The sequence below is a fragment of the Lepus europaeus genome, chromosome 3 (assembly GCF_033115175.1).
Source record: "Lepus europaeus isolate LE1 chromosome 3, mLepTim1.pri, whole genome shotgun sequence".
In the NCBI taxonomy this organism is placed as follows: Eukaryota; Metazoa; Chordata; class Mammalia; order Lagomorpha; family Leporidae; genus Lepus; species Lepus europaeus.
The window spans coordinates 167131465-167201750 of record NC_084829.1 but is presented as its reverse complement, the minus strand read 5'-3'; the positions used below and the strand labels follow the sequence as shown (position 1 = coordinate 167201750).

Genomic DNA, 70286 nt, shown 5'->3' with positions numbered 1-70286 from the left:
GGGAGTGAACCAGCGGATGGAAGACCTCTCTCTCTGTCTCTTCTTCTCTCTGTCTGTAACTGTACCTCCCAAATAAATAAAATCCTTAAACAAACAAACAAAAGATTCGCTGAGAGGACAGGGATAGTGACCCGAAGCTTCAGGCTGCCCGGGGGGGAGGGGGGAGCGGCTCAGGTGGCCCAGGAAGCACCGCCCCCCTGAGGCTCCCCCTGCTGGGCAAGGCACCCCCACACTGACTGCCACAGAACCCCAAAACTGGGTCTGCTGGCCCTGCGCCCGGCAAGCCAATCACCCACGCAGGGTGGGCATGGGAGCAGGTTTCTGTCACACAGAGCCGGGCCACTGAGCCCCTGCCCAGGCACCCCTGGGAGGCACGGCATGTGGAAGTGGCTCACGTGTGGGCCTCTGGTCGGTCCTCAGAGTGCGTGGCCTCCCTTGGGGCGCTGACAGGGCAGCATGGTCCCTCTGCAGTGGCGGAGGTGGGCTCCGTGGGCCGAGGGTTGGCTGAGTTTCTTTGTGGTAGCCAAGCTCTCAGAGCAGAGGCCGGCATGGAGAGTCAGCTGTGTGGACCTCAGGGGTGCCCAGGTCTCTGTAGCCCAGGGCCGGCATGGAGAGTTAGGGCACCCAGGTCTCTAACCCAGGGCCGGCATGGAAGGTTAGCTATGTGGACCTCAGGGGCGCCCGGGTCTCTGTAGCCCAGGGTCGGCATGGAGAGTTAGCTGTGTGGACCTCAGGGGCACCCGGGTCTCTGTAGCCCAGGGCCGGCATGGAGAGTTAGCTGTGTGGACCTCAGGGGCGCCCGGGGCTCTGCAGCCCAGGGCCGGCATGGAGAGTTAGCTGTGTGGACCTCAGGGGCGCCCGGGGCTCTGCAGCCCAGGGCCGGCATGGAGAGTTAGCTGTGTGGACCTCAGGGGCGCCCGGGGCTCTGTAACCCCCCCCTTGGGTCCTGCTTTAACTAAGGAGCTGATTTTAGGTAGATATCTTCATAACAAGGAAGACAGATTGGGGCTCAGTCCACATGTATATGTCACACACATGCATGTGGTGCAAATGCCACTGCAGGTCATTGCCAGGTGGAGGTCCAGGTGTGACTGTGCAGGTGTGGGCAGGTGGAGGTCCAGGTGTGACTGTGCGGGTGTGGGCAGGTGGAGGTCCAGGTGTGACTGTGCGGGTGTGGGCAGGTGGAGGTCCAGGTGTGACTGTGCGGGTGTGGGCAGGTGGAGGTCCAGGTGTGACTGTGCGGGTGTGGGCAGGTGGAGGTCCAGGTGTGACTGTGCGGGTGTGAGGTGGAGGTCCAGGTGTGACCGTGCAGGTGTGGGCAGGTGGAGGTCCAGGTGTGACTGTGCAGGTGTGGGCAGGTGGAGGTCCAGGTGTGTCTGTGCGGGTGTGGGCAGGTGGAGGTCCAGGTGTGACTGTGCGGGTGTGGGCAGGTGGAGGACCAGGTGTGTCTGTGCGGGTGTGGGCAGGTGGAGGTCTAGGTGTGACTGTGCAGGTGTGAGGTGGAGGTCTAGGTGTGACTGTGCAGGTGTGGGCAGGTGGAGGTCCAGGTGTGACTGTGCGGGTGTGAGGTGGAGGTCCAGGTGTGACCGTGCAGGTGTGGGCAGGTGGAGGTCCAGGTGTGTCTGTGCGGGTGTGGGCAGGTGGAGGTCCAGGTGTGACTGTGCGGGTGTGGGCAGGTGGAGGTCCAGGTGTGACTGTGCAGGTGTGGGCAGGTGGAGGTCCAGGTGTGACTGTGCGGGTGTGGGCAGGTGGAGGTCTAGGTGTGACTGTGCAGGTGTGAGGTGGAGGTCTAGGTGTGACTGTGCGGGTGTGGGGTGGAGGTCCAGGTGTGACTGTGCGGGTGTGAGGTGGAGGTCCAGGTGTGACCGTGCAGGTGTGGGCAGGTGGAGGTCCAGGTGTGTCTGTGCGGGTGTGGGCAGGTGGAGGTCCAGGTGTGACTGTGCAGGTGTGGGCAGGTGGAGGTCCAGGTGTGACCGTGCAGGTGTGGGCAGGTGGAGGTCCAGGTGTGACTGTGCGGGTGTGGGCAGGTGGAGGTCCAGGTGTGACTGTGCGGGTGTGGGCAGGTGGAGGTCCAGGTGTGACTGTGCAGGTGTGGGCAGGTGGAGGTCCAGGTGTGACTGTGCGGGTGTGGGCAGGTGGAGGTCTAGGTGTGACTGTGCAGGTGTGAGGTGGAGGTCTAGGTGTGACTGTGCGGGTGTGGGGTGGAGGTCCAGGTGTGACTGTGCGGGTGTGAGGTGGAGGTCCAGGTGTGACCGTGCAGGTGTGGGCAGGTGGAGGTCCAGGTGTGTCTGTGCGGGTGTGGGCAGGTGGAGGTCCAGGTGTGACTGTGCAGGTGTGGGCAGGTGGAGGTCCAGGTGTGACTGTGCAGGTGTGGGCAGGTGGAGGTCCAGGTGTGACTGTGCGGGTGTGAGGTGGAGGTCCAGGTGTGACTGTGCAGGTGTGGGCAGGTGGAGGTCCAGGTGTGACTGTGCAGGTGTGGGCAGGTGGAGGTCCAGGTGTGACTGTGCAGGTGTGAGGTGGAGGTCCAGGTGTGACTGTGCAGGTGTGGGCAGGTGGAGGTCCAGGTGTGTCTGTGCGGGTGTGGGCAGGTGGAGGTCCAGGTGTGACTGTGCGGGTGTGGGCAGGTGGAGGTCCAGGTGTGTCTGTGTGGGTGTGGGCAGGTGGAGGTCCAGGTGTGACTGTGCAGGTGTGAGGTGGAGGTCCAGGTGTGACTGTGCAGGTCATTGGCAGGTGGAGGTCCAGGTGTGACTGTGCAGGTATGAGGTGGAGGTCCAGGTGTGACTGTGCAGGTGTGGGCAGGTGGAGGTCCAGGTGTGTCTGTGCGGGTGTGGGCAGGTGGAGGTCCAGGTGTGACTGTGCGGGTGTGGGCAGGTGGAGGTCCAGGTGTGACTGTGCGGGTGTGGGCAGGTGGAGGTCCAGGTGTGACTGTGCGGGTGTGGGCAGGTGGAGGTCCAGGTGTGACTGTGTGGGTGCATGGAGGTGGGGGTCCCAGGTTTGTGTTATTGTGCAGGTGTGGGCAGGTGTGCAGGTGCTTGGGGCCGTGCACTGTGGGAACACACGGTCCTGCCCTGCTAGGCCTGCAGACTGGCCAGGAGATGGTAAGTTACGTCCCTCAGATCCCTAACAACAGCACAGAGAGCACGCAGACAAAGCCCCGGGTCCTGGGAGCATTTAACAGGGTTGTGACCTGGGCTGGCATCGGGGAGGGCTTCTTGGCCCACCTGGAGGCCCTCAGGGCCCCAGGCTCTACCATGAGCAGAGCTGGCACAGGGGAGGGTGCCCGGGAGCCAGAGTCAGAGCCAAGAAACACCGAGAAGGGCTCGGGCCAGGCACGACTCGGCCCCCAGAATGGGTGAGGACGCGGTGTCTGCAGACCGCCTGCATGGGTTCCGGCGCCGAGTGCGTGAGCCCCCACAGCGTCCGTCCCAGCTCGCTCCCTCCCTGCGTGCTCGGTGCACGGACGCCAAGGACGGCTCCCCACCATGGCCGAGCTTCCAGACATGGCTTGGATTTGGCAAAGCGTCTCCCGAGTAATCTAAATCCCTGTGACAAGGCGATCGGGGCTGGGGAAATTCTGTGCCAGCTGGCTCACGCTGTACGATCAGGAATGAGAAATGGTTGTTCTCGGTGTGAGGATGGAGTCCCGGATGCTGCCGCGGGTGGTTAGGACATTGTGGCCCCCACGCGGTGCCTGGGTTCAGTCCCAGCTCTGCTGCTGTCTCCGGCTTCCGGCGAATGCGGACCTCGGGTACAGTGGGCGATGGCTCACGTGTCTGGTCCCTGCCACTACACGGGAAACCTGGATCCTGTTCCTGGCTCCTTGCCCCCCGCCTACGCCAGCTGTTGAGGGCATCTGGGGAGCGACCCAGCGGGCTGGAGCTCACTCTGCATCTCTTTGTGTCGCTCTGCCTTCCAAATGAATAAAATGTAAAAAAAAACCTTAATGCTGTGGGGCTACGCTGCTGACCTTGCACTGATTGGAATAATTTTTAGCTATCGGCTTGAGTGACAAATTCCAGGATCTGCAGCAGATAACTGACGCCCAGAAGGCGCCCGAGATTCTGTCCAATCCCATGCAGAATTCGGAGCCTGCAGCAGGAAGATCCAGACGAGATTGTAGCAGACACGCAGGCGGGTGCCGAGGTCCAGTGGGGACCCTGCGTGAGCCTCAGATGCCAAGTTTTCCAGTAGCCACACGGAGGGAAGAGAAAAGAAACCGATGGGATTAACTTTGAAACCACCTTTAACTCCGTGGATCCAAAAGGCAGAAATTTCATCACGCACCAGCGGCAAAGGTGCCAGGGAGGCTTCTGCCCTCCGCATGGAGCTTCGGCACCCGGCGCGAATCTCCCACCAGAAGCACAGTCAAGGCCGGCTGCTGGGACTCCAGGGTCGCGCATGGCTGGGCACCGTGGACTGGGACCCGGCACAGATGGAGACTTCGGCTGCAGGTCGTGGTCGCTCGGATATCGTGCGTGGTGCCAGTTACTTGCAGCCACAGGAACCCCGCACAAGGAGCAGCCCTGAGACCTCCGTGGCATGCAGCGCTAGCCCTTACGAGCCCACCACCTGGCCACGGCCACACGTGGGAGCCGCCGCTCACCTGCCAGTCCTGACCAGCAGGTCGGCTGCGGCTCGGCGGGGCAACTCGCCTGCCCGTGTGCTCTGAACGCCCACCTGGCTTGCCCAGGCATGCTCGCACGAGACCAGCAGCAGTCTCTGGGGGCACTCACGCTTGCCATGTTCCATTGACCAAAGCAAGGCCTAGGTGGATTCACGGGGTGGGGAGCTGCCACGGCGCAGCCCAAGGGTAAGGAGCAGGACCCGTGCTCACGGGGTTCGGGGAGCAGTGGCACTGTCCCAGGTCTCTGCAGGCTGGACGCCACATGGATCATCTCAGGCCGGGACGCCACATCTGAGCAGCGGTGTGAGCTCATTCCAGAATGTAACCTGGTAGCCCAGCACTTGGGCCAGGGCCCTTTGGAGAGAATTAGAAGGGGGCTGGCATTATGATCAGGCAAAGGCACCGCTTGGGACATCCATGTCTCTGACCCGTGTCAGAGAGCCTGGGGCAGCCCTGCTGACGCGCCTGGGAGGCAGTGCGTGATGGCCAAGGCCTGGGCCCCTGCACCCACGTGGGAGACCGGGGCGGAGTCCCCGGCTCCTGGCTTCAGCCTGGCCCAGCTCTGGCTGTTAGGGAATAAACCAGCAGATGGAAGATCTCTGTCTCTCTTCCCCTCTCTCTCATGAACACATAATTTAAAAAAATAAAAGGAACTGAGTCCCCAGGGAGAGTCCTCTGATTGTGCGAACTGGCCCGGGGACACGGTCCTCTTCCCGGTTCTTCTGAGGTTTCCTGGGCGGTCCTCCCAGACCAGGAACTCTGCGAGGTGCCGAGACGGAAGTAGAACCAGGGAAGTTCCCGCAGAGAGCGGCTCCTGTGAGAGACCGTTCTAACAGGTCCTTCCTGTCCGGCCTTCCCTGGCCACGGAAGCCCCCAGGCACTGTCCTCCCCAGGGGCGGGGTGCGGGGCGGTCCCAGCGCCGTCTCCAGAGGTGTTGGGGGGCTCCTTACGCCAGCCTCGCAGCCATGCCAGTGGGGTCCCTGGGCCACATCCTGGGGGCGTCCGGCTTCCAGGCGGTCCCACCAGAGCTGTGGCTGACGCCCGCCGGGTGGCTGGGGCTCCGTGGACTGGCTTTGCAGGATGAGGAGGGAAGCGGTTAAAGGCAAGGGGCCGAAGCAGAAGTGAAACGCCGGCTGCGGGCCTGGGTCCGAGCTGCGTACAAAGTCTGCCTCGCCGATTACCACGAGCCCGGCAGAAGGCACTGGCTCCATGCACATCGTTCCCGGCAGCTGGAGGCGCTGTCCACGACACAGAGAAATGGTCTGGCTCTGCCGGGCGGGGCTGCTGCGAACGGACCGGCCTGAGAAGTCAGAGCCGTGAGCACCAGGCCGAGCTGCCTCAGACTCCTGGAGTGGCCCCAGGGTGACCCACAGCCCAGATCCCTCGCGGGGCCTCAGCGTGCCACATGCCCACATGGAGCGCCGGGAGGAACCTCGGATGTCTGAGACAGATGGGGAATTAATTTTTCATCCCAGACGGCCCCACCTCGGGTCTTGCTCAGCTGGGGAGCAGAGGGCCCCTCGCTGCCTGGGCCCCAAACCCTGCACTCCTGCCGGACTTCGTTGGGGCGTCCACCTGCCACGCGGCCTCCCGCCCGGCTGCCCTCCATGGGACGGGGCAGTGCCGCACCCAAGAAAAAAGTGTAAGAATTGGGGAATGAATGAATGAAGTAGTGATGGACATGAAAAACTAGAGCACGGTGTGTGTGTGTGTTTTTAAAGGGCTTATCTTGTTTCTGCAGCATCAGTAGACCGATCTGTCAGCCGGCAGCCGATGCACAGATAAGGGGAGCAGCGGCAATCTGGGGCATTTGGCCCTGTGATCTGTCATCTGAAGACGGAAGAGGTTTGCTCTTGAGCGAGCAGAAGCGCCGTGGCCTTTAAGTGGGGCACGGGGCGCAGCTTCCTCCCCAGGGCCTCACGTCTGCCACCTTGAGCGAGGCCACAGCTCCTTGCGCGGTTGCAGTCCCACGCAGACACACGCCGGGGCAGACGGAGGCTCCTGTCCACACGGTACGGCCGGACGCCTGCCCAAGGCTGAAGCTCCCTCTCTCCATTACGTTGCTAAGGGAAAAAATAAATAAATAAAATGGGGAAGCAGGTGACACATGGGCCGCCAGGGGACAGGACAGCGTGCACGGCACCACGTGGCCTGGGAGACACGTGACACGGCTGTTTCCTGGAACACAGTCAGGCCTGGGGGACACGCAACATGGCTGCTCCCTGGAACACACGGTCACAAAGCTCAAAGGTTGGGCACAGACTTGGGGATTATTTTTGGTATTTGGATCTCTCTCTGTTTTTTTCTTTAAGATTTATTTGAAAGAGTTACAGAGATAGGGAGAGATGACAGAGAGCCAGAGAGAGAGAGAGAGAGAGAGAGATTCCATCTGCTGGTTCACTCCCCAGATGGCCACAGCCAGGGCTAAGCCAGGCTGAAGCCAGGAGCCAGGAGCTTCTTCCGGGTCTCCCACATGGGAGCAGGGCCCAAGGCCTTGGCCATCTTCCGCTGCTTTCCCCAAGAGCAGTAGCTCAGAGTTTCATAAACAGGAACCCCCAGCATGGAGGAAGTGGGCCATGGACGACCAACAAGGGAAAAACACAACAGCCACAGGCGAGGCGGCAGCTCCTCCTCCGGCGCCTGGAGGTGCCTGCAGTCTCTGTTGGTGCTCTGGGCAGAACCAGGCCGGAGCTGCCCCGTGGGTGGGAGAAGGAAAATCCCGCACGGGCTGCTCACCAGACAGGAGGCCCAGCGGCTGCCCCACCCCCACCCCTGGCTCCTGCCAGGATCCCCCGTGGCCGCTCCTGTTCCTGGTGGTGTGGTGCCGGCGCTGGCCTGGCAGCCCTGCAGAGAGACGCCCACTTACAGAACCGTGGATCCGTGGCTGCCGTCTGCAGGAAGACCACAGAGCGGCCTGGAAGCGCCCCTGTGGTGCCTGCTGGCCACGCAGGGGCCCTCCAAGCAGCTGGCGAGCTCGGCTGATGTGGCCCACGGCTTCTGGGTCGCCGTGTTCCCGCGTGAGCCGGCATTGGACGGAGCAAGGGCGCCCCGTGACCCCCTCAGCGACACCGCTGACCGGCAGGTCAAGGCTGTCCCGGCCTCATCCGGGCTGCGCTCTCTTCCTGGCAGAAAACTCTATTCGCCTCTGCTGGCATTCGGCGTCCCCCGCCCCAGCTCCACCACGAACCAGCACTCCGGGGGTGGGGGGCTCACCAGCAGAGCGCCCAGCAGGGCGCCGTGTAGAGGGGGCGGCCAACGACGGGTTCCCTCCCAGACACTACAGCAGCCAGGGCTGGGCCAGGCCAGCGCAGGGAGCCAGGAGCTCCTTCCTGTGTCCTACGTGGGCGGCAGGGGCCCAAGTCCGCGAGCATCGCTGGTGCCTCCCAGGGTGCTGGTCAGCAGGCAGCTGGCCAGGACCGGAACCCCCCACCCCAGCAGCTGGCGCAGGCCCCTTGACCACCAAGGCGAGGGCCGCCGGCCTGCGATTTTGAGAAGCGCTTTCCCGGGTGCAGAGCTCTCGCCCAGGGTTGGGCTTTGCTTCTTGATTGAGAGCCTTGAAGATGTTGCCCCCTGTGTTGCAGCGCCCACATCTGCTACCTGTCTGCCTGCCCAGGCCCTCCTCCTGGGTTTCCAACACTTTGGTTACAATGTGTCTGCGCTTACGCGGCTGGGACCTGGGATCGGCTCACATGCTCGGGTCTCGGTGCGTTGTCTCGCCTGGCGTTGTGACTCTGTCAGCCTTTATCTGACTGCTTCTGGTGTCCGTTCCCTGGCTCCTGTCCTGCGACTCCAGCTGTGCCCACGGCAGCTCTGGGTGCCCTGTGAGCGGGTCTCCCCCACTCTGATTTTCTTCGTGTATTATTTCTATTCCTGCTGACTTGCTGATCGTCAGCCCTCCACCCACCAAACGGGTCCGCGGGAGAAGTGTCGGCTTCTTCCCGTTTCCGCTTGGTCGCAATGCGCGTGCCTGTGTTGGGATCCCCGCGTCCATGCGGAGTTCCTCCGTGTGCTTGTGCGTGGCGCAGCGCGTTCCCTGCCGGTCCTGCGGCGCTCGTCACACTCCCCGCCTCGGGGCACCAGCACCGGGTCCTCTCCCCCTCTGCTCGCGCTGGTCGCTGCTCTGCTGTCAGAGAGCTTTGCGTTGTGCTTTATAAATGTCTCTCTTTTGATTGATTGCTGGAAATGGTGTAAAAGAACAGTAGATATTGAGTAAATGGATTTTTTATGCCCTAAAACTTAGTTTTCCGTGTGGTGCCGGGGCGAGCTAGACATGGAGCTGGATTTGGGGTCTTTTGACAATGATCAGCCTCAGAGCCTCTCAGGCCTGGGGCTCCGCCCTGGTCGGCCGCTGGAGCTCACAGCGGGGCTGCCGAGCTGGGGTCCTCAGCCCCGCCCCCGTCTCCCACCTGCTGCCCTGGGGGACACAGAGCCCCCGCCTCCCCTCTGCCCCTCCCTGGAGTGACGGCTGCCTGTCACGTTGTTCAGTGCGAAGCTTGTGGTGGTGGGAGGGGGTTTCAGGCAAACCCTAGGAACCCGGCCTCGGCTGGGGATTCACAGGCAGCCCCCACACCCACACACACCGGGAAGTCAAATGGCCCCGGCGTTGTGGTCGGTCTCGAGTGGGAGAAGTTTCTGTTCCTCCCGCAGCGGCGGGTCTCTCGTCCGTCCTGGAAATGAGAGCACAGCTGCTCTCTCTCAGGAGGTGAACACGGCAGGAAAGGATGCCGGGAGAAGCACGGGTGGGCGTCACCGCCACTGACCCCAGGCCCCGCCCTGCCCACGGGGGCAGCAGCTGGGGACCGTCCAGGGTCTGTTCCAACTCGAGCTGGTTTGTCCTCACGCGCTGTGGTATAGCCGCCTCTTTCTCCCTGCCCCCGCACCTCGCCCCCAGCGGGGGTCCCTGTCTGGACCTTAGCTTCCTTAGCCCTCGGCCCCCTGACCTCGCTGAAGGGCATATCAGGAAAAGCTGCCGATCTGCAGCTTCCTGCATTTTTCTTGCTGTTGGCATGGAGCACCTCACCCCGTGGCTTTCCAAGCAGAGAGGAAGTGGGGTCCACGCTTGTATTTAGCACAGAGCACGTGTGTGTTCCTGGACCCAGGCAAATATAAACCCACACCCTTCACATCAGAAGGCCGTGTTCTGAGAAGGGTCCAGGTCCCTTTAGAGGGCGGCAAAAGCAGGCTGCAGAGCTGGGCAGGGCCTGGGGGCCGGCTGGTGACCAAGAGCGCAGGCTGGCCGTGGCGGGGGTGGGGGCTGGCTGTCAGGTGCAGGAAGAGGAGAAAAAGCAACGGAAGTCACAGGCCGAGAACACAGACAGGCAGATCAGACACAAACCAAAACCCCGGCAGGCCCGCGGGGGCCGGGGACTCCCCAGGGTGGCCGGGCCCGGCCGGGCAGGAGCAGGTGGCCTCTGGCTCCGGCTGTACCTCCCACCACGCAGAGAAAGGCTGAGGCAGGTCAGCCAGGGCCAGAGATGCCACGGCACACCCAGCCCCGGGATGAGGGCAGTGCCAGAAGGGAGTCGTGGGTGGGATCTGTTCCCTCGGGAGGCCCTGCAGTGGTCCCTGGGGGCCAATGTGGGAGACTCTGAGAGCCGGGGCCCTCAAGCCGGTCCTCACAGTGCAGCGTCCAGCTGCCGGTGCCGCGCCTCCCTCCCTGCCCGGCGCCCATGCGTCTGCAGTCGCCCGAATCTTGAGGCTGGGCTGGTGCTGCCCCGAGAGCCCTGGCGGGGCCTGCGTGGCTCCTGGCTCCAGTGACCCCACGCTGCTGGGCCACGCCGGGGCCCTGCAATCCAGACCAGGAGCCGGCCTGGGAGCCGAGAGCTTTGGAGGGACTGGCGCTCCCGGATCTCTCGCCAGAGAGCCTGCACTGACAGGGGCAGTGAGGCGAGCTCACAGGAAGGACGTCAGCTCGAGGATCTGAAACTCGGGCCACTGGAGCACCGAGGGATCCCCAAGTTCCTGAGACAGAGCCGAAGCGCGGCAGGGCCCGGACAGCGCATGCCCAGCACGCGGGTAAATGCTCCAAGCCAAGCTCCGGCCCCTGTTCGTGATTTACCTGTCTGTTCAGCGCGTGCGCCAAGGAGTCACATCTGCTTGTCTCCTACACGCATTTCTCACTCGCCCGCCCTCTTCGGCAGCAGGAGTAACCGTCCCCATCCCAGAGTGCTCAGCACCCCGGGCTCCGGCCCCCAACTGCAGGAAAAGTGCAGTCGGGGCCCTAGCTGGTGCCGAAACACACTGTGCACCTGCCGTCACTGCCGGGGCCTCCGTGCTTCAAGGAGATCTTAAGAAACGCAGACTTGCAGTGGTCTTGTTCTGAAGGCAGAGGCGGGGAGGGAGGGGGAGAGAGGGAGAGAGGTCTTCCCTCAGCTAGTTCACGCCCCAGCACCTGGCAAGCAGCCAGGCCTGGGCATGGCCAAAGTCAGGAGCCCAGAACCCGTTCCAGGTCTCCCGTCAGGCGACAGGGACCCTGCTACCTAAGTCATTACCACTGCCTTGCAGGGTGCACATTAGCAAGAAGCTGGAGTCAGAAACGGAATCGGGATTTGAAACCAGATGCTCCAGCAGGGGATGCTGGCGGCACCACCCACCCACCAAACTCCACGGGGGGTCTTGTGTAGCGACCGATCCCAGGGAGAAGCAAGCGTCCGCTGCAGTTGCTATGGGAACGCGTCTGCAGGAGCCTGCAGTCCTCTCCCAGCCGGAAACATCGCAAGGGGATCCTGACTGGCTGCTGGGAGCAGTGCTGCTCTGCCCACTTTAGATAGAACCAGGCTCCAAGCCCACGGGTCCGAACCCAATTTATCTGGCATTGGTTCCTAGAAAAGCCATTCCTAAAAATCACTTTAAAAGTAGGCTGTCAAGTAACAAGCGCTTTGAATGTTCTAGAAAGGAAAAGGTGTCATCTGGGCACCTCCCACCTGCCGGTGTTTCAGAACACCCCAGACTTGTTTGTGCACAGTGGTGTCTGGGTGCTCAGCACCTGGAGGTCTGTCTGTGCCGCTGGGGTGGCGCTTGGTGGCCACCAGCATCTCCACGTGGGAGGGCCACTGTTGCTCTGCGGGCTCTGCCTACAGGAGACTCAGGGCTGGGCTGCAGGCTCTGTGCACACAGCAGGCGAGAGACAGAGCTGGGCTGCAGGCGTTGTTTACATCATGTCCATTGCCTGCAGGTGAGCAGAGCTGGGGGGGTCCACTCAATCCGAAGACATCATCCCTCTCTCCCTCTCTCCCTCTCTCCCTCCCTCTCTCTATCCTCCCACCCCCACTTCCCCAAACTCTGCCTTTCAAATAATAAACCTTTAAAAGAATACAAAGAGAGTACTGATTAATGGACTTACATTGTAAATATGTTGTCAGTATTAAGGTTCCCAAATCTTTGGAAAGCTAGCCACCGAGAGCACGCCATCCCACGTCGCCCAGGGGAGGGGTTGGCACGTATCTGGAGGAGGTGCTGTGTGTGACATAACAGCACCCACACTGCAGCTGACCACAGCCGGCAAACCACAGCGGAACATTCAGCCGGCTGAGCTGGTCGCTGCGAGGCCCCCTCAGGCTGCGTCCCCACGTGGCCTGGATTCCTGCTTTCCTGAGCCCAGCCGTGGAACACCACACGCGAGCTGCCAGGACAGGCGAGTAGGGGTCACAGGAGGGCCCGCGGAAAACCATGAGGGCTCCAGGAGCCGGTGCCGCGGCCCCGGCCGTGCTCGGGGTCACCGAGGGACTTCCCACACTTCCAGGACCCGGCTGCGGCTCTCTCTGGCACACACACACCCCGAGCAGCCCACAGACCTTCATCAGCTGGCGTCTGAGAACTGCACTGGGGAGCAGAGGCAGCCTGCTCAATGCTCTCCTACATGTGCACACACACGCAAAGTGCATATTCTGTGTACATGTACATGCACATACATGCAAAGTGTGTATTCTGTGTGCATGCATGTGTACGCCATGCAAAGTGCATATTCTGTGTGCATGCATGTGTACGCCATGCAAAGTGCATATTCTGTGTGCGCGTGTGCGAAGTACATATGCCATGTGCTTATGTGTGCACACATGGCAAACTGCACGTGCCGTGTACATACATGTGCACACACACATGCAAAGCGGGTATGCCACGTGCACTCTGACACCCTCGGAACTGGGCCAGGGCAGCCTGCTGGACGTACCCAGCCTGAAGCTGAGCGTCAGGAGACAGGCGAGGTTTCCCAGGGAGCTTCCAGGTCAGCACACCGAGGAAGGCGAGCACCCAGGAGGGGAGAGAGGGGTGTGTGTGGCTCTCATGAACCCCATGGCAGTGGTACTGACGCCCAGGGGACAGACAGCACACGGCAGCCTGGGAAACCAGACCGCGGCCAAGCACAAGCCCAGCAGCCTTTGCCACGCCCCCCCCGCCCCGGCCTGGGCCTCAGGACCCCCTCTGCTCTCCACCCTCCATCCCCACCTGACCACGTGAGCCGGCAGCGCCTCGACTGCTCTGCTCTTCAGGTGGACGCCAGTGCCCTCCGTGTCCTCGAGTTACTGTCTTGGGAAGACCAGAGAGGCTGAGCGTCTCTCCCGGGACGGACGTGCAAACATTGTTACCAGCCCTTGCCGATCCTTTATTCGCTTTCCTCTTTTTCAAACAAGTAGAAACAGCGCAGCGAAGCCGCCCCACCACCTGGGGACTTGAGAGGAGACGGGCTGAGTGGACATCTTCACTGGTCGCTGCTGCTGGCGTCTGTGAGTTAATCTTACTTAAACGCCCTGCACACGGACAGAAACACACCAAGGGCGGACGGAGGCAGGAGGGGGCAGACAGGGAGAAGGTGGGTGGGGGCAGGGCGGAGTGGAGATGGGGCACAGGCGGGGCAGAGCCAGGGCTGAGGCAGGCGGGCAGGGTGGAAGTGGGGCGGGGAGAAGGTGGGTGGAGGCGGGGCAGAGGCAGGGGGCGTGGCGGGGACGTGGCCGAGCCACCTGGACTCTCCCTCCCTCTCTCAGCCTTTCAAATACAACGAAAATAAAAAGCAAGAAATTCCTCGAGCTTCAGTTTTTGAATTTTATTTCAAAAGTTTACATCCAGTCAGTCGGCTGCACTCACTTTTCCATTGGAATCAGCCCCTAAAGTCCAGTGTGGGACGCTGTGCCCCCCGCCTCCTCCTCGGGCTCCCCACAGCTCAGCCAGGCCCACCCGGGGCTCCCCCACCCAGCTCAGCCTGGGCAACCCAGGGCTCCCCCACCCCTGCTCAGCCAGGCCCACCCTGGGCTCCCCCACCGCCGCTCAGCCAGGCCCACCCTGGGCTCCCCCACCCAGCTCAGCCAGGCCCACCCTGGGCTCCCCCACCCAGCTCAGCCAGGCCCACCCTGGGCTCCCCCACAGCTCAGCCAGGCCCACCCTGGGCTCCCCCACCCAGCTCAGCCAGGCCCACCCTGGGCTCGACCACAACTCAGCCTGGGCCACCCTGGGCTCCCCCACCCCCGCTCAACCAGGCCCACCCTGGGCTCGACCACAACTCAGCCTGGGCCACCCTGGGCTCAGTCACACCTGGACAGCACACAGCACCCAGCACACTGAGCAGTCACACCTGGACAGCACACAGCACCCTGCACACTGAGCACAGTCACACCTGGACAGCACACAGCACCCTGAGCAGTCACACCTGGACAGCACACAGCACACTGAGCACAGTCACACCTGGACAGCACACAGCACCCTGCACACTGAGCACAGTCACACCTGGACAGCACACAGCACCCTGAGCAGTCACACCTGGACAGCACACAGCACACTGAGCACAGTCACACCTGGACAGCACACAGCACCCTGCACCCTGAGCAGTCACACCTGGACAGCACACAGCACCCTGCACACTGAGCACAGTCACACCTGGACAGCTCACAGCACCCTGAGCACAGTCACACCTGGACAGCACACAGCACCCTGCACACTGAGCAGTCACACCTGGACAGCACACAGCACCCTGCACACTGAGCAGTCACACCTGGACAGCACACAGCACCCTCCACCCTGAGCAGTCACACCTGGACAGCACACAGCACACTGAGCAGTCACACCTGGACAGCACACAGCACCCTGCACACTGAGCACGGTCACACCTGGACAGCACACAGCACCCTGAGCAGTCACACCTGGACAGCACACAGCACCCTGAGCAGTCACACCTGGACAGCACACAGCACACTGAGCAGTCACACCTGGACAGCACACAGCACCCTGCACCCTGAGCAGTCACACCTGGACAGCACACAGCACCCTGCACACTGAGCACAGTCACACCTGGACAGCACACAGCACCCTGAGCACAGTCACACCTGGACAGCACACAGCACCCTGCACACTGAGCAGTCACACCTGGACAGCACACAGCACCCTGCACCCTGAGCAGTCACACCTGGACAGCACACAGCACCCTCCACCCTGAGCAGTCACACCTGGACAGCACACAGCACACTGAGCAGTCACACCTGGACAGCACACAGCACCCTGCACACTGAGCACGGTCACACCTGGACAGCACACAGCACCCTGCACCCTGAGCAGTCACACCTGGACAGCACACAGCACCCTGAGCACAGTCACACCTGGACAGCACACAGCACCCTGAGCAGTCACACCTGGACAGCACACAGCACCCTGCACACTGAGCAGTCACACCTGGACAGCACACAGCACCCTCCACCCTGAGCAGTCACACCTGGACAGCACACAGCACCCTCCACCCTGAGCAGTCACACCTGGACAGCACACAGCACACTGAGCAGTCACACCTGGACAGCACACAGCACCCTGCACACTGAGCACGGTCACACCTGGACAGCACACAGCACCCTGAGCACAGTCACACCTGGACAGCACACAGCACCCTGCACACTGAGCAGTCACACCTGGACAGCACACAGCACCCTGAGCACAGTCACACCTGGACAGCACACAGCACCCTGCACCCTGAGCAGTCACACCTGGACAGCACACAGCACCCTGCACACTGAGCAGTCACACCTGGACAGCACACAGCACCCTGCACACTGAGCAGTCACACCTGGACAGCACACAGCACCCTGAGCACTGAGCACAGTCACACCTGGACAGCACACAGCACCCAGCACACTGAGCACAGTCACACCTGGACAGCACACAGCACCCAGCACACTGAGCACAGTCACACCTGGACAGCACCCTGCACACTGAGCAGTCACACCTGGACAGCACACAGCACCCTGCACACTGCGCACAATCACACCTGGACAGCACACAGCACCCTGCACACTGAGCACAGTCACACCTGGACAGCACGCAGCACCCTGAGCACAGTCACACCTGGACAGCACGCAGCACCCTGCACATTTGGGATGCAGACAGCTGGCTTTCTCCTGCGTCTTAAAACAGGAGGGAAAGTTGAGATGCGTGTGAGTGGACGCGCGGGGCCAGGTGTGACCCAGGGAACGGAGGCTGTGTTGTGTCCTCCCCCATACACACGTGCCATGTGCGGGCACCGTGGCAGCACCTGGTGTCCCGGACCCTGATCCTCAGCTTGGCTGGCGAGGGCCTCATCTCCGGCCACAGGGCTGTGAGGACAACAGAGGCCCTGGTGGAGGGGACTCGGTCATCAGAAACCTGCATCTCAGAAACTTCCGGGAGTCTCAGAAACCGCAGATGACCGAAAACAAAACCGCTCGGCGCGATTACCATCTACATCGTCACCCGGCAGCTCAGCAGACAGGCCGAAACTGCTCTGAGTTCACACACATCTCACCATCGAATCCGGGAACCCCACTCGTCGCCAGAGCCAGCTTGCAGTCAAGCTGTGGGAAGTGAGGCGCTCTCCTGGGGCTCCGAGCACGCCCCCGGGGTTGCAGTGCCTCTGCCCGCCCTCAGACCTCCTGGCCTCTCCGGATTCTGGATCGCAGAGGGCAAACCCTAACCTGCAGACGCGGCCAGCACAGCACATCCCAGAAGTCAGGAGGAAGCAGCTGGGAGAGAGGGGGACAGTGGACGTGCCCACAGGGTCCCACGCCCGGGCAGCCTCACCTGCTCAGGGTGCCCACGGGGTCCCACGCCCGGGCAGCCTCACCTGCTCAGGGTCCCTGTGTACAGGCGACAGGTGCTGTGATCAGGGCATAGATCCCCCACTGACTCCAATCTCCCGTGATTCTGTCTCGTTGGTGCTTCCTGCTCTGCCACCCGCCATCCTTGGGGCACACCTGTCAGCACCAGACAGCCCAGTCCTGTGGTTCCTGCCTATGCTGGCCCCGTCCTGGAACCCATCTCCGAGGTCTCTAAGCGGCCGAGTCAGCCCAATGTTTCCATCAAGCAACCCCAGGGCCAGCTATTGGGCACAGCAGTTAAGTGTCCCACACCCCATCCGGGCGTGCCTGGTTCCAGTCCCCCATACTGTTTTTTTTTTTTTTTTTTTTTTTTTTTTTTTTTGACAGGCAGAGTGGACAGTGAGAGAGAGAGACAGAGAGAAAGGTCTTCCTTTTGTCGCTGGTTCACCCTCCAACGGCCACCGCGGCTAGCGCGCTGTGGCTGGCGCACCGCGCTGATCCGATGGCAGGAGCCAGGTGCTTCTCCTGGTCTCCCATGGGGTGCAGGGCCTAAGGACTTGGGCCATCCTCCACTGCACTCCCTGGCCACAGCAGAGAGCTGGCCTGGAAGAGGGGCAACCGGGACAGGATCGGTGCCCCAACCGGGACTAGAACCCGGTGTGCCGGCGCCACAAGGTGGAGGATTAGCCTAGTGAGCCGCGGCGCCGGCCCCACATACTGTTCTAAGATGTATCTATTAGGGCCAGCACTAGGTTAAGCCTCTGCCTGAAGTGTTGGCATCCTAAGAGTGCTGGTTTGAGTCCTGGCTGCTCCACTTCCGATCCAGCTCCCAGCTAATGGCCTGGGAAGGCAGTGGAAGATGGGCCAAGTGCTTGGATGGTTTGGATAGGCCCAGCTCCAGGTGTTGCAGCCACCCGGGGAGTGAACCAGCAGACGGGAGACCTCTCGGTCTCTCCCTCTGTCAGGCAGGAAGTTAGGAATTAGCCTGTGTGTGTGTGAGGGGCCGGAGGGGGGTGCAGCAGCCCCAGACTCACCAAGCATTCACACTGCAAAGCTCTGCTCAGACCCTGATAACGTTCCCGGTGGTCTCAGCCCCCTCCCCGCTCTGGGGAAGCGCCCCAGGCTAACACCGATCGAGAGACACCCACCCCACCCCGCACGGGGAGACACCCACCCCACCCCACACGGGGAGACACCCACCCCACCCCGCACGGGGAGACACCCACCCACCCCACCACACACGGGGAGACACCCACCCCACCACGCACGGGGAGACACCCACCCCACCACGCACGGGGAGACACCCACCCACCACGCACGGGGAGACATCCACCCACCCCGCACGGGGAGACACCCACCCACCCCACCACACACGGGGAGACACCCACCCCACCACACACGGGGAGACACCCACCCCACCACACACGGGGAGACATCCATGCCATCCTTCTCCCAAAGCACCCACCCTAGGGGAAGCTCCTCTGCGCGGGGCCAGGTGGGCTCCCGTCTGACAGCACGGAGTGGTCAATCCTGGTGGGCTCCCGTCTGACAGCACGGAGTGGTCAATCCTGGTGGGCTCCCGTCTGACAGCACGGAGTGGTCAATCCTGGTGGGCTCCCGTCTGACAGCACGGAGTGGTCAATCCTGGTGGGCTCCCGTCTGACAGCAGAGTGGCAAATCCTGGGAGAAATCGTCTTTGTCCCGGAGGGGAAGGAGACACGGCGGGAGAAACTGGACTCTCGCCTCCGAGCCGCAAGCTGAACGCAGACTGTGAGCTCAGCTCTCACCTCGCCGAGCCGCCCGCGGGCCTGCCAGGTGCAGCCCCCCCATTTCACCATGCGACCTTGCTCTGCCCAGTCTGGGGGGCCGGGCGCTCGCTCGCTCTCGGATTCTGTCCCAACCGTTCTCAGTAAACTTTGCTTCTTTTCTTAACACTGCTCTCTGTCTCACGCTAAATTCTTTCCTTGCGTGAAAACAAGAACCCCACACTCCCGACCTCTGCTAACACCTCTCTCTCTCTCTCTCTGTAACTCTGCCTGGCAATGGCCAGGGCTGGGCCAGGCCGAAGCGAGGAGCTTCATCCAGGTCTCCCACGTGTGTGCAGGGGCCCAAGCACGTGGGCCATCTTCTGCTGCTTTCCCAGACACATTAGCAGGGAGCTGGATCAGAGTGGAGCAGCCGGGACATATGGGATGCCGGCTGTGCAGGCGGCGGCTCTACCCACTGCACCGCAACACTGGCCCCAGGTCCCATTTCCTGCTAACGGGCTCCCTGGGAGGCAGCAGACGACGGCTGTGCACAGGCGTTGGGGGTGACCCAGCAGATGAAGGGTCTTTTTCTACATCTCTCCACCTTTCAAAGAACATGAGAATGATTCTAAAAACATTTTAAGTTAGCTCATTATACCCCTTCCCTAGCAGCCTCTTAGATTCCAAGCTTGTCTCAAATCTCTGAGCAGAGGCATTGGGACCCAGCTGCTGGCTGGTGAGACGCCCCCATGACCCCGCCCTGCACCATCACAGGCACAGCTCTGCACACCGCGAGTCCCTCCACAAGAGCTAGGAAGCCAGCGGGGGGGCTCCCGGCCTATGCCTGGTGGGTACCTGGAGCTTCCAGCCCAGGGAGCCTCTGCCACCCCCTCCAACTGCCGACAGGAAGCCAGACCGTAGGCTCACGCAGAGGCCAGGACAGGGAGCTCGGGACGAGCTGAGATGCGCAGAGCCAGGCCTCCCGGGGCCGAGAAGTGGCCCCAGCTGGCACTCACAGCGAGACTCAGCTTATCCGGCAGCAGGCGGAGACCGCGAGCCACTGTCGGCCCCGTGTCCCGGGGTCCCGACGAGGGACGGGGGGAGTCAGCTGTGACCAGGCTGCGGCCAGCCTGGGTGGCTGCAGAGTTGCTGTTTTCACTGTCCAGCAGCCTCGGGCAGGCAGCGCGGGGCCATAGGCTCAGTGGGGACCCGGTGCCCGGAAGGGAGAGCCCAGCGCTGGGCAGAGCCTAATGGTCTCCCTGCAGAGGCCAGTGCCGTGGACAGAGGCTGCACTCGGCCCAGCATCGGGCAGAGACCCACCTCCCCGAGACACCAGGACTACACAGGGCCTGGTGACTATGAGCCCCAGGTGTAGCCGCCCAGGGACCTACCTCTGCTGCCCTCCGACAGCCGTGTGGAAGCAGGCATCACAGGGCACTGAGCAGATCCTAGCGGCCCTGGGCCCATGTGTGGCTGCCTGGGGACCTGGCTCTGCCCAGGCCCAGCTGAGCATCTTCCATGCCAGCCGACATCAGCAGTGAGCCCCAGCCCCGTTGCACCGCTCCCAGTCTGCCCTGGCCTTGGTGGCTGAGGGCTCGGGGTGTGGACGCGGGACAGGGGCTCTGAGCTGGCACGGGCCCATGGGCACAGGACTGCCTGTCTGAGGCACTTCCCAATGCACACTTGCGATAATTTTGAGTTTGGGGAGCAAGACCTGGGCAGAGGGCCCGGGGCAATCCGCCACCGAGGGTGCTGTCCAGTGCCTCCGAGACAGCGGAGCATCGGCGGGCTCAGAGAAAACACAGGCTGCTCAGAGCTTCACGGACAGGGCCGGCCACCAGAACTCGCGCAGTGGTACACAGGGCACGCTGCTCGCCAGCCAGCACCGGAAGTCGCCCCGGGCCCAGGGCCTCAGCTACTGAGCAAAGGGAGGCACAGAACCCAACCGCCTAGGACCGGAGCTTCCCAGATGGCTGCGTCAAGGAAACACAGCGGATCTCGGGAACACGGAGGAACGCGTCAGTGAGAGCCCCGGTAAGAGATGGAAACAGGCAGCCAAGATCCAGTGAAGTCGTCCAGGGGAGATCGCTCCAAGTGAGACCGAAACCCGGTAACACAGCGGAACCTGAGTCAGGGCGCCCAGAGGGAGATGAGAACGGGAGCTCGGAGGCCACAGGGGAGCCCGGAGCGAGGATTCCGGGGAGCCTGAGTCAGTTGGAGGCCACCCCGCCCAGCGTGACCTGCAGCCGAGGCGGTCCCTATCAAATACAGAGCTAGAAAAACCACCACAGTTTCTACGGGGCCACAAAAGACCCCCCCACAGCAGCAGTCTTGAGCCAAAAAGAAAGGCAGGCGGCAGCCCAGTGCTTGACCGTAACCGGTACAGCGTCCCCGCCTCCTGCGACGCCAGCCGCCCAGGAGCACCGGTCCAGTCCCGGCTGCGCCACCTCCGTCAGGCTCCCTGCTGATGTGCCTGGGAAGGCAGGGACTCAGCCCTGCCACTCGCCCAGCGCCCGGCTTCAGCTTGGCACAGCCCTGGCTGTGCGGCCATTTCGGGGGGTGAACTGGTAGACGGAAGACATCTCTCTCTTTCAAATAAAATAAAGTAAAATAATAAACCCAATAAAAATCTTTAACAAGATGTATATTACAAAGCTGTAATAATTAAAACAGTGTGGTATTGGCATAAGAATGGGTCCAAGGATCAATGGAACAGAACAGAGACCAGGAAGTAAAGCCAACCGCCGATCTGCGATGAAAGTGTCGCGAACAGACACTGGAGAAGGCACAGTCGTTTCCATGGACGGTGCCGGGAAAATGGACACCCGCACGCAGGAGAGTGAAACTGGACTCGGCCCAAATGGACTACAGACCTAATGTAGGGCTTAGAAGTGCTACAGGAAAACACTGCGGGCACTGGGGAGGGCAAGGGTTTTCTAGATCAGACCCCAAAGCACAGCAAATAAAAGCAAACAGAGAGGAATGGATTTCATCAAGCTAAAGAGCTTTTATACAACAAAGGAAAACAATTGACAGGGTGGGAAGACAACCTACAGACGTGACGATGCCAAGGGGTTAGCATCCAGGATACACAAGGAACACAACTCAACAGCAAAAACCCACAGAGCTGTAATCGGTGAGAAAACCCACAAGTTAAAGAGGTTTCTCAAGATACAGAAACGGGCAACATGGAAAGTGCTGAGCACCAGGAACACCAAGAACAGGCAAATCAGACCGTGCACCAGGAACACCAGACCAGGCAACTCGGACCGTGCACCAGGAATCACCAAGAACAGGCAACTCGGACCGTGCACCAGGAATCACCAAGAACAGGCAACTCGGACCGTGCACCAGGAATCACCAAGAACAGGCAACTCAGACGGCGTCCTGCGCCCTTGAGTTGCCAGTGCTCAGAGAGGCGGCCACAGACGGGGAAGGCAGGTGCTGCACACCTCCTCTGGGGTCCTGTGTGCAGTCTCAGCTGAACCAGGAAAAACAATCGCAAACCCCGGGCGCCGCGCGGTGTCCCCGCACTGCAGTGAGACGACTGGTAAGCGGCAGGCGAGGAAGCAGACAGAGCCCTCATGTGAGGACTGGCATCACGGAAACCACGGAGGTTCTTCAGCCAGCTGTGACAGCCGCAGGATCCAGCCGTCCATTACCAGGGACGCGGCCAAGGAAACGAGATCTGGCAGGCACAGCTGCACTGCCGTGCTGACGGTAGCCAGGGGTTCACCCACACGTGGCCCCGTCAAAGACGTGAACGGACGTCCCGTGCAGTGTGCAGGGTGAGGTCGTCATCAGAGACAAGTACCACCACGTGATGTCGCTGACCTGCGCACGCTAACAGGTGACCTCAGGAAAACACAGCGGCGGTTCCTGGAGCGGGAGGCTGACGGAGGTTCTGCCGACGCTGGAGGGATTACAGATGCTGGACGGCGTAGTTCTCTACTTGAAACAAGACAGGATCGGCGACGCTTTCCCCACCAAGGAATGTTAAATCACAGAGCAACTACATCTACCCTGCTGCCCAAAGTAAACATGTGAAGAAATACTACTGGGTATCCCATACACATGCACCATTTCTTAATAAAAAAAGTACTCAGAGGAGCATAAGTAGATCTGCCCAGTCCAGCTGGGCGCTGCCGTGCCTGAGGCTGGGTCGGGGACAAGCAGGGCACACAGCTTGCACTGTGGGGCTGGGCGTCCGGCGAGGGGCCTCTTCAAAGGCACCGACCCCAGCAAGGGGACTCTGTCCTCAGGACCCCTCAGCTCCCAGGCCCCAGCCCCCAACACTGTCTGAAGCTGGGGTGCACATCCAGACCTCCGCGCGTTTTCTATTCTCTTGTTCGAGCATCTCAGCCCGACCGGCCACTCACTTTCCCTAAACGTTGGCCTCCTTGCTGACCGCACAGAACCGTGCAAGAATGAGGGTGACCCAGGGACACCGCCCCAGAATTCCCTCTGCGGTTTGCAGGAACTCCAGCCCGCACTGCTGGGGAGGGCTAGAGTGGGGGCCAGTGTGTGTGGCCAGTGAACCACCCCAGCCTCCCTCCCACGTCCAATCAGGTGGTCCAGGGCCCTCCTCACACCAGATCCCGAGGGCAGCCCTTCAAACGCCAAGTGCCCACTGCACGACCCCTAGCACCCTGTGCTGCTCCTGCACCCACAGACCTGGAGCTGGGGGCCTCCGCAGGCACAGGGTGGCAACAGCTAACTCCAGAGCTGTGTAGCCCAAAATGTCACCCCCCGGCCCCTCGGCCAGTCCTCAAAGCCTGTCTACAGCCCCATCCTACTGAGCACAGCGGGGGCCGGATGCTGCTCCAAGCACTCCGTTTTGAGAAAGTGCCTGTTCCCACAGACACTCAACAAGAACTGTGAGGGACACACAGAAGACGGGGCAGCCGGCGGCCTCCACATGAAGACGACACGCCAGCCCTGTGTGCTCCCGTGATGGGACAAGGAGCGGCAAAGCCGACACCCACTCCCGGAGGAGCATAGCGGAGTCCCGCGTGGCCTGGGCCGGCTCAGCTCCAGCACAGGCAGGTTCTCGCTGCACACAAATGAACACGAGGTACAGAACAGGAACAAGGAAATACTTTTTATTCATTTGCAGTTATCAGTAAAATCAAAGACCTGGCATTTTCCAAACTCACTGTGATACAGGTCACCATAAAATGCATTTTGGGGGTGACTGTTTCAGTGTTTGGTTTCTAACAAAAGAGAACAGTAATGACATGGAACACTGTCACCTCCCCCCAGTCTGACAGACCATCAGAGTGCGGCTGGAGTAACTTTTCCACGTTGACTCCAGGTCGTTCACGATTCAACAGGACGCTTGCAGCTGCTGTCCTGCCCCGCCCAGGGAGCAGCAGTAGGTGGCGCAGTACAAGAATGACGAATTCCACACGCTGCTCTCCCCAGGTCCCCAAAATTAAAGGCCATATCCTGCTATGCTATACAACCAATCCACTAACATCTAGCACCATAAACAAAAATAAATCACGCCACTGACCCAGACCATAGGGGCCAGGACAGAACAGAGCGCTCTCAGAAAGCGACCGTGGACGAGAGGATGCACCCAGTGCTGTCCGTGCACAAGTGACAGGCGACGCAGCCAGGAGCATCTGACCACCACGCTCTGTGCTCCTTCCTCTCGACAGCTACAGCTCGCTTCACCACGGCACAACCAGGCGCTGACGCGGGACAGCCTTCATGGCTCGGCTTCACCACAGCACAACCAGACGCTGACGCGGGACAGCCTTCACAGCTCGGCTTCACCGCCACGGCACAACCAGACCCTGAGGCGGGACAGCCTTCGCCCTCACATTTTTATTCCCCCTACATTTTAGGGCCCAACAAATGTCCCTGCAATGTTTAGGCTAACAAGAGAACAGGCATCGTGCAGCCACAAAGTCTGCTCACTGAGACCAAAGAATTACACCTAATTTGCTCCTTTTACTTAAAAAAGTAACTTTTAATAAAAACCCATAATTTACTTGAAATTAAAAAATATAAAGTGTGACACGGTCGCACCTTCCTTATCTACGTGAGTACACGTGCGTCACTCCACCTGCTTTCCCATGTGCGGCTGCATCACAGGCGCGCAGGCTGCTGGGAAGTCTGTCCCACCGCCACTTCTAAAGGCTGCGATGAGCTCTGTACAGTGAATCAAACGGTCAAACTGAATATGGTCTTAGGCCATTACTACTATTCCATTCCAATTTGGATCTTAATGTAATCAACTTACAGATCTGAAATAAAAGCACCGCTCATTGGTTTCAGATGCATTTTGGTACTGAATGTCAAGGTATCTTACAGACAACAGATTCTAACCCGTCACTAACGATGCTGACAGGGACCACAGGAGGACAGCGACTACGAATGCTATTGTTGACAGTTCTGTCTCTTTAAAACAAGCAAACACACACAAGAGTACTTTAATATAACCTTAATGGTCTAACAGACCTCCCAAATGGAAGGAAACACAGAATGAAGTCGACACAGCAAGTTTAACTGACATCGATATGCTTCCGTGTTACAAATTCACCCAGTATTCTGCCAACCACGTGCAGAGCCCCTACCATCAAAACACTCCGCGGGCAGCTGGTAAGAGCCGCCTCCTGGGGCCAGCTGTGCCCGCACTCACTCTGAGCTGTGTACACCTGCGGCTCACGGACCTGCCTTGTGGTGGTCACAACACTGCTGGCCTCAGGGTTGTCCTTCCTGCTCGATGTCCAGACACATGTACGGCTAAGCCAAATTAAGAGTATGAAACCTTCCACACATGCGCTCACGTAGGAAGTATTTTGTTTAGTAAACTGAAAAGTTAACTTCAAAAATATCTGCAGTCTCTGAACGAAGGCACACGGGGCAGACCCTGCCGCGGGGCGTCCAGGCCTCTGGTCAGGGCCTTTCTTCCTCGAGGCTACGCCACGTCTTCCAGGTAGTCCGCCACGTCACTCAGCTGGGACACAGTCAGGTCCTGCGTGAGGTCCTCAAGCTTCGTTGTTGAGAGAAAGAAAAGAGTAAAGGTCAGAACTCAAAGGCACTGCTATGATTTAAATATTTCACACGCTGTTCACTGCTTCTACCTCGGAGAACAGGTGGAAAGATTCAGGTGCTGAGAACCGACTCATATATCGGGCAACCCTCTGAGCTCCATGCTCCACATTCGTTACATTCTCACCCACACCCTGGGTGTCCCTGTGGTTCAATCCAAGACTCTGGGAGTAGCGGGAGACTTCATGAGTCTCTCCTGGGTGCAGCCCCAGGTGGGACCCTAACCGCAGATGTCACTCTCTGAACTGCCCTCTGAAACCGTGATTCGCCCAGGTAGCAAAACTACTTCCTCTGCTTTCTCGCGGTGCCCTAAGAGCCGCGCTGACGACGGTAACGCCAGACCTAAGCGCAGCCAGCTGCCCTTCGACGCTGTGTCAGCCAAAGCCTCAGGGGGCCGGCCTCTCGGCAGCCGCGGTGACAGATGGGCAGACAGGACGCCACCAGGGCTTAGACTCTCGGCACACCTCAGGTACAGGTGTTACACAAATGAGTGATCACTGCTTCTGTTTGACCAGGACACACACACATTAATTTCTGTAAGCTTCTCAAAGCACAGGTGTGACAGCCTAACAGGCTAAGGAAGACCTCTAGAGCGAGGACAGAAGTGTGGGTCAACACAGAACACTCCCAGCGGGTCCCACTGGTGACCACGGGCACCCACCCGTCTCAATGAGCCATCACCTCAGGGCTGCACCAGGAGACACAGCTGCACAACTCAAGCTGCCCTCTGCAGCCGGGAGGCAGCCTCTCGGAAGTCCACCTCCGCCTCGGCTACCCAGTCACAGGAAACAATACAGCTCCAACTCAGGAGCCATGAGGGGCCGGTGCTGTGGCGTGGCAGGCTGTGCCGCTGCCTGAAATGCAGGCATCCCAGATGAGCGCCAGCTCATGTCCCGGCTGCTCCACTTCTGATCCAGCTCCCTGCTGCTGCACCTGGGACTGCTCCCTGCTTGGGCCCTGCCCCCACCTGGGACAGAGTTCCAGGCTCCTGGCTTTGGCCTGGCTCAGCCCCAGCATTTGCTGCCATTTGGGGAGTGAACCAGCAGATGGAAGACCTCTTGTCTCTCCCTAATTCTACCTTTCAAATTGAGAACATAAAAACTCATTAAGTATTAAACAATTTCTCTTTTAAAAAAAACTGTGTGCGATGTATTCTCTCATGCATCTATTCACCCTTCCCCTTCTATCTCCTTTAGAACAGAAAAATGTTAGCTAGGAGTAAAATCTTTTTAAATAATAAGTATTCCTTCCCTCTTGCTTTTTAGCATAAAAAGACCTGTTAAAAAGATTATTAGCAATCTTAATTAAAATCTGTATATATACAGTCCAAATCCAGTTTATAAAAAAAAAAAAAAAACAAACTGAAAATACCAAAAAAGGCTGCAAGTTGTAAAATAAATTCTCATGTTACAACTACACTTTATCCTCTGATCACTATTTTTTTAAGAGACTTATTTATTTCAAAGGCAGAGTTAGAGAAAGAGAGAGAGAGAGAGAGAGAGAGAGAGAGAGAGAGAGAGAGAGGTCTTCCCTATCTGCCAGCTTACTGCCCAAATGGATGCGATGGCTGGGGCGGGGCCAGGCCAGAGCCAAGACACAGGAGCTTCACCTGGGGTCTCCCACGTGGGTGCAGAGGCCCAAGCACGTGGGCCATTGTCCGCTGCTTTCCCAGGCCATAGCAGGGAGCTGGATCAGAAGTGGAGCAGCTGGGACTTGAACCAGTGTCCATGTCGGATGTTGGCACTGTAGACAACGGCTTAACCCACTGTGCCACAACACCGGTCTTTCTGATCACTATTAAAGGATGAAACCAGTAGGGTATTCTATTTTATTTGCAAAATCGTCAAGTAGTATGTTACTGCTAATTTGTGACTGTAGGTAAATGTGGATACAGGAAAAACCAGATAAAGATTTAAGGCAAAACAACAACAACAAAAACAGAATAACCAAAAACTTCCAGAGAAAATGTCTAACGTAAGTGGTTACCGGAAAAGGAAACTAGATGAACACTAACTAGAAATAAACGCTATCTGATAAAGACATTTTATTGTTTGATAAGGTGCTTCCCTAGCTGTAGAATCAGGACACAAAGCAGTCATCTTGGAAACTATAAAAACACACTGTTCACGTCACAAACTGAAACTGCCTGAAGGAGGAACTCTGAGCCTAGAAGAGGCGACCAGGAGCTCAGGGAGAGCAAGCTTAACACAGACCCACAGCAGAGACCCTTCCCAAAGAGCGCGGGGGCTCTGCCCCTCTGCACTGCACCTGGCGCTCTGCTCTGAGCCCGCTCCCCTGCACCTGGGGCTCTGCCGCTCTGAGCCCGCTCCCCTGCACCTGGGGCTCTGCCGCTCTGAGCCCGCTCCCCTGCACCTGGGGCTCTGCCGCTCTGAGCCCGCTCACCTGTGGGGCTGGACAGTCACGAATGCCAAGTCTCCTATGTCATATTCTTACCTCTATCCTGGCTAACACTTGAACTTCACATTAACCTTATCAAGAAAATGACTGAGGGGCCGGAGCTGTGGCGCAGTGGGTTAAGCTGCTACTCAGAAGCCCATTCCCCACTTTGGAGGGTCTCAGCCACCCCACTTCCTGTCCGGCTTCCTGCTAATGCATCCTGGGAGGCAGCGAATGCTGACTCAAGTGCCCGAGTCACCACCTGGGGAGACTCAGATGGAGCCTCAGGCTACTGGTGCGGCCTGGCCCAACCCTGGCTGTCAGAAGCATTCGGCGGGTGAACCAGCAGACAGAAGACACCTTTCTCTCTCTCTCTCTCTCTCTCTCTCTCTCTCTCTCCACCTCAGAATAAGTAAAATAACCATTAAAAAAAATCGGTGGATCCAGCACTGTGGCATAGTAGGTTAGGCCCCCACCTGCAACACCAGCATCCCATATGGGTGCCGGTTTGTGTTCTGGCTGCTCCTCTTCCAATCCAGCTCTCTGCTATGGCCTGGGAAAGTAATGGAAGATGGCCCAAGCGCTTGGGCACCTACACCCACTGGAAGACCCAGAAGCAGCTCCTGGCTTTAGACCAGCCCGGCTCTGGCCGCTGTGGCCATTTAGGGAGTGAACAGTGGATGAAGACCTGTCTCTTCCTCTCTCTGCCTGTAACTCTACCCCTCAAATAAATACAACGCAGAGCCCAGCGCCACAGGCCGCGGGGATTCACTGCAGACTGCTCCTCGCGGGGAGGCCCTCCCCAGGGGACCCATGCTGACCCAGGGCCTCAGCCACTCTCCAGACAGCAGCCACCTCTGGCCAGAGCCACCCACAGGCTGAGGCAGGTGACCAGAGCTCTGCCGACAGCTCAGGCAGACAGGGTACACGGAGCCGGGACTGCCACAGCTCGTCATCCAAGAAACGCCGAAGCTGGACCTCAGGTAAGAACTCCGGACTCTGCCGGCACGCGCTCTGCTGTCCTGTCCGCTGCGGTCCTAGCTCAGCCCTGACCCGCCTGTCTCGACGGCACAGTGGCCCTGAAGTGACCACACTCTGTCTTATGCTCTGGGCTTCAGCCCTACGCTGACCCCACGCACACCCGTGGGCGACTCGGACTCCAGTCCTGCTCCGTCACTGCCTCCCTTAAACCACGTCTGTCACTCGGACCTCTCCAACGCTCCTGGGCACCAAAGTGGGTGACGACCACAACCAGTCGCACGGAAGGCACATTCTTGGCACACCTGGACCAGCAGCTGCCATGAACGGGCCACAACTGTCACCTGTTTTTCTACTATCAGTGTGAATTTTAAAGCTTTATAGGAAGTAAGTCAACAGCAGGCAGAAACAGCAGCACAGCATGCTAACGGCGCGACACCATACTTTATCGCTGGTGTTGATGTCCTCAATTTCCACAGAGAGGTCTTCTTCGATCTCTTCACCGATACTTAGCTCGCTTCTTTCTGAGCGATGGCTGGTACTAATTTCAGGAAGAAGAAAAACAAAAATAAAAGCTCCGAAAATAAACATCTGAAGAGAACTATCACCATTCTTCAAACTTTCAGATACTGATTTTTACCGTTTAAATCCAACATGAACTATCACTGATTCCATATTAATATCATCTCACATGACCCATAAAACATTTAGCTAGGGGAACAGAAACAGTTCATTTAACAGACAGAAAACTAAGGTTCATTCTGGTGACTTTGGACAGGATGGCAAGAAAATAGATTTTAAAATTTCACCAATTAGGGGTCAGTGCTGTGGAGCAGTGGGTTAAAGCCCCAGCCTGCAGTGCTGGCATCCCATATGGGCACCAGTTCAAGTCCCGGCTGCTCCACTTCCGATCCAGCTCTCTGCTATGGCCTGGAAAAGCTGTAGATGGCCCAAGTCCTTGGGCCCTGCACCCACATGGGGGACCCAGAAGAAGCTCCTGGCTCCTGGCTTTGAATCAGCTTAGCTCTGGCCACTGTGGTCATTTGGGGAGTGAACCAGCGGATGGAAGACTTCTCTCTCTCTCTCTGGCTCTACCACTCTATGTAACTCTTTCAAATAAAAAATCTTTAAAGAAAAATTTCACCAATTATATCACAATCCCTCTCAAAAAAATTAAATTGTCCTGCTGAAAACTATAAATTTCCAATCAGAATAAAACTGTCAATTAAACAAGTTTCAAGCACTGAATTTAAAGTTTTAATTACTTCTCCATTATTAGCCAACTCACAGGTTATAAATCAACTACACACATGCTAAGACGTCCCATCTGCGACGACAGCCGACAATCCCCACGTCAGAGGGGAGAACGCGAGGAAGCACTCACAACCCAGCAGCCGAGCTGTGGCTGCGGGCTCCAGTCTGCAGCGACTGGCCTACCACGTTTCCTGAATGCAACACAGACATCCACATTCTAATAGGAAGCAAAAAACACGCTCCCAGATACAATATTTTATTCATGTCAAATCAAGATGAACAAAAGAAGCAAATACGCGACAATAAGCCCTGGTATGATTCGGTCGTACTTGCCTGTATTTGCAGTTTACATATCTATCTATTTATACATGTGTCCGACTGTTTTCTTACCTATTAAAGTCATCACCATAGTCATCATCTTCTCCAGTGCCTGATAAAGGTGAGAAGACATGTCACACTTGTGTAGCCACACTCCAGGGTTTGCCGACAACCACACACACACACTCCAGGGTTTGCCGACAACCACACACACACGCTCCAGGGTTTGCCGACAACCACACACACACACGCCAGGGTTTGCCGACAACCACACACACACACTCCCGCGTGGGCGTTGGCCCAGGAGGTTAAGATGCTCCCGTCCCACATCTGATGCCAGGCCCTGGCTCCTCATTCTAGTTTCCGGCTAAGGTGGTCCCTGGGGGTCAGTGGGGATGGCTCAAGTGGCTGTGCCCCCATCACGCATGCAAGCCCCAGGCAGCTCCCAGTTCCCAGCTTCAGCCTTGGCCCAGCCCCAGCCATCACAGGAACTAAGGGAGTGGACAAGCAGATGTGAGCTGTCTCTGCCTCTCACATAAGGGTACACACACACATACACACACAGACGACAGAGACACACTGCCTTCCAGTTCTCATCGCAGAACGACACACATCATTTACAAAGAAGCGCTGCGGCCAGTGTTGAAGCAAGCAGGTTAACACAGTAGGTTAAGCCGCTGTCTACAACGGCAGCGTCCCATATGAACACCAGTCTGAGTCCTGGCTGCTCCATTTTTTGTTCAGCTCCCTACTAACATGCCTGGGAAAGCAGCACCAGAAGGCCAAGTGCTTGGGTCCCTGCATCTCTGTGGGAGACAAGGATCTGGCTCTGGTTAGCCCAGTCCCAGTCACTGCAGCCACATGGGGAAGGTCTCTCTCTCCCTCTCTCTGTAACTCTATCAAATAAGTAAAAATCAAAACAACAAAAAAACCTTTAAAAAAAGTGCTAAAACCCTAAAATAATTTGCCATAGACTGAAGGCAAATGACAAACATAGTTCTAAGTGTCTGCACCATATCCTTTTTTTTTTTTTTTTTTTTTTGACAGGCAGAGTGGATAGTGAGAGAGAGAGAGACAGAGAGAAAGGTCTTCCTTTTTGCCGTTGGTTCACCCTCTAGTGGCCGCTGCGGCAGGCGTATCACACTGATCCGAAGCCAGGAGCCAGGTGCTTCTCCTGGTCTCCCATGCAGGTGCAGGGCCCAAGGACTTGGGCCATCCTCCACTGCCTTCCCGGGCCATAGCAGAGAGCTGGCCTGGAAGAGGGGCAACCGGGATAGAATCCGGCGCCCCAACCAGGACTAGAACCCGGTGTGCCGGCACCGCAAGGCGGAGGATTAGCCTGTTAAGCCATGGCGCTGGCCATATCCTTTTTTATAAAAAAATTTATTCACTTGAAAGAGTTACACAGAGAGAGAAGGAGAGGCAGAGAGAGAGAAAGAGAGAGAGAGAGAGGTCTTCCATCCGCTAGTTCACTCCCCAATGGCCACAATGGCCGGAGCTGTGATGATCTGGAGCCTGGAGCCAGGAGCTTCTTCCAGGTCTTCCACGTGGGTGCAGGGGCCCCAACACTTGGGCCATCTTCTGCTGCTTTCCCAGGCCATTAGCAGGAAGCTGGATTGAAAGTGGAGCAGCCGGGACCTGACTGGCACTCTCATGGGATGCTGGCCCTGCAGGTGGCAGTTTACCTGCTACAACACATCCTGGCCCTACCCCAGGTTCTCAACAGTGGCTACTCACATGCCGTGATCGCCACTCGTGGTTCTCAGGGGCTCCAGCATCACCAAGCCCCTGCAGCTGCCTGCTTTCAGCTACTGAGCCTTTCCAACACTGTACACTAAGTATTTATCACCAGGAACGGAGAGGCCTTGAAGTACAGCACAAAGCACCTGCCTGACAGTAGCGGATGCAAACCCACAACCCAGCCTGAAGGGCTCTGTGGCCCAGGGGGAGTCGGGGGCCCTTTCCTGCTCATGCCCCCAGCTCTAAGCCCTGGCGAGATCCACACCAAGCTCAGGGCTCCCAGGAGGACCCATATCTGAAGCACTTACTCAGATGGGGTCTGCAGCCGGGTTCTGACCAGCAGGTAACCGCAGGGGCAGCACCACCCATTTCTTAGTGTCCTGGGAGGCCCTGACAGACTCGCTGTCCCTCTCCCCCACCCTCGGAGGGCCAGATGCTGACAAGCTGGAGGCATGAGACGCTGTCTACAAACGCGGATCAGCGCGTGCGGAAGACACACAGGCATTGCCGGAGGGCAACACAGACGAGGAGAGACCCTAGCTGGACAGCAAGCTGCCCCTGAGTCCGGGACTGAACTGCTGCACACGGCGTCCTGGGAGCAGACTCGGGTCCCGGATGGGAGCCACACAAGGAGACTCGGTCACGTTGCAGTGACAACTTTATTCATCAAACATGAGAGTGACTACCAGGGTCCTGCAGGTACAGCAATGGCTAACATGCTGTCTGGCCTCCAACACACAGGAAGAGGCAACAAGGGAGGAGTGACTGGACGCTCCTGGAACGGCTGGAGGAACCCTCGCAGGCTACAGCCGAGCTGAAACCTCAAGAAGCTGCCAGGGTCCGCAGTGTGGGCAGCGCGTGCTCCAGGGGCACGTGCACAGAGCCTGGGAGCAGGGAGGCCGTGGTGAGGAAGCCAGTCCAACCACAGAACAAGGGCACAACGTCACAGGGGCTGGCAGGGGCCGGAATGTTTAATGCCTGGCAGGCCAGGGTCAAGACTTCAGCCAAGGGCAACTCATCTTTTGGGGAGGGAAGACGTTGGGGGCAGAGGGGAGTCGAGAAGAGGGAGCAGCATCGGAGAAAGTCCTGCTCCCATGGACTCAACCATGTCGAGAGGAAACACGGAGGGAGAGGCAAGAAGGCCAGCAAGGCCCCAGAGGGCTGCTGTGGGCAACCAGGCAGGATGAGGCTGAGACGGGGCGGAGGAGAGAGCTGCTGCTACTGCCACGCTCAGACCGGGCAGCAGGGATCGGAATCCCTGGAGACAAGAGGGAGTGGGGACGACTCCTGGTCTGCTCTCCTCTCTGGAACAGTCACCTCACAGGCGCAGGGGCTACAAGTGCTTGACACGCATCGGGCACTGTCAGGCAGAGCACAGAGAAGACGGCAGGAGTGCTCTGACCAAACAAAGCATGCGGTGGCTAGCTGGTGAGGGCCAAGAAACACTGCCACGGCCGCTCCTACAGGTGCACGTAAGTGCCAATCAGACGGCAGAGGAGACCGAGCCCAGATGGCGGGGACGGCTGTGGCAAGTGTGGATCTGGAGTAAGCTCGAGGGACGCCCGGTGGCAGACAGGCCCTCGGCGGGGGCAGAGTAGACAAGCGACTGCTCTGATGGTGAGCCGGCAGGAGAGGCGGCCAGGAGGCAGCCAGCACGCACTGAGAGCAGAGCACACAACCTCAGCACCAGGCTTGTGCAGAACAAGGACCCGGGCTGCCAACCGGGAGCACAGTAACAAAGGCGCCCAGCACTCACGAGGCCCCACCGTGCCAGGCAGCGAGCTGTGACTTCTGTATGGGGACGTAATGCAAACACTGAGTGGGGCTATGAGCTCCCCTAACTGATCGGAGAACAGCAGCTCGGTTCACCTCCCTGCCCTGTCCGTCCACGAGAGCCACCGCGGGGGTGTTCACTGGACCTCTTCCACTCCAGACCCAAGCTCTTCGTACTATCGGGGAGCTTCTCCAGAGGGAGGGGCAGTCCCTGGACTGCTGACATAAAGGCCAAGAGCACAGAGGAAACACAGCCTTCTTCCTGTGGAGGCTGAGGGCTCGCAGAGCAGAGCCCCGACGCCACTCCACGTCCCCCGAGGGCAGCAACAGGCCAGGGATGGGGTAGGCTCTGTCACGCCTGCCGTGGGCTGCACAGAACAGAAACAGGGCCAGGACGGTCTGCACACGCAGCCCAGGGTTCAGCAGTGTCACACGGGGACTCGCACTTCACACGGATGACTCCCCACGGCGGGCTCAGCACTTCTGCTTCCCGGAACAGAAGAGCACACAGCACCTCAGGGCTTTCCTAAGAATGCCTCCCCCACGAGACTCTGGGGCTCTGCAGTTCCCTGGGCTCCGGCCTGGGCCTGGACTGGCAATCCCCTGCTCCCAGCACCTAGAGAGCAGCTCTGCCTACGCAAAGACTTCTTCCCATCGGAACCAAAATCTCCCTGCTTCTTCCTGAGCCTGGTCCTCCTCAACTCCAGGCTCAGCACAGAACTTACTCTCCCAGAAGGCTTTCCTGGAAGCCCGGGGTAGGTGAAGGCAACCCAGGAGCCCTCTCCAAACCAGTACGACTCAAAACACCTGTAGGTCCCTGCGTGACGCCTGTCTGCCCTTCTGGAATTTAAACTACGTGAGACAGGTCTGGCTGGCTGCTGCTACAGCCACCTCTGCAACAGCCTATAGCCCTGGGTCCCCGACACCACGTGGCACAGTGCAGGCTGGGTCACTTCACTCTGTCTGAGCAACAATCACGTTCAAGCAACCTGCAGTGAAACTGGAAGTCTGGTTACCTAATCCCAGGGACCCCATTTTATCGTTGACTAGCTTCAGATCCTTCAACACCGTGCTTCCTCTCTTGCCTGTAAACAAACAAAAAATGATCAGGATTAAAGTGACTTCCAGAACACAGCCCCCCCCACGCACGGTCTTCCCTTCAGCAGGAGGCTCCTTCATCAGAGCCAAGTGACCCAGTCAGGGAGAAACCGCAGACGGGTTAACAAGCTCACAGGACACACGGCCTTGATCATAACCACGCAGCGACGTCGCGCTCCACCAGCAGCTCGTCAGTCGGCCCTGTGCCCGGGGTTACTTTTATCAGCGCTATTTTTCCTTGGGACTTCTGACTTTGGCTTCCATTCACCAGCACCTCATCTACCAAGCTGACCTCTTGTCACTTTCACCTCCTTAGTCCTCAGCTCTCAACACCCTGTCCACGTCACGTGCAGTCAGTGACATCATCGTGCCAGCCTGGCCTCTTTCTTGAAGGCGGCAACAGCCTCAGAGAAGAGCATGAAGACGGGCCATGAGTCACGTTAGAGGCACACACTGGCTACCAAACGCTGCCGAGAAGCCGGAGACCACTTCTCATGTGTTCTGGAAGCCCCACCGTTACAAAAGCTTAGGAAGAACTGCACAATTAGGTAAAACATACTGCAAATAACAAGTCAATCTACTTCAGGAAACTCCTGCAAAAGATGCACATTTACGCTCTAAACACTGCCAATCACATCCTGTGTCTGGTGTGACACAGCACACAAGGTCCCTCTGCAAATCTACATTTTTTAAAGATTTATTTATTTATTTATTTGAAAGGCAGAGTTAGAGAGAGAGAGAGAGAGAGAGAGAGAGGTCTTCCATCCATTGGTTCACTCCCCAGATGGCCACAATGGCCAGAGCTGCGTCAATCTGAAGCCAGAAGCCAGGAGCTTCCTCCAAGCCTCCAACACAGGTGCAGGGGCCCAAAGACTTGGGCCATCTTCAACTGCTTTCCCAGGCCATAGCAGAGAGCTGGATCAGAAGTGGAGCAGCCAGGACTCAAACCGGCGCCCATATGGGATGCCGGCGCTGCAGGCGGTAGCTTTACCCACTATGGCACAGTCCCAGCCCCTACATGTTTGTTTTCAACTCAGCACTGTCACCACACTTAGGAGGGAGGGGAAGGGATGTGGTGAAGGAATCTGGCTGTTCTATGTCTACCTGCTCATCTCTACCTCTGTAAACCTAAGAGCCATGTCAGATCCCAGTCCAAGAGGGCAGACTACTGCTTCATTTAACCTTCCTATAAAGATTACTGTGGCATCACAAAACAAATTTCTATAAATAACTGAACCAGGGCCTGGCACTGTGATAGTAGGATAAGCCTCCATCCCCTATGGATGCTGGTTCGAGTCCCGGCTGCTCCACTTCCAATCCAGCTCTGCTGTAGCCTGGAAAAGCAGCAGAAGATGGCCCAAGTCCTTGGGCCCCTGCACTCATGTGGGAGACCCGGAAGAAGCTCCTGGCTCCTGGCTTTGGACTGGCCCAGCTCCGACCATTGCAGCCATTTGGGGAGTGAAAAAGCAGATGGGAGACTTGTCTCTCCCCCTCTCTCTTTCTGTAACTCTCAAATAAATCAAATATTTACAAAATGAATCAAGAAATAATTGAACTTAAATTCAGCTCAATTCATCTAAATGTGCGAAAAATGACTTAAAAATTATATCTATTCATTGACTTGAACTCATCTCAGGGTGAAAATCGGAAGCCAGAAGTGCACTGAGCAGGCCTACGCTGGTAACACCCTCGCTTAACAGCGCGGCACACTGCAGAGCCGTGGCTGTTTCCCTCTGCTCACAGGCTGACTGGGAGTCACGCCTGAAGTCTTCCCATGGTACAAGGAAAGGCAAAACGATACAGAGAAGGCAACCACTTCCAAAAAAACGAAAACACACAAGATTTTAATAGGAAACATCGAAATGATAAAATTATGGGCTATTTTTACAATTTTCCTAGAGAAAAGAACCCACGATCATCGTATCCTACTGAACTGTAGAGAAACGTACCCGGCACAGATACTTACTCTCAGAGTCTTTCAAGGAGGGGGCTCCCTCCAGTGAGCTGAGTCCACTCCGCACGGGGGGCGCGTCTGAGAGGGGGGCCAGGCTGCCCACTTGCCTCCTAGCTTCACTTCTCCTGACAAGAGGCACGCGACAGTTACAAGGCAGTCTTAGCGCCTGCCAGAGGGGAGGCACACCCCTCACAGACTCGGAACCCTGCAGCTGACACCACTCAGACCCACACAGCCAGGAAGCCAGCTCGGCTCTCGGCGGCCCCTTCGCTCTCAGCAACCACACGGACTCCTGCAGCCCGCCCTCCCTCCGCCTCAGGAGCCCTTGCCCACCCTCGGAAAGGCACAGAGGAGCCCACCGGCAAGCCTCCAACAGCCAAGCTGGGGACGTGCCCTTCAGCGGACAGCGCCAACCATGAGGGCTACCGATACTGCACAGCAACCCAGCCCCACAGCCCACGTCTGCTCACGTCCTCACAGCCTTCCACACTCCTCTAAGCCTCCCATCTCCAGTCTTTGAACTCACGGAGCAGGTGCACGCGTCCAGCCCTGCTGACAGGCGCCACTCTCCACTCACTGAGAGGACAGTGAAGGCCCTGCCGCAGACGCCCGCAGCCCATCCCGGGGAGCCTGACTGACGCACTGGCTACTCTGGGCCCAACTCCGCTTCCTGCTAATGAGCAAAGAGCCTGTGAAGCAGCAGACGATGGCTCAGTGCTTGGAGACCCAGACACAATCCAGACTCCCAGCCTCAGCCTGCCCAGCCCTGGCTTTCCAACATATTTTGGGAGTGAACCAGCAGACAGAAGCTCTCTCTCCATCTTTCTCTCTCTTTCTGCCTTCACAATTAAAAAAAAAAAAAAAAAAAAAAAGACAAGACATTAGGGGCCAGCACTGTAGTGTAGTGCGTTAAGCCACAGCCTGCAGAGCTAACATTCCATTTGGGCACCAATTTGAGTCCTGGCTTCTCGACGTCCAATCCAGCTCCCTGCTAACGCACTGGGAAGGCAGCACAAGGCCCTGCCACCCTTGTGGGAGCCCTGGATGAAGCTCCTGGCCCCAAGACTCAGCTTGGCCCAGCTCCGGCTGTTGTGGCTGTTTGGGAAGTGAACCAGCAGACTGAAGATCTCTGTCTCCCCTCTTTCTCTTTAACTCTGCCTTTCAAATAAATAACATTTAAAAATTAACAAAAACCCCAGGAGCTGCACCTCAGTGCGCACGGTGATCTTCACACACTGATGGCCGTGCAGTCCCACATCCCATCCCTGCAGCCACCACCTCGGCACCTGTCACAAAGCTCATCAGAAAATCAACGCACTGCCTACAACTTCTAGACCATCCAGTCCTTCCAGGTGTCCCTGTCCCCACTCGGACAAAGCGGCCTGAGCTCACGGCTGAATGCGCTGGGGGGTTTCCAGCACGTTCACAGAGCTTCCGCCGTCCCGTCCAGCCTCTCCTCTCCCCACTCTCACACCTCCCTGCTGCCCCGTCCAGCCTCTCCTCTCCTCGCTCTCACACCTCCCTGGCCCCGTCCAGCCTCTCCTCTCCTCGCTCTCACACCTCCCTGGCCTCATCCAGCCTCCCTTCCTCCCTCCCTCTCTCTCTCTCTCACCTCCCTGGCCTCATCCAGCCTCCCTCTCTCTCACATACACCTCCCTGGCCCCATCCAGGCTCCCTCTCTCTCACCTCCCTGGCCCCATCCAGGCTCCCTCCCTCTCCCTCTCTCTCACCTCCCTGGCCTTGTCCAGCCTCCCTCCCTCTCCTTCCCTCTCTCTCTCACACCTCCCTTGGCCCCGTCCAGGCTCCCTCGCTCTCTCCCCCTCTCACACCCCTCACCGGCACCTCCAGGTACTGCGAGGTCCATTTCTTGGGGACCTCCTCCATCTTCGGAACCCCCCCCCCCCACACACCACTTCGTCATGCCTGGCCCCCAGCACTGTCCTGCTCTCCCCCTCCCTCACCCAGCACAGGGGTGAGTCTCACTGAGGGGCTGACTCTCCACGGGGGGCGCTTCCTGAGGGCAGGAACCCCCACTTGCTGCTGCCAAGTCCTGTCCTTAACGACTGACAAAGGCCAACCTGGGGTTGCTTTACAACACAATAAACTCTAAAAAAAATCAGATTTATCGGCTTGGCAATTGTAGAACCACTGGTGGGTCATTATTTTGTAACTATAAAATTAAAACACTTAGCATCTGCACTTGAGATCTCTGGGCTGATAATCCAAAAACAGCTGCCTCACCAGCCGTACGTTTTCTCGGGTTTAGGAATAGGGTCGTCAAAGAAAGAGTCCCCTTCCGGGTCGTCTTCATCTGCACAGAGGCCGGCTCTGTCTGCGCCGTCTGAGGTTCCGGGGCTCGAGAGAGACCCGGCTTTGGCTTCCTGGGGCAGCAGGTGAGGACTGCTCCTGCTCCTCAGCTCCGACGAGGAGGCGCTCGTGTCGCTCTGACTGGCCTCGCCGCTGGCCTTCTGGAGAGACGGACAGAGAGAGGTCTGCTGAGGGGACCCTGAAGAGGTCCTGTGAGCACAGGGAAACCTGAGTGTGTGTGTGTGTGCGTGCAGCACACGCGTGTGTGTGCACGGCCTGCAACAGCGTAAACCATTACAAAACTGCAGGGCAATCCTGTCTTGTCTTTTTCTTTTTTTTACTGCATCCAAAGCTTCCAAACATGGCCAACTTCCAAAGAAAAGACAAACGCATTCCATTCCCTTTCCCTTGCTCTGCGCATCTCTTGTATAAACAACCTCTCAGCTCCTCTTACTAACATGTCATGGCCTCATAACTTACCTTACATTAATACATTTTCAACTTGAAATTGGAGAGGGCACTAAGACACAAGGGGAAAAGGAAGTCTGCACACAAATGAACCAGGCGCCGAGGTGACCGTCAGAGAGCAGCAGCTGTCCAGCCAGCGTCACACCCAGTCAAAGACAGCCTCCGACAGCCCTGTCTGCAGCTCCCAGCGCGGCACCCTGGCCCACCGCTCACGTACACCCCGGGCACACACACTCCCCCTCGTGCAGTGGCTGAAGTGAAAAGCTCTCAACCATTGCTGCCGAGCCTGCCGGCCCAGGCAGACGCTCCGTCAGCCCCGACCACGCCTGCCGGGCCCTGCCGGCCCAGGCGGACGCTCCATCAGCCCCGACCATGCCTGCCGGCCCAGGCAGACGCTCCGTCAGCCACGACCATGCCTGCCGGCCCAGGCGGACGCTCCATCAGCCCCGACCATGCCTGCCGGCCCAGGCGGACGCTCCATCAGCCCCGACCACGCCTGCCGGGCCCTGCCGGCCCAGGCGGACGCTCCATCAGCCCCGACCATGCCTGCCGGCCCAGGCGGACGCTCCGTCAGCCACGACCATGCCTGCCAGCCCAGGCGGATGCTCCGTCAGCCCCGACCACGCCTGCCGGGCCCTGCCGGCCCAGGCGGACGCTCCATCAGCCCCGACCATGCCTGCCGGCCCAGGCGGATGCTCCGTCAGCCCCGACCACGCCTGCCGGCCCAGGCGGACGCTCCGTCAGCCCCGACCACGCCTGCCGGGCCCTGCCGGCCCAGGTGGACGCTCCATCAGCCCCGACCATGCCTGCCGGCCCAGGCGGATGCTCCGTCAGCCCCGACCATGCCTGCCGGCCCAGGCGGACGCTCCGTCAGCCCCGACCACGCCTGCCGGGTCCTGCCGGCCCAGGCAGACGCTCCATCAGCCCCGACCATGCCTGCCGGCCCAGGCAGACACTCCGTCAGCCCCGACCACGCCTGCCGGGCCCTGCCGGGCCCAGGCGGACGCTCCATCAGCCCTGACCATTCCTGCCGGCCCAGGCGGATGCTCCATCAGCCCCGACCATGCCTGCCGGCCCAGGCAGACGCTCCGTCAGCCCCGACCATTCCTGCCGGGCCCTGCCGGCCCAGGCGGACGCTCCGTCAGCCCCGACCTTCACCTTCTCTTCTTGTGACCTTTAGACTTGTTGTATGAACTGTAACAAACACAACATAAAGCTAGCAGTAATAAAAGCAGCTACCACTGACGGACAGCATTCAAACGTGTCACCTACAACACCTCGTTTAACCCTCAAAATGACCCTCTGGCATGGGCTAGGTTCTGTTTTCACTGTGGATATAAAAAGGAAACAGAGACCCATCCCTTGTCATGGTGCCCAGCTACATGCGGGGTCAGTATCAGCCAGAGCTTGATTCCAGGGGTCCGTTCTCACGTTGCACTAGCAGGCTGATCTACACGAAGCAGCTACTGGCCAAGCTTCAGCCGTCCACGCTAAAAAGAGCGATGCTGTGTGAAACACGTGTAGAGCTCCTGAAACAAGAAACCTGGTGTAGTCCCCATGCAACTATAAACTGCAGAATCTCACACAGGTCAGTTCCTTAGGCCTCAGTTTCCTGAAGAGTGGAGGCGACATTAGTATATTTCAAATCAAAAGGGTTAAGAAAGAAGGGCTGGATGGGGGGGGGGGGGGCTGGACGGTGGGGGGAGGGAGAAGGGGTGGACGGGCGAAGGGCTGGGGGAAGGGCTGGTCGGCAGGGGGAGACCAGAGGCAGTGACCACGGGAGCAGGGGGTGGCAGAGGCTCTCTCCAGGCCCTGCTCCACTTTTCATGTGTGCACAAAGTGCCCTACCTAAAGACGTCTTTACATTTTCTTTCTCCTTTTTTGGGAAAATTTATTCATTTGAAAGTCAGAGCTACAAAGAGGGAGAGAGCTCTTCCATATGCTGGCTCACTCCCCAAATGGCTGCAATGGCCAGGGCTGAGCCAAGCTGAAGCCAGGAGCCAGGGGTCTCCCAGGTGGGTGGCAGGGGCCCAAACACTTGGGCCACCTTCCACTGCTTTCCCAGGAGTGGACATGGAGGAGCCGAGACAGGAACTGGCACTCGTATCGGATGCCAGCATCACAGGCTACACAGCGTAGCCTTTCTTCCCGCTGGTTCAAAGCCTTTGTTAACTGGTAAGATTAAGACACTCACTACATTTTAGGTCTGCTGAGTGCTGTACAGTCCATGTGTTATTAATGTAAGAAAATCAGCCGGCGCCGTGGCTCACTAGCTAATCCTCCACCTGCAGCGCCGGCACCCCGGGTTCTAGTCCCAGTCAGGGCACCGGATTCTGTCCCGGTTGCTCCTCTTCCAGTCCAGCTCTCTGCTATGGCCCGGGAAGGCAGTGGAGGATGGCCCAAGTGCTTGGGCGTGCACCCACATGGGAGACCAGGAGGAGGCACCTGGATCTTGGCTTCGGATCAGCGCAGTGCACCGGCTGTAGCGGCCATTTAGGGCTGAACCAATGGAAGGAAGACCTTTCTCTGTCTCTCTCTGTCTTACTCTGCCTGTCACCAAAAAAAAAAAAAAAAAAAAAAAGTAAGAAAATTACTAATTATAAGGAGTTATCTAGAAAAACAAATACCAAATTATCATTCTTTCAGACAGTATCAGGTATTTTCAAAGAAGCAGAAACTTGACAATCTCCTAACAATGTTCTTCACCTGGAGGGAGGACCCTGCAGATGGAGTTAGGATGCGGCCACACTGAGGCAGTGCAGGGTCCGCTGGCTGGCACTGCACAGGAAGGGGAGGGCACACAGGGAACACACGTGAACACGCAGGCAGGCTGAGGGCTCCACTTACCAGCCGGACTGCTGGCAACCAGCAGGCGCCAGGCAGACACCCTCACGTCCAACTTCTGAGCTTCTACAACAGGGACAACGGACTTCTGTCGGTTTAAGCCTCTGAGCCTTTCCCTGTTACGGTAGCCATGGAAACAGTCATTTCTCATAACTACAGCCTCTCCCTGCTATGGTAGCCATGGAGACAGTCATTTCTCGTAGCTACAGCTTAGGCTTTGTCTCTTTCGCAGCCACTACAACAGTCATCAGTCCCTGAGTAGAGCTCAAGACTAACCAAGCTTTACGTGAATTGAAGCTGGAAGACAGCTTTAATATATAGTTAGTTTTCTAATACCATACACCAAGAACCAAGTCACCAAGGACAAGAACTCAGCCACCTCTAGATGAACAGAAAGCAGCACAGTAGAAAACATCACTAATTTTCTAGCAGCCAAAAACAGAACTGTCACTAGAATGTCTCCTAAATACTTCTGCACTTTATTTGAAAAGCAAAGAGAGAGAGAAGAAAAAGAAAGAAAGGCAGAGAGAGAACAAGAGAGTACATGCACAGAGAGAAGACAGGAGAGAAATCTTCCACCTGCTGGTTCTTTTCCCAAATACCCACAACAGCGGAGGCTGGGCCAGGCCAAGACCAGGAGCCTGGCGCTCCATCCTGAGCCACACCTGCTGCCTTCCAGAGCGCGCATGAGCAGGCAGCTGGATCAGATTAACCAGCACTGCACTCGGATACAGAGATGGGCACCCGACTGCTGCGCCTCATCCCCGCCCCTAGAATTTCTTAAGAACCTGGAAAAAGAAGTTTGTTTTTCCTAAGCAATCTGCACTGTTCATAGCAGAGGAAACATCGAAGTCAAAGAACTGCGCCAGCTCTGCCGACGTGTTCAGAAGTGTCCTGTGGTGCTCCCCGCTCTCCCCAGTGTCCCGCGGTGCTCCCCGCTCTCCCCAGTGTCCCGCGGTGCTCCCCGCTCTCCCCAGTGTCCCGCGGTGCTCCCCACTCTCCCCCAGTGTCCCGCGGTGCTCCCTGCTCTCCCCAGTGTCCCGCGGTGCTCCCTGCTCTCCCCAGTGTCCCGCGGTGCTCCCTGTGCTCCCCAGTGTCCCGCGGTGCTCCCCGCTCTCCCCAGTGTCCCGCGGTGCTCCCTGCGCTCCCCAGTGTCCCGCGGTGCTCCCCGCTCTCCTCAGTGTCCCGCGGTGCTCCCCGCTCTCCCCAGTGTCCCGCGGTGCTCCCCGCTCTCCCCAGTGTCCCGCGGTGCTCCCCGCTCTCCCCAGTGTCCCGCGGTGCTCCCTGTGCTCCCCAGTGTCCCGCGGTGCTCCCCGCTCTCCCCAGTGTCCCGCGGTGCTCCCCGCTCTCCCCAGTGTCCCGCGGTGCTCCCTGTGCTCCCCAGTGTCCCGCGGTGCTCCCCACTCTCCCCCAGTGTCCCGCGGTGCTCCCTGCTCTCCCCAGTGTCCCGCGGTGCTCCCTGCTCTCCCCAGTGTCCCGCGGTGCTCCCTGTGCTCCCCAGTGTCCCGCGGTGCTCCCCGCTCTCCCCAGTGTCCCGCGGTGCTCCCTGCGCTCCCCAGTGTCCCGCGGTGCTCCCCGCTCTCCTCAGTGTCCCGCGGTGCTCCCCGCTCTCCCCAGTGTCCCGCGGTGCTCCCCGCTCTCCCCAGTGTCCCGCGGTGCTCCCCGCTCTCCCCAGTGTCCCGCGGTGCTCCCCGCTCTCCCCAGTGTCCCGCGGTGCTCCCTGCTCTCCCCAGTGTCCCGCGGTGCTCCCCGTGCTCCCCAGTGTCCCGCGGTGCTCCCCGCTCTCCCCAGTGTCCCGCGGTGCTCCCCGCTCTCCTCAGTGTCCCGCGGTGCTCCCCGCTCTCCCCAGTGTCCCGCGGTGCTCCCTGTGCTCCCCAGTGTCCCGCGGTGCTCCCCGCTCTCCCCAGTGTCCCGCGGTGCTCCCCGCTCTCCCCAGTGTCCCGCGGTGCTCCCTGTGCTCCCCAGTGTCCCGCGGTGCTCCCCGCTCTCCCCAGTGTCCCGCGGTGCTCCCCGCTCTCCCCAGTGTCCCGCGGTGCTCCCTGCGCTCCCCAGTGTCCCGCGGTGCTCCCTGCGCTCCCCAGTGTCCCGCGGTGCTCCCCGCGCTCCCCAGTGTCCCGCGGTGCTCCCTGCTCTCCCCAGTGTCCCGCGGTGCTCCCCGCTCTCCCCAGTGTCCCGCGGTGCTCCCTGTGCTCCCCAGTGTCCCGCGGTGCTCCCTGCGCTCCCCAGTGTCCCGCGGTGCTCCCCGCTCTCCCCAGTGTCCCGCGGTGCTCCCCACTCTCCCCAGTGTCCCGCGGTGCTCCCTGTGCTCCCCAGTGTCCCGCGGTGCTCCCTGCGCTCCCCAGTGTCCCGCGGTGCTCCCTGCTCTCCCCAGTGCTCCCTGTGCTCCCCCAGTGTCCCGCGGTGCTCCCCGCTCTCCCCATTGTCCCGCGGTGCTCCCTGCTCTTCCCACCCACGCCTCCACAGCCAGCCCTCTCCCTCTCCAGCCTGCCAAGGGCAGTTTCTCGCCTACCACTTACTATGAAGTATTAAGAAAAGGGATTTTTGCTAATTATGACATACACATTTAAGAAGTTTAACTTGCTCCCTAGAAAAGTAAATACTGCAGAATTACAGAACCCACAAATATTTAAACTTCTCTAAAGAGCCAGATTCTAGAGAACCAGCCAATCCCCACAGACACACGCCAGAACCAAGGTCTCTGGCGGACAAGCCCTGAGGTGCCCCCGCGCACTGCTGCTCGGGCTGATGCTGGGCCTCCGCCCTGTGCAGCCAGGAGCAGCCCGCAGGAGCCACGACCTAGGGTGACGCTGGGATGGCCAAGTCTAGCACAACAGACCGGGGCCAACGGCTGCCCGGGCAGGACAGGAAGTGCTGGACCGTGTGGGAGGAATGAGAATACTTGGCTCATTCAAAAAACCCTGAAGTAAACTGAAAAGACACAAAAAGCACAAACCCCAGAAACACCCAAGGTACTTCAAAAAGTATTTAGAAAAATGGAATTAAAATATAAATTTTGGTGCAAAAAACGTAGAAATTTATGCATAATTTTTTCATAACAGGCCTTTTACACCAATTTTTTAAAATACCTTCCTGCACAAAGTAGGACCATCATCACTGCACTAAATCAACACAAACTGGGCTTCTCCTAGCATTGTGAAAACAAGGAACAATGGATCCAGAAAGGCTATATTTTTAAGAATTCAAAGCAATGAGTACCTCGGTACACATTAATTTTTTTTTTGACAGGCAGAGTTAGTGAGAGAGACAGACAGACAGAAAGGTCTTCTTCCGTTGGTTCACCCCCCAAATGGCTGCTACGGCCGGTGTGCTGCACCAATCCGAAGCCAGGAGCCAGTTGCTTCCTCCTGGTCTCCCATGCAGGTGCAGGGCCCAAGCACTTGGGCCATCCTCCACTGCACTCCTGGGCCACAGCAGAGAGCTGGCCTGGAAGAGGAGCAACCGGGACAGAACCAATGCCCCAACTGGGACTAGAACCCGGGGTGCTGGCGCCACAGGCGGAGGATTAGCCAAGTGAGCCACTGCGCCGGCCAGTACACATTAATTTTAAAACATCAGAAAATTGATAATAGAAAGAAAAGACTCTTTTTTAAGATTTTTTTTTTTTATTTGAGAGGTACAGTTACAGACAGTGAGAGGGAGAAAGAGAGAGAGAGAGGTCTTCCTTCCATTGGTTCACTCCTCAAATGGCCACAACAGCTGGAGCTGTGCTGATCCAAAGCCAGGAGCCAGGAGCTTCTTCCTGGTCTCCCACGTAGGTACAGGGGCCCAAGCACTTGGGCCATCTTCTACTGCTTTCCCGGGCCACAGCGGAGAGCTGGGTTGGAAGAGGAGCAGCTGGGACTTGAACTGGCGCCCACATGGGATGCTGGCACCACAGGTGGAGGATTAACCTATTGCACCACGGCACTGGCCCCAAAAGAAAAGTCTTTCAGGGCTGGTGTTGTAGCACAACAGGTTAAGCCACCACCGCAAGGCTGGCATCCTACATGGGAGACGGTTCGAGTCCTGGCTGCTCCACTTCTGACGCAGCTCCCTCCTATGGCCTGGGAAAGCCGCAGGGGATGGCCCCGTGCTTGAGGCCCTGCACCCGCGTGGCAGAGTTGGGAAGAAATTTCTGGCTCCTGGCTTTAGCCTGGCCCAGTCACAGCCATTGTGGCCATTTGAGGAGTGAACTATCAGATGGAAGACTGATCATTCCCTCTCCCTTTGTAATTCTGCCTTTCAAATTTAAAAAAAAAAAAAAAAAAAAAAAAACCTTTAAATATTAATTCAATATGGTGATTAAAAAGCATCTGACTCTATATCAAACACAAAAGACATGTAATATTTAGTTTTTACCACTTACTTGGGAAAACTGAGTGAGGTAGAAGATACCACCAAAAGTTGGCTGTAATTTTTTTAGACAATTAGGACAATGTTACAACAAAATGGTACACAACAAAATAAATGACCACAGATTATATCTGAGAAAAATGATAATATATATACACTTCCAAATTTTTAATACATTAAAGAAATGCCTTGCGGGGCTGGCACTGTGGCACAGTGGGTAAAGCCACCACCTGCAGTGCTGGCATCCCAATATGGGTGCCAGTTAAGTCCTGGCTTCTCCCTTCTGATCCAGCTCTCTGCTATGGCCTGGGAAAGCATAGAAGATGGCCCAAGTCCTTGGGCCCCTGCACCCATGTGGGAGACCTGGAAGAGGCTCCTGGCTTCAGTCTGGCCCAGCCCTGGCCATTGTGGCCATTTGGGGAGTGAACTAGCAGATGGAAGTCCTCTCTCTCCCTCTGCCTCTCCTTCGCTCTCTGTGTAACTCCGACTTTCAAATAAATAAATAAATCTTAAAAAAAAAAAAAAAAAAAAAAAACCGCCACTGCCTGCAACACTGGCATTTTATACGGGCTCCAGTTCAAGTCCCGGCTGCTCCACTTCGATCCAGCTCCCTGCTACTGAGCCTGGAACAGCAGACGATGGCCCCTGTGCTTGGGCCGTTGCCACCCATGTGGGAAAGCCCTAGAAGCTCCTGGCTCCCAGCTGTGGCCTGGCCCAGCCCAGCTCTGGCAGGTGCAGCCACTGGAGGAATGAAGCAGCAGATGGAAGATCTTTATAAATCTTTGGGAAACAAACACACACTGAGACACAGCGTTCCTGGCTCAGGGCGCCAGAGCTCATGGCGAGCAGCACACTGGCCTCCTGCCTCTGTTGAAGCCTGCTGCACCCCGGCCCTCCCTGGCCACCGGTTCACGTCTGCATGACAGGTGGGGTCCCACCTCCTGGGAGCCCGGCTCTGGCGTCCTGCTGACAGCACGCACGAGCACCACAGCTTGACACGCTACGGTTACGGGTGTTAGGGTGCTGAGAAGCTGCTGCAAGCACACGGTGAAGCAGACAGAGGGCTTCGCTATCTAAGGCTACAAACCGGCAATTCCGGACCCAACACAGCCTCCCGAGGCCACCCAGAAACCATCAGGGGTCAGGGCAAAGGCTTCAAATGACCGAGGAAGTCCAGGGGCTCAGGAACAGAGCAGAGGGGCTGGACTCACAGAACGTCCTCCAGGACACGGGCCCATCCAGATTCTCAGCCCCCCAAAGTCCAGGGAGCAGGAGGCCCCGTCCAAGCTATAGAGCAGACTGAGGTGGGCCCACCCCAGCCACGTCACATGACACAGAGCGGGAGCTGTCTCCTAGGGTGCTTTGGCTCTATGCATAAACTTCCTCCAAATGTTTAACTTCTTTAGGATCCATGACACCAATAACATTTAAATAAATAAATTTTAGTACTATATGCTTTTAAGTTTCAAAAAACTCAAAGAAAGAGATCGAACCATCTATAAAAACACACTTATATATTCTCGGCTTGGTTTCTGAAGCTGGTCTCTGTGGGCGAGGGCCACGTGAGACGTGTGCTGCCCGGCACGAGTATGTGGCTTTCACGCGCCAACGCCCCAGGCAGCATCTTACGTCTTCTCCTTCATAAAGAACAGCACGGACGGTAACAGGAATTTACCTCTGAAGTCACTAGCACTGAGGCCAGCTAATACAACCAACACATTTCTTACAGTCTTTAATTTTTAAAGTTTTCAACTTAGTGAAAAAATCTAGAGACAAGCCAAGGTTCAACACAGAACTAACTGAATCTCACAAAAATTAAATGTTTGTCTTATTCTAAACAGATGCAAAAGTCGTACAGATGTTTCTAAGACCTCTAATACTTAAGTTTTAAAAGCATCTAGTCTACTAAAATTTAGTAGATTTAGTCAACTTTTTGATCGTTAGGGGAGGAAGAAAAAGCAGCCGGGGCCTGACCGCTGTGCTGTGCTGTGAGGGGCGGCTGGGTGAAGGGCAGCGGGTGCCGCGGCCTTAGCGTGGCAGAACACAGATGGTGTGAAGGAAACCAAGTCTAACCTTTGATGGAACAATCCCAACTTATCCAAAAAACAGTTTGATATTTTTCTCGGATAAAAAGCTTGCTAATATGTACATTATCATCCATTTAAAAGGAAAATAGATATTGCCAATAAAACAGGAATTTTCTAATTAAAACTGAGAGCATAGCTTCAAAATATGACAACATGATTTTCACCTGGATAAAAACGGACAAATCATGTTTGTTTCATGACACTGTTACTTTCTGGGCACGGGTCAATGGAGGGGACACTTCACAGGAAGGTAAAAGCTGGGCCTGCGGGGGCCCGGGACTCGAGGGTCACAGGTGTCTCAGCACAGGCTGCTTTCCCTGCTCCTCCACTTGTTACCTTGTCACCAGCCTTCTGCCCGCTTGTCTTCTTCTTACCTTGTCCTTTATACCTTGGTATCTGAGCATGAGAATAAAATGACATTTTACCAAAGCGTACAAGTCTTTAAAAATAAACTGACTCATTAACAAACTAGTAAAGATTCCTATCAGAAAATTTCTTAAAAATGGAAAATCTGACTTACATGTTCCACTTCAAAGCCTGCATTCTTGTGTCCTTTATTAACTATTCCTAAAGGGACTCCACTCATGGTTACCTAGCTTCCAACAGGCACTGGCGGTGCAGCCGCCGCCTGTGCAGCGTCTAGGGTGCGAGACTCCCTGCACACCACATTAGCAGCTTTCCAGACAGCCTGGCCTACACTCCTAGGCTGCCTCACGGAGCTGCTCCTGAGGAGACCACGCCGAGCCCCGCATCTGCCCAGGGTCCAGGGGCCCCGGCGCCTCTGTGGGCTGCTCCTGAGGAACCACCAGGGAGAAGAGGGCAGAATGAGGGCAGGGAAAGTGCTGGAATCCAAATGCACATCCTGAGGACGCCGGGGGAACTGCACGCCTCACAAAGGACCTAGGGGGTCTCTGGGGTTGCCACTGCCACTCCAGGAAATGGAGACTGCAGAAAACGATACAGGCGGCAGAGGCGTGGTGCCCCCTGGAGGACAAATGTCCTCTAGCACCAGGAATTAGCCCACTTCTCTAAGAATCTGGTGCATTTCCAAACTCACTCAAAACATTTAACATGCACAGGTCTTTAAAAAATAAAAATCCTGGGGCAGGTGTTTCTCCCCGCAGATCGCTGTCCATGCCCCACACTGGAGTAACTGGGTGCGATGCCCAGCTCCTGGCTTGAACTTCCTCTAACACACACCCCGGCTCCCAGCTTTGGCCCAGTCGCAGCCATTGAGGGTATCTGGGGGAAGGAACCAGAGCTCACCTGCTCTCTCCCTAACAAAAAAAGAAAAAAATCTTCCATGTGGAGAAAATTAAAAGTGGAAGACAGACTTTGAACTGTATCTTGAGACACATCCTAAGTTAGTATTGCTAACCTGCTTTAAAAATGCGAATCAGCTTAACTCAGAACTCCCCAGAGCTCAGACACAGGACCTGACTGGCATTTCAGCACAGTCACTGACTCGAGCCTCCCCAGAGCCAGACAGCTTCTGGGAAATAAACACGCCCCTCCCAGCGGAGGTGGGGACCCAGTCCTGTCAGGGGCCACAGGGAACCTACAGCATCACTCATAGGACACACAAACGTACCAGCTTCAGAACTACACTGCTATCCATGTGTTGAATTGTGAATCCTGCTCCAGCTGTCTTAGCAGGGCCAGACCCAGTGATCGCGGGGTCTCACAGGGCACAGGGCCTCACACTGCCCACCCTCCTCACAGGGCTCGGGGCCTCACACTGCCCACCCTCCTCACAGGGCCTCACACTGCCCACCCTCCTCACAGGGCCTCACACTGCCCACCCTCCTCACAGGGCCTCACACTGCCCACCCTCCTCACAGGGCACAGGGCCTCACACTGCCCACCTTCCTCACAGGGCCTCACACTGCCCACCCTCCTCACAGGGCCTCACACTGCCCACCCTCCTCACAGGGCACAGGGCCTCACACTGCCCACCCTCCTCACAGGGCACAGGGCCTCACACTGCCCACCCCTCCTCACAGGACACAGGGCCTCACACTGCCCACCCTCCTCACAGGGCACAGGGCCTCACACTGCCCACCCCTCCTCACAGGACACAGGGCCTCACACTGCCCACCCTCCTCACAGGGCTCGGGGCCTCACACTGCCCACCCTCCTCACAGGGCCTCACACTGCCCACCCTCCTCACAGGGCACAGGGCCTCACACTGCCCACCCTCCTCACAGGGCCTCACACTGCCCACCCTCCTCACAGGGCCTCACACTGCCCACCCTCCTCACAGGGCACAGGGCCTCACACTGCCCACCCTCCTCACAGGGCTCGGGGCCTCACACTGCCCACCCTCCTCACAGGGCCTCACACTGCCCACCCTCCTCACAGGGCACAGGGCCTCACACTGCCCACCCTCCTCACAGGGCTCGGGGCCTCACACTGCCCACCCTCCTCACAGGGCCTCACACTGCCCACCCTCCTCACAGGGCACAGGGCCTCACACTGCCCACCCTCCTCACAGGGCCTCACACTGCCCACCCTCCTCACAGGGCCTCACACTGCCCACCCTCCTCACAGGGCACAGGGCCTCACACTGCCCACCCTCCTCACAGGGCTCGGGGCCTCACACTGCCCACCCTCCTCACAGGGCCTCACACTGCCCACCCTCCTCACAGGGCACAGGGCCTCACACTGCCCACCCTCCTCACAGGGCCTCACACTGCCCACCCTCCTCACAGGGCCTCACACTGCCCACCCTCCTCACAGGGCCTCACACTGCCCACCCTCCTCACAGGGCCTCACACTGCCCACCCTCCTCACAGGGCCTCACACTGCCCACCCTCCTCACAGGGCCTCACACTGCCCACCCTCCTCACAGGGCCTCACACTGCCCACCCTCCTCACAGGGCCTCACACTGCCCACCCTCCTCACAGGGCACAGGGCCTCACACTCCCCACCCTCCTCACAGGGCCTCACACTGCCCACCCCTCCTCACAGGGCACAGGGCCTCACACTGCCCACCCTCCTCACAGGGCACAGGGCCTCACACTGCCCACCCTCCTCACAGGGCTCGGGGCCTCACACTGCCCACCCTCCTCACAGGGCACAGGGCCTCACACTGCCCACCCTCCTCACAGGGCTCGGGGCCTCACACTGCCCACCCCGGACAGGCTCTTTCATCTGCAACTGAAGAAATTTCTAAATTTCCTCAGGACCTCGTTCTGTCACCAGGCTACTGTGAGCATCAAAGAAAAAAATCCTCAAAAAAAGGCCTTCTCTGCTAGAAGAGGCTGCCTAGAAATCTCAGCGGGAACACTACAACTACGTAACGGCCTCTCTCCCTGGTCAGAAATAAGGCATGGAACTTCTTGGGGCTTCTAAACCTAAAAAATGAAAAGGAGCCAGAGCCTGGAAGAACACACCATCAACAACAGTGATCACTCAGCCAGGGCTCTGGTCCCGGACGCTGAGCACACACACACGTAGCGAGGGAGTCACAGCTCACCTGGCGCCTTGTACAGTCAAGGCGCACCCGCGGCCTGCAGAGCCTGCCCCACGGAACGTGCTCCACAGAGCAGAAACCCAACAGTCACGGAACACAAACCTGACCGTGACGACTGCTGGAATCCTAGCCCAGAGTGAGCGCTGGGAGGTGACCAGGTGACGAGGGCAGAGCCCGCACCCTCCACCGCCGTGAGGACACACAGAAGGCACAGTCTGACCCGGCATCGGGCCTTCTGGGCCTGGCCCCAAGGTGCTGTGGTCTGTGGTGTTCTCAGGGCACTAAGATATGACCCACACGCGCCCCGGGCCACGCCAGCTGGTGCTGCCCTCACACGACAACAACTCTGCCGCCCATCTCCTGATTCTTTCCGGAACTATGCACATCCAGGACCTCAAATTCCAGCGTCCAACTCAGCTTTTTCTCCTGTACGCCACAATCTCAGAATGGGGTCTCATCTTTATGATTCATAAACACAACAGAGACAAACCTAACAGAACGCATTTTCTTACAGATCCCGAAGTAGTTCACTCATGTAAGAAACCATCATAGTTCACTATTCCAAACCTGATCATCCATCTGGAAGTCTACAATAATCAACACAAAAATTTCGTGTTCTAGAACCTATTATTATTTTCCTAAGCTAAGAATAAAAGTAATCCTCCTTATTAATGAAAGAAAAAAGTTCAAGACCTCACAAGTCCAAATATTCTAGTACAGTATATTTCTTCCCAGAAGCATGAAATTCAAAATACTACCAACAAAGCCAAAGAATAAGCTTTTAAATATACATAAAGAGAAAAAAATACCTCAAGAAATCAAACAGCTCTGTGTTAGAAAAAAACAATCGGAGAGAGAAAAGCAGAGCCCATGGGAGACAGTGCAGAGGCCGCAAGACTCACCTTACTGGGGGTGGTCTGTGAACTGGTTTTTGCTTCTGGCGACTTTGGTGGAGAACGTGTATCAGACAGATCTGGCGCACCCTAAAAGAGTCACAATTTAAAATCAAAACACATCTAAAAATAAAACATGAATATACCAATGGCACTTCAGTGGAACTCTGGCATTTAAAAACGCTAAACAATGTTAACATTTCTATTTTTTCTCATTAATGTAAATACCCCCATTAAATTTTCCCAAAACAAAATACACCCAGATTCTAATTACTTGCAAAATATTTCACTCAATTACCTTGAACAGGCTACTAGGTCTACATGGAAAACGACGCCAGTCTTCCCTCTCTCTCTCTCTCTCAAAGATTTATTTATTTATTTGAGAGACAGGGTTTATTTATTTATTTGAAAGACAGAGAGAGGAAAAGACGAGAGGGATCTTTTAACCTCTGACTCACTCCCCAACTGGCTGCATGGGCCAAGGCTTGGCTAGGTCACAGCCAGGAACCTGAAACTCCATCTGGTCTCCCACATGGGTGCAGGGGCCCAAGCATTGAGGCCACCTTTCGCTGCTTTCCCAGGTGCATCAGCAGATCCGGACCGGAAGCAGAACAGCTGGTACTTGCGCCATCTGGGACACCAGTGTGACACTCGCGGCCTAACTGCTGTGTCACGACAAGGGCCCAGGGCTCTGAATCTCTCCTGCCTAACACCAAGCACAACGTCCATCATACAAGCACAAACCAGAAACCTGTCAGGTAACTCACGAGTGAACAAAACGAAGTACGTGAGCTGAAGAGACAGCTGTGCCCCGTGACTGACGCCACCCAGTCCCTGCCCACCACGGACCTCCTCCTCTCCCCCCGAGTCTGACAGCACTGCAGACGAAACCATCCCTACTCGGAAAACGCCTGCGACCACGTCTTAGGGGACACTTCCACACTCTTGAAGTGGTAAACATTCACTTTCTTATGGAAACAAGTGTTTACCTTGAATAGCTCTGAGCTTTTCAAGGGCAAATAAGTTTTTTCTAAAATGCAGAGACATACAGAAGAGACAGACAGACAGATCTTCCATCTTCCCCAAATGCCCACAACGGCCAGGGCTGGGCCACACCAAAGCCAGGTCCTGGGAACCCAGTCCAGGTCATCACGTGGGTGGCAGGGACCCAGGTGATCATGCCACCACCTCCTGCCTCCCAGGACGTGCGCCAGCAAGAAGCCAGAGTAGAAGCAGAGAGGGACTCCAGGAAGGGACACAGGCGTCCCCCACAGCACCTCCAGGGAGGGACACGGGCGTCCACACAGCACCTCCAGGGAGGGACACGGGCGTCCACACAGCACCTCCAGGGAGGGACACGGGCATCCACACATCACCTCCAGGGAGGGACACGGGCGTCCACACAGCACCTCCAGGGAGGGACACGGGCGTCCACACAGCACCTCCAGGGAGGGACACGGGCGTCCACACAGCACCTCCAGGGAGGGACACGGGCGTCCACACAGCACCTCCAGGGAGGGACACGGGCGTCCACACAGCACCTCCAGGGAGGGACACGGGCGTCCACACAGCACCTCCAGGGAGGGACACGGGCGTACACACAACACCTCCAGGGAGGGACAGGCGTCCACACAGCACCTCCAGGGAGGGACAGGCGTCCACACAGCACCTCCAGGGAGAAACACAGGTGTCCACACATCACCTCCAGGGAGGGACACAGGCGTCCACACAGCACCTCCAGGGAGGGACACAGGCGTCCACACAGCACCTCCAGGGAGGGACACAGGCGTCCACACATCACCTCCAGGGAGGGACACAGGCGTCCACACAGCACCTCCAGGGAGGGACACAGGCGTCCACACAGCACCTCCAGGGAGGGACACAGGCGTCCACACAGCACCTCCAGGGAGGGACACGGGCGTCCCACTCATCACCTCCAGGGAGGGACACAGGCGTCCACACAGCACCTCCAGGGAGGGACACAGGCGTCCACACAGCACCTCCACCTCTGTGAAGATGGCCGCTCTTGTGTTTTACATCCTGCTGTACAGGTCAACCGCTGGTCAGTGAGAAGCTGCGCTCTGCCCCCTCTCGCTCCCAAATCCAACCCCCTCGAGATCAGTGATCCAGGAACTCAGCGGTGTCTGAATCTTACGTACGCGTATATACAATCTGGGCGTCCTCTGTATTTTCAAGGAATACTCTCTCTATGGAAACCTTCATCACAACAGACATGAGCCGCGTGTGGGCCGGAGAAGAGGTAACCGGGGTAAGAAGAAGAGAAGCTCGCACTGCGCGCACTTACCTCTGCGCTGGCGGGCCCTTTCCCCTTCTGCTGGCAGCGGCGAATCACCTCCAGTAACAAGGGCCCGCCCACAGTGCCTTCAGCTTCAATGATTCCCAAGTCTCGGGCTAAATCCTCTCGACCTTCTAGACCCTGAAACTAACAAAGACAGAAAGGGAAGTGCACAAAAACACTGCAAAGGTATCTTTAGAGACTGAATACTTCCAGAGTTTAAAGACAACTTTTTTAAAAAATTATTTTTTTTCTGACAGAGACTCCATTTAATGTCATAACAGAACTGACTACCATAACACCAAGGGGTTATCAGTAAGCTTCAAGCTCCACGAAGCAGGCACACTGGGGCCTACTGACAGCTCAGATGGGTTTTAAGCAGAAATAATCAACTACAAGAAACAATCTAAATGCAAGAAACTAAGAGGTCAGATAGCAACTTTTGGTTAGTGTTAACTCAATGGTAGCAAAGATGACTTCACAGAATAGATGTAAAAAATCATGATTCTCACCGTGCTAGTTTCAGGTTGAAAAACGGCCAAGGTAAAGTCAAGGTTGAAAAACTGAAGAAATTCTGCAACAAGACTAGCCACTAAACGGCCTGTAAAAACCAGAAAACGGTGGGTGACCAAGCCTTAAGAACTCTGAACTCCATATTAGCATGGTGGAACAAGACACCCTGAATTAATGGGAGAAAAGAGGTTTCTATTTTTTTATTATCAATTTCTTCTTTGAATAATCTGATTAAGTAATGAAAAACCCAAATTTCCCAATTTTTTCAATAAGATCATCAATCTGAAACTGCTAGACAACATAACATTCTGTAAATGCACTTCAGTGTTCTGCTTCTTACAGTGAACTGGCCTTAGCCAGGATCTTCCCAGGACCAGAAATATTTAACAGCAACTGAAGCACCGCACAACGGACGACTCCAGCGAGGAGCCGCGTCAGTCACAGGCGCTCCTCCCACGGGGGCTCCAGATCAGGACTCAGGACAGGTAACGTAAGTGAAACGCTTACCATCTTTTGTATTTAAGAACTTCCTCAGGCTCTCATTGACTAAAGGAGTTTTGTTCTGTTAAAAAAGCGAAACAGTCTGTCATATATTTTAAGAACTACTACAAAATGTTCACTAAAGCTTAATTTTTGGCAAAGACGTAATAAATTGCCATAAAATTATGACAATACAGACAAAAAATCATGGCTTTATGAAATCCATTCCACAACTTACAGGATATGCTTTGTGCTATTTAATAACTTCTCAAAGTTAATAAAATTATACATGAAGATATGTGTTTCTTTTAAATTTTCAGATATTTTATAAATCGCTACAAAACTGCTTTTAAAGCTAAATATTCCAGGGGCTGGCGCTGTGGCATAGCAAGTAGAGTTGCCACCTGCAGTGCCAGCACCCCATTTAGGCACTGGTTCGAGTCCTACTTGCTCTACTTCCGACCCAGCTCTCTGCTATGACCTGGAAAGCAACAGAAGGTGACTCAAGTGCTTGGGCCCCTGCACCCACGTGGGAGACCCGGAAGAAGCTCCTGGCTCCTGGCCTCTGATCAGCCCAGCTCCAGCCGTTGCATCCATTTGAGGAGTAAACCAGCAGATGGAAGATGTCTGTCTGTCTCGCTCTCTCTGCCTCACTGTAACTCTGCCTTTCAAATAAATAAATCTTCAAAAAAATTTTCAAATATTCATGTGAGATGAAACTGAGTTTACTTACATAAACTTCATTATTTCAAATACATGAACTTTGATACTGTTATCCTAGAACTATCATTTGTAACATACTAAGAGTTGAATTATATATTTTTGATTTGCAGTTCATCAGTAATATGGGAGATGACTTCATGTGGACCACAGGCCAACTTTTCTCTTGTGATTACACACTGATAAATACAGAAAAAATACCATCACATCAAACCCAAGAGGGAGGCTACGGCGGCAGCGTGTGATGTGCTTCCTGACACACACAGCGTGACTGACCGCTGCAGTGGGGCCGCAGACGCCGACACACACAACAGCACAACCACACTGGAGAGCAGTGTGGTGGATTTTAGGGAAAAAAAAAAAAAAAGTTAAAAACAGCCCTACCAAGTGTTCCAGTCTTTCCGTCTCTAGGTATGAGAGAAATCACAGATCCAAGCAAAGAGTTGACGTGACACAGCAACCTGGCTCACAAGCCGGAAACAAAACCACGCAAACCCTTGTATGTCCATCAGCTGGTGAGGGACTGAACTGTCCGCTCTCCAGACCACACAGCGATGTAAGACTGGAACGCAGGAGCAAACGGAGGGAACCACTGATACACACAACAGGGGAAAACCTCAAACTCGCCACGCTGAATGCATGAAGCCAGACCCAAAGCAGCACCCACGTCAGTCCACGTGCACAGCCCTGAACGGGATCCGGGTCGGGGGGTACAGGGAAGGTCCTGAGGGTCACGGGTACGTTTTCAGTCTTGCAGTGCTGACCGCTCCACACGCACAGCCCTGAACGGGATCCGGGTCGGGGGGTACAGGGAAGGTCCTGAGGGTCACGGGTACGTTTTCAGTCTTGCAGTGCTGACTAAAATCTAGAAAACTTAAATACATCGTGTTTATCACTGATCAGTAACAGCGCCTCGAGTAAGCTGCTGAAATAAGACAAGGAGGGAAGATCCCAGTGGTCCCTGTCGGCTGGTCCCGGAAGCTTCAGGACACTGCGCATTTCAAGAGAAGGGAGGGCCAAGACCAGACGTGCAGTGTACGACGCCAACCCGGAGCAATGTGGAGACAGGGCTCAGGGAGGGAGTAGGGACACCAGAGCAGGGAGGGGGCGGTGTGATCTGAAATAGAAATAACTAAGTGCTCGGACAAACAGGGGCCCCTCCAAGTCTCTGAAAGGTCCATGGGGCAGGGCTAAGGCCAGGCCTGGAGCTCAGGAGGGACATGACAGGGAGAACCCAGGGGCAGAGTCACTGCTGTGGTTAAGGTGACCAAGTAGAAAGTACAGAGAGAGAACAAGAGACGGAGCACCAGGTTTCAAGGACACAGGAAAAAAGGCCGTGCTAAAGAAACCAAGGTACAGGTGCACGTTGGCTAAGCCACCGCCTGCAACACGAGCCCCTCGTGTCAGAGTCCAGCTCGGGTCCCAGCCACTCTCTTCCAGTCCAGCTCCCGATGCCCAGTCCTAGCTGCTGCAGCCAAGGGGAGTGAACCAGCAGATGGACGATCCCTCTCCCCTCCCGTGGTCTCTCCCTCTGCCACTGTGCCTTTCAAACAAACAAATAACTCTTAAAAAGCAGCAGCAGCTGCCACCAGGGCAAGCAGGAGAAAGGAAACCAGAGTTGTCCAAGTCCCAAAAGCCCAGGGAAACTTCCAAGAAGGGAAAAGTCATCCAGAACGGCAAGTGGCACAGCGGTCACCACCAAGTCCACGCAGTCAGGGGGCCTTCCTGCCGACAGCTAGACACACCCCAGGGGCAGCAGCGGATTTCGGCTTACGATGGCGTAGGGAAGGCCAGGAATAGGAGAAGTGGTAGGAGACACATTCTTCTGAAGGCTCTCTGTTCGCTCAGGAGAGGCACACACACACTCAGGCTGAGGAGAGGAGCCGAGCCGAGCCGACAGCAATGCAAGGTTGAGCACACAGCAAATGAGACCCCAGAGGCGAAGGCAGGGACCGCAAAGCACGCGGTCCGGCACGAGTGAGCCTTGCAGGGGTGAGCGAGGAGTGGGCAGGGAAGAGCAGAGCGAGCCAGGACCAGACGGGTCTCCTCCTTGTGAGTGGGGGCCAGGCGAGGCAGAAGGGAGGTGAGTGACAGGCAGACGTTCGGGCCCGGCTGAGGGCCCAGCACGGCCGCTGGCCCCAGCTGCACCACGGGCAATGCAGGAAAGCTGACCTCCAGCCACGGCGCAGGGCGCAGGGCGCCTCCCTGCATCAAAGGGCCACTGTGCCTCCTTCCAGACCCAGCAGGGCTGTGAGGCAAGGGCTTAGGTCCCTAGGGCCTGGCCCACGGGTGCACACAGTCAAGAATGAAAGGTGGCCAGGGAAGGCTGCCCGGCCCAACCAGGATCAGCGAGGCAGGCACACACACGAGGACGTCACAAAGTTCATGGGAAACGGAATTCAAAGTTTAATTTAGTGTAAAAAATTCTGAAACCCACGTGTAGTTTTTCATGACATGCATTTCTCCTGAAGCCACCGCAGACGCACAGGCGGCACAGATGTTTCACACTCAAACCTAACTCCATTCCCACAAACTGTGTGAGGTACGCGTGTCTGCAGGCCCAGGAGCCGTCACGGCAGAGTGCAGACCTCCACCCCGAGCGTGTCCTGCCGACCAGTCCAGGGTGCCTCTCCGGGAGGCGCAGGGACGCGGGCGTCGACGGAAAAATCCACTTAAACCCAAAAAAGTGGTTGGACTTTTGCCAACTGGAAATAGTGCTTCCTTTAGAAGGTAACGGGAACCGGCACGGGAGGGAACCGGCACGGGAGGGAACTCACGTCGTCAGCCTGTGAAGGCCCTGACTGCTCCTGCAGCGACGTGCAATCACTTAGGTAGCACGTCGGCCCTTTCCACTCATTTCTTGTCATCCCGAGAAGCAGAGAGAAGACACAGAAACAAGTCCTTCCGTCCACAGCCAGGGCTGGGCCAGGTCTCACCCAGTCTCCACCCTGGGCGGCAGCACGAAGCCATCCCCTGCGGCCCACCACGGTGCCGTGAGCAGGAAGCTGGACTCAAAACAAGGTATGGAGGAGGGACCACAGTCTGACGGAGGAGGACGGGACCTCGCGCTGAGGGGGGGAGGAGGACAGGACCTCGCTCTGAGGGGGGAGGAGGACGGGATCACGCTCTGAGGGAGGAGGGCGGGACCACGCTCTGAGGGAGGAGGACGGGACCACGCTCTGAGGGCGGAGGAGGACGGGACCACAGTCTGACGGAGGAGGGACCACGCTCTGAGGAGGAGGAGGACGGGACCACAGTCTGACGGAGGAGGGACCACGCTCTAACGGAGGAGGATGGGACCACAGTCTGACGGAGGACGGGACCACGCTCTGAGGGAGGAGGAGGACGGGACCGCGCTCTGAGGGGGAAGGGCGGGACCACGCTCCACGCTCTGAGGGAGGAGGACGGGATCACGCTCTGAGGGAGGAGGGCGGGACCACGCTCTGAGGGAGGAGGAGGACGGGACCACGCTCTGAGGGCGGAGGAGGACGGGACCACAGTCTGACGGAGGAGGGACCACGCTCTAACGGAGGAGGATGGGACCACAGTCTGACGGAGGACGGGACCACGCTCTGAGGGAGGAGGAGGACGGAACCACGCTCTGAGGGGGAAGGGCGGGACCACGCTCCACGCTCTGAGGGAGGAGGACGGGACCACGCTCTGAGGGAGGAGGACGGGACCTCGCTCTGAGGGGGGAGGACGGGACCTCACTCTGAGGGGGGAGGACGGGACCACGCTCTGAGGGGGGAGGACGGGACCTCACTCTGAGGGGGAGGACGGGACCTCACTCTGAGGGAGGAGGACGGGACCACGCTCTGAGGGGGGAGGACGGGACCACGCTCTGAGGGGGAGGACGGGACCTCGCTCTGAGGGGGGAGGGCGGGACCACGCTCTGAGGGGGAGGACGGGACCACGCTCTGAGGAGAGGAGGACGGGACCACGCTCTGAGGGAGGAGGGCGGGACCACGCTCTGAGGGGGGAGGACGGGACCACGCTCTGAGGGAGGAGGACGGGACCACGCTCTGAGGGGGGAGGACGGGACCTCACTCTGAGGGGGGAGGGCGGGACCACGCTCTGAGGGAGGAGGACGGGACACGCTCTGAGGGAGGAGGACGGGACCACGCTCTGAGGGAGGAGGACGGGACCACGCTCTGAGGGAGGAGGACGGGACCTCACTCTGAGGGGGGAGGGCGGGACCACGCCCTGAGGGGGAAGGGCGGGACCACGCTCTGAGGGCGGAGGAGGACGGGACCAGTCTGACGGAGGAGGACGGGACCACAGTCTGACGGGGGCCGCAGCCACTCGTGTGCCCCAGGACTGCTATGGAAAGCAGCTTCTCCTGAATTCTCTGTTTTTCTTTTTTACGAGAGCGCGCGAGCAAGGAGCAGACGGCGTCCAGCGCGGCTCCCGCCCCGTGCTGGTCTGGGTCTCCCAGGCAGGTGCCGGGGCAGAGGACGTGAGCCACCACCTGCTGCCCCCCGGGTGTGCGCCAGCAGGAATCTGGCCGCAGAGGCTGGGCCGGGATTCGAACCAGGGGCGCTGATCCGGGCCGGGCCGGAGCCCTCCCCCTGCCCCCACGACTTTATCTCCGCTCCAGTACTGGTCCGAGTCACTCGGCCCCTTTTCTAAAATTACCCCGAAATGCAAGACACAGGGAGAACCACGGCGCGGCCAGCCGCCGATCCCCGGCTACCGGCTCCGGGCGGTGGGGGCTCCGGGACGAGGGCGGTGGGGGCTCCGGGCGGTGGGGGCTCCGGGCTCGGGGACGAGGGTGGTGGGGGCTCCGGGCGGTGGGGGCTCCGGGCTCGGGGACGAGGGTGGTGGGGGCTCGGGGCTCCGGGCGGTGGGGGCTCCGGGCTCCGGGCTCGGGGACGAGGTTGGTGGGGGCTCGGGGCTCCGGGCGGTGGGGGCTCCGGGCTCCGGGCTCGGTGTTCCGGGACGCGGGCGGTGGGGGCTCCGAGCTCCGGGGGCTCCGGGCTCCGGGGGCTCCGGGCTCGGGGCTCCGGGGGCTCCGGGACGCGGGCGGTGGGGGCTCCGGGCTCCGGGACGAGGGTGGTGGGGGCTCGGGGCTCCGGGCGGTGGGGGCTCCGGGCTCCGGGACGAGGGTGGTGGGGGCTCGGGGCTCCGGGCGGTGGGGGCTCCGGGCTCCGGGACGCGGGCGGTGGGGGCTCCGGGCGGTGGGGGCTCCGGGCTCCGGGCTCGGGGACGAGGGTGGGGGGGGCTCGGGGCTCCGGGACGAGGGTGGTGGGGGCTCCGGGCTCCGGGCTCCGGGCTCGGGGCTCCGGGACGCGGGCGGTGGGGGCTCCGGGCGGTGGGGGGCTCCGGGCTCCGGGCTCGGGGACGAGGGTGGGGGGGGCTCGGGGCTCCGGGCGGTGGGGGCTCCGAGCTCCGGGGGCTCCGGGCTCCGGGGGCTCCGGGACGCGGGCGGTGGGGGCTCCGGGCTCCGGGACGCGGGCGGTGGGGGCTCCGGGCTCCGGGACGCGGGCGGTGGGGGCTCCGGGCGGTGGGGGCTCCGGGGGCTCCGGGCTCCGGGGGCTCCGGGACGCGGGCGGTGGGGGCTCCGGGCGGTGGGGGCTCCGGGACGCGGGCGGTGGGGGCTCTCACCTCGACTTTCTCCTGCTCCTCCAGCGCCAAAAACACGGCTGCCCGCAGCTCGGCCTGGGAAGCAGGGACGGACCACGTCAGGGCCCGGACAGCGCCGTCGGGGGGGCGCCGCCGGCCACGCGCCGACCCCCGCGCTCCGCCAGGCCGCGCCGGCGACCCCGACCCCGAGCCCGGCCCCGCGGCGCCGCCCCCGGCCCGCCCGGCCCCGCACGCCCAGCGCGTCCCGTTGTGACGCCCGCGGCCCCCCGGCCCGGCGCCCGCCTCTCCCCGCGCCGGGCCAGGCCCCGGCCTCCTGGCCCCACCTTGATGCGGTTCAGGACCCCGCTGTTCTCCAGCGTCTGCACCAGCAGGTCCCGCAGCTCCGTGTCCTCCTCGGCCACCACCGCGGCCGCCGTCGCCGCCATCTTGCTTCTCCAAGACAACCGCGAAGCCGCGCGACGGCCAACGGCAGCCGCGCAGGCCGCACGGCGCACGCGCGACGCCGCCGACGCTCCGCCCCTTTGCGTCGGGGGCGGGCCCGCGGTCGACGCTGGGGGCGGGGCCTGGGGCGGGCCCGCGGCCGACGCTGGGGGCGGGGGCGGGGGCGGGGCGGGGCGGGGCGGGGCTTCGGGCGCCCGCGGGGCTGTGAGAGCGCGGGTGCTGAGGCGGGGGCTCGGCGGGCCGCCTGCGGTGCTGTCCCAAGTCACGCGTGTTAGCAACATGCACTGAAATCCGGACCTCCCCAGTCGCGAACGCTCCGCGGCCGGCGGGTGTGAGGGGTGGGCACCGGGGTGGGAGAAGATTCTAGAAGCCGGGAGGACCCCCCCCCCCCGGGGTCCCCGCTGACGCTCCCGCCGCTCGGGTCTCGGCTGGTTACTGGACGAGGCCCCAGGCTGCGCCCCTCGGCCCTGCCCGAGGCGGCGCCCACCTGCTGCTCCGGGTACCTGCGCTCGAGAGCGTTGTTGGCTGTGGGCGTCCACGGCCGGTGCCGCTCCCCAGCGCACCAGGCCGCCCCTCACCTCCCTCTCCGCTCCCTCCTGGCGGGAGGGCCGAGGGTGCAAGGAGGGAGCGCGTGTGGCCTGCGGTCAGGGTCAAGGTCACTCGCGGCTCCAACAGAGCCTGACTGCGCCCCTGTCGGCCCATCTCACTTCCTCCTCCCTCCCCGCCCGCTGTCCTCCCCGCTCTCAGGTCCTTTTCTCGGGCTCTGTCCTGGGCACCCAGGAGTGGGACTGCCCGGCACCAGGGCACCAGGTCAGAGGGGGCCACTGCCGGTGGCCTGGGGGTGCCGGGAATCCCTGGCACGGCCTCCCCGCTGTGCTGAGTCCCAGCGGGCGGTGGGTGAAGGAGGCGCTGACTTTGGCCACAGCTCTAGCGCCTGCAGACACACCGACAACGGTGATATTAAAGACTGTGGAGTCGCCGTTTTGTAAACCGGTACCAGAGGAAAAACATGTAAGGGCTCAAGTCGGCCGAGTCCATCCTAGGCCACTTTCGTGAGCCAGAAACTCCCAGGACGTCACCCTGGTGCCTGAAGTCAGTGCTGACGCCGTGGGAATTGGCAGATCCGTCAAGGCAAAGCCGGGACTCAGAGCCAAGGCGTCCCCTGGAGCCCCACCGCCTCCAGTGGACCTGAATCTGAATCTTTTTTTTTTTTTTTGACAGGCAGCGTGGACAGTGAGAGAGAGACGGAGAGAAAGGTCTTGCTTTTCCCTTGGTTCACCCCCCAAGTGGCCGCTATTGCCGGCACGCTGCGCCGATCCGAAGCCAGGAGCCAGGTGCTTCTCCTGGTCTCCCATGGGGTGCAGGGCCCAAGGACTTGGGCCATCCTCCACTGCCTTCCCGGGCCACGGCAGAGAGCTGGACTGGAAGAGGAGCAACCGGGACAGAACCGACGCCCCGACCGGGACTAGAACCCAGGGTGCTGGTGCCGCAGACGGAGGAGTAGCTGTTGAGCCGCAGCGCCGGCCTGAATCTGAATCTTAACATTCGAATCCCCCAGAGCAGGGCTGGGCAGCGTCCGGCCTGCGGGCCAGAGGGAGACCACGGGACCTGGCCAGGCCAAAGCTGCCGCAGGCGAGACAGAAATGCAGCACGTCTACACCAGCTGCTCTTTAAGCCCATCGTTTTGTACGGCCCACGAGTGATGTTATAAATAGCCAAGTGGCCCTTGGCCAAAAAAACTGGTCCCCACCCCATTCTAGACTTTTCCAACCTTCCGCCTTCTCGGCTGTGGGATTGTAGCCCACCTCACAGAGGTTGTGGATTGGTTGGAAATTAGACCTGTTCTTGAGGTTGGGAAGGGACCCATAAGAAGGCAGCGGGGGCTTGGCCGCCGTGGCAGACGTGGGGTCTGCCCCCAGGAGCATGGGGACCATCAGAGGAGATGGGGTGGACAGACCTGGGCAGAGGGGAGACCCATGGAGTGGGTGGGGTTAAACAAAGGGGAGAAGGCGCCGCGGGCCTGCGGGGAACAGCGCTGGAATCCTGATTTGGGGGATGAAGGGTCTGTGGGATGTCTGGGGTCGGACAGCCAGAGGACAGTCTGAATCCACTTAACTCCTTAAACCGCTGGGGAGGGGAGGGCTCCTCCTGCCGAGGGCCTTCTGCATAGAACATCACCCGTGGGGCCATGCAAAGCCCTCAGCTTCAAAAACAGCTGGGTGTAGCTGGAACAGTTACCTCGGCCGGGCCAGACCGGGGTGTCCCAGGCCTTGAACGACCCGTGCTTTGTTTCTCCCCAGCCCTGCCTCGGGCGGAACATGCGCTGTGTCTGGGCCTCAGGAGACAGACACGGAGCCTCGTCCTGCAGCCCACAGCCCAGGTGCACACCAGGAGCCAGCAGTCCCGGGATCCGGAGGGGCTGGAAGGCCCAGGGTGTGCCGCCTTCCACAGGTGGGGGCGGGGGGGCCGGAAGACTCAGAACGAGGTTCCCCAGGGAGGAAGGGGGAGCCGCTGGTCCTCATCGCGGGTGACCACGTGTCTGGGCACCCTGTGGCCCCGAGAAGTGGCCCCCTAACCTTGGCCATCCCCTACGCGTCACTGGATTGTGACGGGACTGGGGCGATGCGCTTCCGGCCTGCCGCTGGCTGTCCTTGGGACACCACCGTAGCTCTCGTGTCACCAGACTGAGAATCCAGCCCGAGTCCCGGAGCTCGCCTGGGGCCAGCCCTGCGCTCTTGGGAGGTCCGGGCCGGGGCGGGCGGGGTGCAGAGCTGACCAGGTCCTCTGCCGCCCGTGTTCCCCTGGGCTGTGCAGGAGGCAGCAGCATGCTGGGAAACGTGGCATAGTCGCCACGGCACTGAAACTGCTCGGTCCACTGTTCCCACGAGGATGTGGCAAGGCCAGGCACGGCCCTGAGAGCCACGATCCCTGGGTTCTGGTGACCACAGCAAGTTTCCCATTCAGAACCGGGAGTGAAACTCTGGCTGTAGAGTGTGAAGTCTGAGTAGGCTGGTGCACAGCACTCAGTGTCACACGTGGCACAACGCAAACGGGAACTGCTAGTTGTCTGGAATATACAGCCCAATTTTGCTGTCCCCGTGACCTCATTTACTTTTTTAAATGCCACCACTTTTCTTTTAAAAAAAAAACTTTTATTTATTTTTATTTGAAAGGCAGAGAGAGATGATCCATCCAATGGTTCATTCCCCAAATGCCCACGGGAATGGGTCAGGCCCCATGGGTCAGGCAATCTGGACCACCCCCCCATGGTGGCAGGGACCCAGCCTGGAGCCATCACCACCGCCTTCCAGGGTACAGGGTGGTGGAAGGTGGACCCGGACGTGGGGCCAGGACCCTGGCACGCAGTGTGGGGGGTGGGGTCTTGGCTGCTGTAACTCCGTGTTTCACGTGAGATGAGCCATGCTCGGAGAGCCCGGGTGGTGTGTCCACGGTGCCACGAGGAAGCCGAGAGGAACCACCCACGTGTGTTGGCGCCCACCTCACAGTCGTGCTGTGATGAGAGTTTGCTTCCTCTCGAGATTTATGGACTCGGTTGTCTCACTCGGCTTTTGTTACCGTGACTGAAGGCCACGGAGTAGTCTGTGAAGAGTGGAGGGTTATTCGGCTCACGCGCCGAGAACCACGGTCGTGGTGCCCGCCTCAAGTGAGGGCCTGCTGGCCGGGGTGGGAGTGGAGGTGGGGCCCTTTGGTGGGGCCCTCCCACGACCTCATCTGTCCTGAGGGCTTCCCGAAGGGCCCACCTCCTGTCAGGAGGAGCCTGTGGTTAGGTTTCCATAGCTGTGGGCTAAGGACACGGATCCGGTGAGGGAGATGTGGATGCCAGACGCAGAGTGAAGGCCACAGCCACCAGGGGGCAGTGTGCAGCAGGACAACCCCGAGGGAGGCCGTCTGGTTGCCTTGCACCCTGTACTCGATGACGTGTTCCAGAACATACCACCCCACAGTGTACCACCTCGGCGGGTCCTTGGGGCCCGTGGCGACTGAGTAGAAGCGCGTGTGTGTGCATATACGCAGGTAAATGCGCGTGTACACACACACACACACGTGTGTGCTCTGCTCTCCCTCTGTTCGTGTAAGAGGTGGCCGTCTGTCCCCTGCCGGGACGGGCAGAAGTTGACCGCTGAAGTCCCTCATCAGCCTGAAATGGCACGGGGGACTCGAGAGAACTAACACCAAGTAGCCCCCACCCCCCACCCCGGCCCGGGACCTGCCCGCGTATTGACCTTCCTTTGCTGACTAGAAAGTTGGGACCCCTCTCCCCTCAGCTTGTCGCCTCTCTCACAGGCGTTGCTGAGCCGCTCATGGCGGGGTTCTGGTCCGTGTAGTCACGGTAACAAACTCCTGTGTGTTTTATTCTTGTTCATCTGTCTTGCCAGTCCAACTTACAGAGCCTTAGCAGGGGCTCCAAGATGGGTAGAGGGAAAACCGTTTTTCGTCCTCTATAATATAGAAATGGACAGCAGATATGACCAGTTAGTTGTCCAGCGTCGCCGCATCCAGTACCAGACTGCTGGTTTGCATCCCAGATGCTCCGCTTCTGAGCTGGCTTCCTGCACCCGGGAAGCAGCCGATGATGGCCCAAGTGCACCGGTCACCGTGTGGGGACCTGGATGGGGATACCGGGTCCTGGCTTTGGCCAGGCCCAGCCCTGGCCATTGCAGTCATTGGGGAATGATCAACAGATGGACACACGCTCTCTCTCTCTCCCTTTCTCCTTCTCTCTCTGTGTTTGTGTTTCACTCTGCTTTTTCAATAAATAAAAATTAAAAATTAAGTTGCTCGGAGCTCCCTATTTGACTCATTGCTTAAATATCTTTGACATTCGGGCTCAGAGTCAGGCCCACAGCACCACAACAGATATGCCCGGTTGCCCGTTCCAGCAGGGGCTGCCCTGGCTGCCCGGTCCCCCTCCCAGCTCCTCACAGCAGAGTGGGCATCCGCGGGAAGTTGGGGAGGAAGCAGAGCTACTGAGACCCAGGCGGGGCAGTCCAGGGTGGGACGCAGGTGCCCAGACGACGTCCTAGCCCAGCGCCTCTCTCAAATCCCCTGAGGATGGACGGCGCCTGGGCAGTCAGATGGGCAGGCGAGGGAAAGCTGGCCAGGCAGGTCCCGGGCCGCCCGCACAGTAGGGTGGGCTCCAACCCGGCCTTGCCTCGTTTGCAGGGACTCCCGGTGCCCGGGTGGGCCCAGCTCATTCAAGTGCCCCCGGGCGGCAGCCTCTGGCTGTGCAGTCCGGCTCTGCCTCCTGCAGGGGCCAGGCTGCGGGCTGCAGTCCTGGCTCTGTGCTCCCTGTGCACCTGCACGGCCGTGTCCTAGGCAGCTCTCCTAAGGACACGCGACCATGAAAGACTACGAGGAGGCCCCTTGTGAAAGCACAGGGTGGGGAACCTTCTGGAAAGGAACGGGGAACTGGAGTCTGGCTTTAAGCAAGTTCTGCATCCTGGCCACAGGGGCCACGCACATCACAAGACTGAAAGAAGAGGCCGGAAGCCTGGGCCTCTCAGAGCTGAAGAGAGGGAGGGGCCCGGTGGCACAGGGAGGGGCGTGGCTGCGCAGGAGGAGGCGGTGAGTGACAGGCCTTTCTGTGCAGCTCAGGGTCCCCGGTCACCGCCATGGTGGGAGTCTCTCTCCGGGCCCGGAGTCAGAGCCCAGTCTTTCTTTGCAGAGGTCTTTTCCAGACAGAAAAGCGGGTATCAGACAGACATTCTAAGAGCTGACACGAATCAGGTGCGAAGTGATGCGTCTTGTTCACACACACAGAGGACATCCCTCATCAGTGGGCAGGGGGCGGGAAGATTGCCCGGAAGGACGCGGGGCGGAGCGAGGGAGGCAGAGCCTCCGGGCGGCTCCTCCAGGGATGGCCTGTGGCAGAAGACTGACAGAGCAAGAGCGAGAGGGACCCTCCCAGAGGCTGGTCTGTGGTGAGGTGAGGGTGGTGCCTCTCCAGGCATGAGGCCCACCTGGGAGCTATATGGCTCCCCTACCAGTTCCACTTGCTGCTCAATACCCATAGTTCACGGCGTCGCCCTTAGGTCCCGGATGAAGCAGATGCATCCTGGGAAAGGGGGCATTTTGATTGACAAGTAGGAGGATAGAATTCCACAGGGGCTTGTGACTTCCAGTTCAGTAGACCTGGCTAGCTGCCTGCCTATCCCATACCCATGGCTGCTGGCCACTGCTGGCCACTACAGAGCCAGCCTTGCACCCGCAGAAGGGCTGCTGTGTCTCCAACCCAAACCAGGCCAAGGACACCTATCTGGGGTGGGGTATTTTACCCTCCAGGCAGCGGGTCTGTTGCTGTGGTCATTACCCATAGGAAGGGGCAGGGCACATGTCAGGTCTGCCTGCTGGACGGGGGTGGGGGAAGCCTACAGACCGGCCGGAGGAGAGCAGATGCGCGGCCAGGCAGGTCTTGGTTGGCGCGGCCCAGCATCAGACCAGCGTGGGAGACGGGCTCAGTTGTGGAATCCCGCAGTGTCTGGAGGACTCCGACACACGCCTGTCCACGTGTCGCTCTGCTGCTTCGGCTCTGGGCCCAGATGTCCCTCCTTTTCACAGCTCTAGGTTCTCTGGGTTCCTTCTGCACAGGCGTGGCTGTGTCAGGTTAACCGGTTGTCACGGCACAAGGAGATTGAGGAAAAGCTTGGCAAAGCCCGGCAGAGACTTTCATGATCTGGCGTCCAGGGACCTCAGGGCGGCAGCAGGCGCGCAGTTGGCCAGCGCCTCTGATTCCAGATGCACAGTTGGCCAGCGCCTCTGATTCGGCCGCCCCACCCCTCAGCCGCGGGAACTCCAAGGCACATGTTTGCCGTCT

The 70286-nt window shown here is 58.5% G+C and overlaps 1 protein-coding gene across 3 annotated transcripts; it reads right to left on the bottom strand.

The window, feature by feature from the left end:
• Positions 1–23491: 23491 nt before the first annotated feature.
• CEP43 (centrosomal protein 43) lies at positions 23492–63480 on the bottom strand. Of its 3 annotated transcripts, none has more exons than XM_062187029.1 (13): positions 63334–63480; positions 63032–63085; positions 56735–56789; positions 56227–56315; positions 55724–55861; positions 53428–53508; positions 49386–49445; positions 39232–39458; positions 37003–37115; positions 34955–35023; positions 30498–30537; positions 29298–29394; positions 23492–25419 (listed from the first exon to the last, which is right to left on the bottom strand). In XM_062187029.1, exons 1-13 carry the CDS (start codon positions 63433–63435, stop codon positions 25345–25347), a joined length of 1200 nt encoding a protein of 399 aa, XP_062043013.1. In that variant the 5' UTR covers positions 63436–63480; the 3' UTR covers positions 23492–25344. The 3 variants fall into 3 exon arrangements, with proteins under 3 accessions (XP_062043013.1, XP_062043014.1, XP_062043015.1); XM_062187030.1 differs by having other exon boundaries at positions 55724–55855; XM_062187031.1 differs by lacking the exon at positions 49386–49445 and having other exon boundaries at positions 63334–63479.
• Positions 63481–70286: the final 6806 nt, after the last annotated feature.

Coding starts and splice junctions, on each gene's coding strand:
- CEP43 (XM_062187029.1), bottom strand. CDS start 63,435: ATGGCGGCGACGGCGGCCGCGGTGGTGGCCGAGGAGGACACGGAGCTG. Junction 63,086..63,333: donor GGGTCCTGAACCGCATCAAG/GTGGGGCCAGGA, acceptor CCTGCTTCCCAG/GCCGAGCTGCGGGCAGCCGT. Junction 55,862..56,226: donor TTCAACCTGAAACTAGCACG/GTGAGAATCATG, acceptor TGTCTTTGTTAG/TTTCAGGGTCTAGAAGGTCG.